The sequence below is a fragment of the Phyllobates terribilis genome, unplaced genomic scaffold, assembly GCF_046119375.1.
Source record: "Phyllobates terribilis strain yellow unplaced genomic scaffold, ASM4611937v1 Scaffold_4__5_contigs__length_816908805, whole genome shotgun sequence".
NCBI classification, from domain to species: domain Eukaryota; kingdom Metazoa; phylum Chordata; class Amphibia; order Anura; family Dendrobatidae; genus Phyllobates; species Phyllobates terribilis.
In genome coordinates, this window is record NW_027362764.1 from 554,009,501 (window position 1) to 554,081,589 (window position 72,089).

The following is a 72,089-nucleotide window of genomic DNA, read 5'->3' on the forward strand; positions in this document are numbered from 1 at the left end:
TCCTGCCCTGACCGAAAAGTCAAGTTGTCGCTCCAATCAGGTATTTGAGTCTCATCATCGTCTTCATCATTGTCTCCACCAACAGGAGTTACAGTTTGGGAACAAGGGTCTACATTATGCTCAGAACCTTCTTCATCTGGTCCTGGATCCAACTTATAAAGATTCTGGGCATCGGATCAGATCATTTCCTCATCTGGATTAACAGAAGCTCTGGAGCAGACCTCCGTTTCCCAGGCTATAGTATGAGTAAACAGCTGGGCAGACTCAGCCATCTGTGTTACCCATGCTCAGACGGGCAGCTGGAGACTTGGGAGCTGTGAGGAAGCAAGTGCGATTGGGGTGACACCTCTGAGGACTGGAGTATTTGTGATGTTGAAATTGAGGTGATGGAGAGCCCACTTGAAGGAGCACTTGATATCCGTTGAAGCACCTGCTGTTTTTGTGCCTCATCTAGAATTTGTAGCGATGGGCGTGTCCGTAAGAATGGGATCGTATCACATTGTCCACGAAAAGAAGTCGACATCTTAGTTTGGCTGGAAGATGGTCTTTCTTCTGCAGATGTTACTCCCCCCCCCACAGTGGGGGGCCTCGACCCACCGGCGGACAGGCACCAGTATTGGGATAGGGGGGCTGGCCGTCAGGGTCCACCGCGGCTCTGGCACAAACCCGGCGACACAGAGGTGGCACAGGCAGGAACGGACTGGCCGTGTCGGCTTCTCACTTTTTGGATTTTAGAAGGGCATGACATGCCTATATCTGTGTCTCCCCCTCCTTTTACTCCTCCACCTCTTTTCTTTTCGCATGACTATATGTACTTGTCACTTTTCCATGTGTTAGTTGTGTCTTCTGAGCAGTTTGTCAGCTTTTGGACACCTTTGAATGTGTTTTCTATGTGTTTCTATGTGTTTTTGTTTGCCTGCCATTGGTTTTAACGGTGTTCGAAGGTGTTCGACGAACAGTTCGACGAACAGTTCGGCGAACACACGGGTGTTCGACGAACCGAACCGAACTCGAACACTACGGGGGTGGCTCAACACTAATTCTGGGTAATGTAGTCTGCATTAAAATTTGGAGGTCATGTAGGGAGGGAATGTATATAAGACTGCTAAGTTTGCTTCATCTGTGAGAAAAACATTTAAGAAATTACTGAGAGATCCAAAAATTAAACCAGGCACAAAATTTCACATGCTGCAATAATGGCAGTGTATTAGCTGGGACAGGTATCTGAAAGGCTTATTCTTATTGGCTTCTGAAAGCTTGCATTTGGTAATAAACCCCTTAAAGGATAGAATGAACTATACAAATATCAGATAATTGTCATCAGATACCATTAGTACCATAGGTTCCTCTGAATATCTGATGACTGCTGTAAAGTCTATCAGAGACCATCATTTTAATAAAAGTCACCTTGAATAAACTTGGTACTAGTCGTTCCTATTTACAGGTCACAGAGGAACTCAGACCTTCAAGCTTTCACACTTATACAGGAATTTGGACTTAAAATAGGAACTACTCGATTGTGTTCAAGGAGTAGATTCTGACCAGAGGAGCAAGTCTGACGCAAGAGTAGTGATCCTGGCCAAGTCAGTAACTGAGAAGACTGAACCAGTGACAGAATCAGGAGACAAAATATTCAGAGGAGTAACGGAGACCAGGTGATCAATTAAAAGCAAAGTCAGTTGAGCCAAGGTCAAAATCAGGATGGATTTGTACCAGTTCTAGCCTCACCAATGCTCTTAGCTTTGATGCTGCCTGCAGAGTGAATACAGGAGCGTCCATTGATCGAAGCAGACATTGCCAGAGCAGTCCAGGCACTGATGTGTTAACTGCCACCACAGTGTCCTTATATTTGAAGAAAATAAGGATATAACTAATTTCATATAAAAATGCATGATTCTCTGCTTTCATTTAGGTAAATATAGCATGAATTGTCTTGGAAATGCTTATACAGAAGTAGCATTTCATAACATGACTCACATACCATAAAGTAGCCATATATCTTGAGGCACAAAAATATAACTTTGCATTGAACTTGGCACATTTGATATCTTGTGATGCTTTATGTCCAGTTACAAGTTTCTGTTTTTACATCATGGTTTAGTAATGTGTTTGGTTAACAAATGCTACATCTATACATTTGTTCATATGACAATAAATTAAAAGAGTTATTCATTTTTATTTCTTCTAATTAGCAGTGTGTATGGGTATCAAAACTCAAAAGATAAAACAACTTTGATCCCTCATAGTCTGTCATCAGATTATCTAAGGGTAGCATAGCATTGAGATAGGTCTGCTCTCCTAAAAGCTAAAAAAAAAACACAAAAAATATTGTGCCGCTTGGCTTAAAGGAGCAATCAGAGAATATACCATATGCCAGAGTCTAGAGATTTCCTCTAGTACTGTCACCATTTTTTAGTAGTACTGCTAAAAGTACAATCTCTATTAGAGATGAGCGTTGTTCGACTCGAACTGTTCGCCAATCTCAAATTCGAGCTGTTTTGGGCGGTGTTCGAGCCGTTCGGCGAACACGAACAATTTGAAAAAAATTCGGCTGTTCGAGGTTATATTCGATAACTGTTCGTGCACCAAAATCATAACTGGATTTTTTCTCAGTAATGCTGAAAATTAATGTTAATACGCAGGTTGAGTGTACAGCGGGGCGGGGGGAGGGGCAGGGGATGGATCTCTGCAGGAATAATGAAGATCTACATTTTTTTTTCTCTTTCCCGCATTTACAGTGGGGAGGTGCAATCTGTCAGCCTATCAGCAGCGCACACACGGAGCGAACTGCTTTTATTCACACAAGCAAGGGCAAGTATATGTCACATGTCCATGACCTATAAGACCCAGCCATTTTCCCCGTCGCCACCATTTTCTCACTGCTGCAGCTGCGTGTTAGACGGCACCACTGTTGCTGTGTGCGCTATACCTTGTTAATTTAAAGCCAATTTTCGCACAAATCTACAGATAGCTTGGGAGTAGGTAAGAGTTGTGATTGCAGTCCTTTCAAGGACTAGGTTACAGCATTTCCTACGAATTTTATCAGGCTGGTCTGTGCTCTTAAATAGATAGGTTGGGAGTAAAGACTAATTGTAATTGCAGTCCTATTCAGGACTAAGTTACATCAGTTCCTATCAGTTTTTGCCAGGCAGGTCTGTGCCAGTGCTGTGCAAGTTTTTTTTCACAGCATTTGGCTAAATCTAGCAAAGCTAATCCTTTTTGGCCTAATGCAGAGTGTGTTAGTCAGTGGAGTAGCCTATCTGTGTTGCAAGCTACACCACCTGTGTATAGAACACCAATTTTATTACTGCACCTAGTGAAGTAAAACCTTTTGGGCATAGCATCATTCTATTAGTCCATCTATACTGACCTCCATAAGGTTGCAAATTGAATATAATTTTTTTCTGCATCAAGCTCTGAAAAAATATTTGGGCTTCTAGCAGTGTGTGGGACTTGGTCTATTAGTCCATCTATACTGACCTCCATCAGGTTGAAAATTAAAAATATTTTTTTTCTGCATCTAGCTCTGAAAAAATATTTGGTCTTCTAGCAGTGTGTGAGACTTGTTCTATTAGTCCATCTATACTGACCTCCATCAGGTTGCAAATTGAATATAATTTTTTTCTGCATCTAGCTCTGAAAAAATATTTGGGCTTCTAGCAATGTGTGGGACTTGGTCTATTAGTCCATCTATACTGACCTCCTTCAGGTTGCAAATTAAAAATATTTTTTATCTGCATCTAGCTCTGAAAAAATATTTGGGCTTCTAGCAGTGTGTGGGACTTGGTCTATTAGTCCATCTATACTGACCTCCATCAGGTTGCAAATTCAATATAATTTTTTTCTGCATCTAGCCCTGAAAAAATATTTGGGCTTCTAGCAGTGTGTGGGACTTGGTCTATTAGTCCATCTATACTGACCTCCATCAGGTTGCAAATTGAATATAATTTTTTTCCGCATCTAGCTCTGAAAAAATATTTGGCTTCTAGCAGTGTGTGGGACTTGGTCTATTAGTCCATCTATACTGACCTCCATCAGGTTGCAATAATTTTTTTCTGCATCTAGCTCTGAAATAATATTTGGGCTTCTAGCAATGTGTGGGACTTGGTCTATTAGTCCATCTATACTGACCTCCATCAGGTTGCAAATTGAATATAATTTTTTTCTGCATCTAGCTCTGAAAAAATATTTGGGCTTCTAGCCGTGTGTGGGACTTGGTCTATTATTCCATCTATGCTGACCTCCATCAGGTAGCAAATTGAATATAATTTTTTTCTGCATCTAACCCAGCCAATAGTTATTGCCTATTACCACAGTTTGGCCACTCAGCTCTGCTCGGTTCCCATCCATTTTTTTTTTTATGCAAACAACTCCAGAGTTGTGAATTAGTTAACCACCAAAATAAGTGGAAAAAGTCCTGCTGCTGGAGGAAAGGGGAAGGGGAGAAAAGGTTGTGTCCGTGAGGTAGGTGTTAAATCAACAGTAACATCTGCAGAAGAAAAACCATCTTCCAGCCAAACTAAAATGTCTACTTCTTTTAGCGGACAATGTGATAAGATCCCTTTCTTACGGCCACGCCAAACGCTACAAATTCCAGATGAGGCACAAAAACAGCAGGTGCTTCAACGGATATCAAGTGCTCCTTTAAGTGGGCTATCCTCCACATCAACTTCAACATCACAGATACTTCAGTCCTCAAAGGTGTCACACCAATCGCACTTGCTTCCTCACAGCTGTCAAATCTCCAGCTGCCCGTCTGAGTATGAGGTAGAACAGATGGTTGAGTCTGCAGAGCTGTTTACTCATACTATAGCCTGGGAATCAGAGGTCGGCTCCAGCGCTTCTGTGAATCCAGACGAGGAAATGATCTGCACTGATGCCCAGAATCTTTATGAGTCGGATCCAGGACCAGACACTGAAGGTTCTGACCATAATGTAGACACTCATTCCCAAACTGTAACTCCTGTTGGTGGAGATAATGAGGAAGACGATGATGAGACTCAAATACCTGATTGGAGCGACAACTTTAGTTTTTTGTCAGGGCAGGAACAGGTTGGCTCTGAGGACGACAGGTGTGATAACTCACAGGGTGATGATGATGAGGTTGGAGATCCCACTTACTGTCAACCCACAGTCAGCCAAGAGATGAGGTCAGCAGAGGAGGTGGAGGAGAATGCTAGTGAAGACGAGGTCAGGTTGCGCCTTTCTGGACAGAGACGTAGTACTGGAAGCACGTCAACAACTGCATCCTCAAACAAACTCTGCCTTTCACCACAAGTCGTGGTGGCTCTTCAGGTCGCATGGGTGCTAAGCCTTGCATAGCCTGGGCATTTTTTCAGATCGATAAAGATGACCCAACTCGTGTTATCTGTAATATTTGTCAGCAAAAGCTAAGTAGAGACCAAAAAATACATAGTTTGAGTACTTCATGCATGAACCGGCAAATGGACATGAAGCATAAGTTGCAGTGGGAAGCTCACTGTGCTACAAAACGGCCTAGCCGGCCGGGCCAACCACCGTCTGCCATATCTTGTGCATCCGCGGCCTCTTCATCCTCTGTGACTGGGGGGACAGCAGTCACACCTGTTTTGGGACGCAGACCTGCCACCTCTTTACCCGCAACAGCCAGCGTGATTGACAGGTCATCATTTTCTTTGGAGGTGGTAACACCAGCTGGTGTTGAGCGCTGTCCGACATCGATAGCAACACCTTTGGATCAAGGCAACCTAACATGTCCGCCTGCATCTTCCTCACAGACCAGCAGTTTGCCGGGGACACCCTTATCAACCCCATCTAACCACAATAGCCAGCCCTCGGTCCCTCAGAAGTGGACAAGTAAAAGACCATTTCCTCCTAGCCATGAGAAAGCTAAGAGGTTGAATTTCACCATCTGCAAGCTCTTGGCTACAGAAATGCTGCCTTTCCGCCTGATGGATACAGAGGATTTTCGAGACCTTATGTCCGTCGCAGTGCCCCAGTACCAGATGCCCAGTTGGCACTACTTCTCAAAGAAAGGTGTGCCTGCGCTCCACCAGCATGTCGCACACAACATCACCGCTTCTTTGAGAAACTCTGTGTGTGACAGGGTGCATTTCACCACAGACACTTGGACAAGTAGGCATGGACAGGGGCGTTACATGTCGCTGACTGGGCACTGGGTAACTATGTTGACAACAGGACAAGGGGCTGCTGTCCAAGTCTTGCCGCCCCCACGAGTTGTGCGTCAATCCTCTTTATCTCAAAGTTCCTCCACTGCTTCTGCCTCCTCAACCTCCTCTCGGTCCTCCACCTGCACCCAAAGCCTGTCTGGTCATGCCACAAGCTTTCTAACTGCGCAGAAGGGATCCTGCACACCTCCTTACTATGCTGGCAGTAGGGCTTAACGTCATCAGGCGGTTTTTACTTTGAAATGTCTGGGAAATGTGAGTCACACAGCTGAGGAGTTGTGGTCAGCTCTGGAGAACCAATTTCATGAATAGTTGTCTCCATTGGACCTGAAACCAGGGAAGGCCGTGCGCGACAATGCTGCAAACCTGGGTGCGGCCCTTCGCCGGGGCAATGTTACACACGTGTCTTGTATGGCTCACGTGTTGAACCTGGTTGTCCAGCAATTTTTAGCCCACTATCCCGGACTAGATGGCCTTCTGCAGAGGGCACGGTCGCTGTGTGCTCACTTCTGCCATTCGCATCCCGCAGCTCAGCGACTTACATCTCTACAGAAGTCGTTGGGCCTGCCACTTCACCGGCTAAAATGCGATGTGCCTACCCGGTGGAATTCAACTCTGCACATGTTGCAGCGACTGTGGCAGCACCGACAAGCCCTGGTGCAATACGTTCTGACGTATAGCCTGGGCCAAGGAGATCCAGAGGTGGGGCAAATCACGCTGGAGGAGTGGTCTCAGATCAGGGACCTATGCACCCTTCTGCACAGTTTTGAAATGGCGATGAAGATGTTTAGTGCTGACGATGCCATTATCAGCATGACTATTCCGGTGATTTACATGCTGGAGCACATGTTAAACAGAATTCGGAGTCAGGTGGTGGCACAAGAGGAGGTGGAGGATGTAGAGGAGGAGGAGTTGTATGCGGAAGGTCTAACATCTGCAAGGTCCAGACGGTCGGCAGCACCAAGGCGGCAGGCATGTGAGGGTGGGGGAGATGGTTTTACCAGGGCGCATGGTAGCAGTCAAACTAGTGAGGAAGGTGCAGGAGCCCAGGAAGAAGTGGAGGACGAACTGATGGAAGACTCATCAGATGAGGGGGACCTTGATCACATTTCTGTTGTGCGAGGTTGGGGGGAGAGGAAAGAGGAAGGAAGCATGATTTTTACCTCGCCACCAACACAACAGGGACTTGGTGCTCCTGGATGTGCAACACACATGAGTGCCTTCTTGCTGCACTACCTGCAACATGACCCTCGAATTGTGAGAATTAGAAATAATCCTGACTACTGGGTTGCCACACTGTTAGATCCCCGGTACAAAAGTAAATTTGCAGAAATTATTCCTGCCATAGAAAGGGATGCACGCATGCAGGAGTATCAGCAGAGACTGTTGCAGAATCTTACATGTGCTTTTCCACAAAATACCAGTGGTGCACGTAGTGAATCTCACAGTTCCAACTTGCCAACCGTGGGACCGTCGAGTGTTCAGCACTCAAACCGTAACAGAAACACAGTATCTGCTGGTAACATTAATTTTGCGGAATCATTTCACCACTTTTTTAGCCCATCCTTTGCAAGGCCACAGGAGACAAGAAGTCTGACACATAGTCAACGCCTAGAGACGATGGTACAGGAGTATCTCCAAGTAAACATTGAAGCCATGACTGTGTCACTGGACCCTTGCTCTTTTTGCGCTTCCAATCTGGATAAATGGCCGGAGCTAGCCACTTACGCCTTGGAGATCTTGTCATGCCCCTCAGCCAGCGTTCTGTCTGAACGTGTGTTCAGCGCTGCTGGTGGTGTGCTGACAGATAAGCGCACGCGGCTCTCCACTGATAATGTAGACAGACTCACGTTCATAAAGATGAACAAATCATGGATCCGAAACGACTTTTCTACCCCTGTGTCATCCTGGGGAGAGTAAAAGCTTGAATATTGGTTAAAATCACCTCACCAACCGTTTTAAGCTTTCAAATTACTAATCATGTTTATCTGTATCTTGGCTGGAAAATAATTTGGTCTTTGTAGCAGTGTGCAGTACTGATTCTATTAGGCCATCTATACTAAGCTCCACCAGATTTAAAATTAATAATAATTTTTAGCTGCATCTTGCCCGGAAAATAATTTTGGGGCTCTGAGATGCGCAAGACACATAAGTGCCTTCTTGCTGCACTACCTGCAACATGACCCTCACATTGTCAGAATTCGAAGTAATCCTGACTACTGGGTTGCCACACTCTTAGATCCCCCACACTCTTCGATCAACCTTTTCATTTTAATAAAGACCAAAAAATTGGTCATTTTTGAAATTATAAGCATTAGCAGGTTATTAGAAACTGAAATCAAACAGTTTTCAACTCAAAACTTTATTCTAGGTGATGTTACATTTGCACATAGGACCCCTTGTTCGAAAGGAGCTTCTGAACTCTCTCGTCCATTGAATTTGTCAGGTTTTGGATGGTTTCTGCTTCAATTGTTTTGCATGAGGACAGAATACCCTCCCAGAGCTGTTGCTTAGATGTGAAGTGCCTCCCGCCATCATAGACAGTCCTTTTGATGATGCTCCAGAGGTTCTGAATGGGGTAGAGGTCAGGGGAGCATGGGGGTCACAGCATAAGTTTGTCCCCTTTTATGCCCATATCAGCCAGAGATGCAGATGTGTTATGTGCAGCATGAGATGGTGCATTATCATGCAAAAAAATGATCTTGCTGTGAAATACACGGTTCTTCTTCTTGAACCATGGCAGGAAGTGCTGTTTGAGAAAATCCACATACATTATGGAGTTCATCTTTAGCGCCTTCAGGGATCCAAAAGGGGCCGACAATCTCTCTCCCCATGATTCCAGCCCAAAACATTACTCCACCTCCTCCTTGTTGGCGCTGTAGCCGTGTTTGCGTGGGGTGTCCATCAACCAGCCATCCTCCACTCCATCCATCTGGACTATCGAGCATTGTACGGCACTCATCCGTGAACAATACAGTTTTGAAATCAGTCTTCATGTAATGTTTGGCCCACTGGAGCCGTTTCTGCTTTTGTGAAGTGTATAGAGGAGGTCAAAAGGATGACGTACGCACAGCTGCAAACCTCTGAAGTGTTAGAACCTTGCTCTTAGGTTTTTTCCTTTGCTGGTAACATGACCTTGTTGGCCTATTTAATCCTGCTCCGCCCTTCTGGCTTTGCTGGACTTCATTGTATAACTACTTTCTAGCTAGCCTGTGCTCTGTATCTAACTCTGTTAGTTTGCTTGGTCTACGGACCTCTATGTTCTATATATTTTGTTTCTTCGTCTGTCTGCTACTATTTCTGTTAGGAGTTGTCCCATTTTCCTCCCAGTCCTTAGTACTTGTAGGGATTCCTTCCCCACATCTATAGGTCTCCGTACAGACTAGCTTAGGACTTTAGCAGGTCTGATCGCAGGATCAGGTTCCCTGTTACATCGTAGGGATTAAGCTGAGTTCTATTGTAGGGACAGATCTCCTCTCTTTCCTTAGCTCTGGTAGCAGAACATAACAGTAAGTCCAGCCTGCAATTTTTCTAAGGAAAGATATTTCTGTTCCATCATGGTGTCGGTTCAGGATTTGGCTCATCGCCTGCAGGGACTCTCTCTGGAGGTGGCCAAGCTCCGTCAGCACGTGAGTAACTGTCCTGGAGCACATTTCTTGGAGCCTAAGATATGTTTGCCGGATTTATTTTTTGGTGAACACCGAGAATTTTTTTCATTTAAAAATGCTTGCTTATTGTATTTTCGTTTGAGACCCAAGTCCTCTGGGGATGAATCCCAGCGCATAGGGTTCATAATGTCACTTTTGCGCAAAGAGCCTCAGGAGTGGGCCTTTTCTTTGCAACCTAGTGATACATGCTTCAGATCAGTGGATAGTTTTTTTTTCTGCTTTGGGACTGTTGTATGATGATCCTGACCGTGTCTCATCAGCTGAGACTGAGTTGAGGCGTTTGAGACAGGGATCAGGTAATGTGGAAAAATATTGTACTCATTTCCGTCGTTGGTCTACTCAAACAGGGTGGAACGATTCTGCTCTGAAAAGTCTATTTCTTGCTGGGCTCAATGAAAGGGTTAAAGACCTGCTAATTGCTTATCCTACACCTGAAGATTTGCAACAGGCTATGCAATTAGCTATACGGGTGGATAGGAGACTGCGTGCAAGGGTTAATGAGAGCAAATCCTCTGCTATGTCAGTTTCTGGTTATGAGAATGTGTGTACTAACAGTGGTGAACCGATGGAGATTGGATCGGTGGCACCTCGCTCTCAAGAAAAAGACCGTAGATTTTCTGAAGGCTTGTGTTTCTATTGCGGAAAATCTGGTCATTTGATTAAAGGCTGTGAACTTCGTATGAAGAAAGAAAAAAAAATGGTCAGTCATGCCCGTATTGCCTGTTTAAATTCCAAGGGTGTATTTTTAGCTGCTTCCACGATTGCTCAGGAAAAATTAATGGAATTTCGGGTGTTTGTTGATTGTGGGTCTACTCTGAATGTAATTGATGGGGGATTCTTGGAAAGACTCAATTTAAAACCCGAACCTTTATCATCCCCCATTGCTGTGGTTTCTGTGGATGGCTCCCCTTTGAAGAATATTACTCTCAAGGTCTGTGAATTTCCTCTCACTATTAATGGTGTTCACCATGAGAAATTGGATTTGGTAGTTTTGAATAACTTGCCTTCTCCAGTAATATTGGGATTGCCCTGGTTAAAATTTCACAATCCTGTACTGGATTGGTCTACCAGTGAAATTAAATCCTGGAGCCATAAATGTTATGACAAGTGTTGTAACGGGCGTATTGCAGCTTTGGATAGGGGAGAATTGCCTGTTCCTATTCAGGATTTTTGGAGAGTTTTTTCTGAGAAGGAATCACAGGTTTTGCCTCCCCATAGAGACTATGATTGTTCTATTGAATTTGTCCCTGGAGCGACTCTTCCTAAAAGTCGTTTATTTAACCTTACTATTCCTGAGAGGAAGGCTTTGGAGGAATACATACAGACAAGTTTGGCCGCCGGTCACATTAGGCCCTCTAAGTCTCCTGTGGCGGTTGGATTTCTTTTTGTAAAAAAAAGGGACGGCGGTTTACGTCCTTGTCTGGATTTTCGTGAGATTAACAAAATTACTGTACGCAATCCTTACCCACTGCCATTGATTCCTGATCTGTTTAACCAGTTAATGGGGGCCAAGTGGTTCTCTAAAATTGACCTTAAGGGGGCATACAATCTGTTGCGCATGAAGGAGGGTGACGAATGGAAGACTGCTTTTAACACTCCTGTGGGTCATTTTGAGAATCTAGTTATGCCCTTTGGTCTTACTAATGCTCCTGCATTTTTTCAGAATCTTATTAATGACATCCTTAGACCTTTGATCGGCAAAAATGTGGTTGTGTATTTGGATGACATTTTGATTTATTCGCCGGATTTGGAGTCTCATTGGCGGAGCGTACGTGAGGTATTACAGTTATTAATGGACAATTCGCTTTTTGCTAAGCTGGAGAAATGTGAGTTCGCTGTACAGAGAATTAGTTTTTTGGGCTACATTATCTCCAGTGAAGGTTTTAAGATGGACCCGGTTAAAGTTCAAGCTGTACAGGAATGGCCTAGGCCTATTGGTTTGAAATCGATACAGAGGTTTTTAGGTTTCGCCAATTATTACAGAAAATTCATAAAAAATTTTTCTAGTATTGTCAAACCTCTGACCGATCTCACCAGGAAAGGTGCTGATGCGGTTCAGTGGTCTTCTGAGGCCATTGAAGCTTTTGTGTATCTCAAGGAGAGGTTCACCTCTGCTCCCATCCTTATGCAGCCTGATGTGACTAAGCCGTTTTTGGTTGAGGTTGATGCTTCCTCTGTGGGGGTTGGCGCAGTATTGTCTCAGGATAACGGGGATGGATTACATCCCTGTGCCTTTTTTTCAAAAAAATTTTCGGAGACTGAACTGAATTACGATATTGGTAATCGGGAATTATTGGCTATTAAACTCGCATTTGAACACTGGCGCCACTTCTTGGAAGGTGCGGAATTTCCCGTTCAGGTTCTTACGGATCATAAAAATCTGATATATCTTGATGCTGCCAAGCGCCTGAATGCCCGTCAGGCTAGGTGGGCACTGTTTTTTTCGCGGTTTAATTTCTCTGTTACTTACATCCCTGGTACTAAGAGTGTTAAGGCGGATGCCTTGTCTCGCAGTTTTTCTCCCATAGTCGGTGTTGAGAAAGAGGAGAACATTTTACAAGAAGGTGTTGTGATAGCTGCTTTGGACTCCGTTTTGGAAGATGAGATTCTTAAAGCACAGGAGAATGCCCCATCTAACACTCCTCATGGGAGGTTGTTTGTGCCTGGGACCTTTAGGAGAGATTTGTTTGTTGAGTGTCACCAATCTCGGTTGGCAGGTCATCCCGGAATCTCTGAGACCAAGAGACTGGTGGGTCGCAGTTTTTGGTGGCCTGGATGGCAGAAGGAAGTCATTAAGTGTGTGCGTCAATGTACTATATGTGCTAGATCTAAGTCCTCACATACTCCTGCTGCGGGGTTGCTTTGTCCTTTGGAGGTTCCCAGTGCTCCTTGGACACATTTGGCTATGGACTTTATAACTGACCTTCCCCCCTCTGAGGGTTTTACTGTCATCTGGGTGGTCGTGGACCGTTTTAGCAAGATGTGTCACTTGGTTCCCTTCGTCAAACTGCCCTGCGCTAAAACTCTCGCTAAGGCCTTTGTCAAGGAAATTGTCAGACTTCATGGCGTTCCTACTGACATTGTTTTTGATAGGGGACCTCAGTTCGTGGCTCGTTTTTGGCGTGCCTTTTGTGACAGGTTGGGAGTTCATTTGTCGTTCTCGTCCGGATATCATCCTGAATCTAATGGCCAGACAGAAAGGAAAAACCAGGATGTTGAGCAGTTCTTGCGTTGTTTTGTGGTAGACAATCAAGAGGGGTGGTCTGAGTTTCTGCCACTTGCTGAATTTGCTCTGAACAATCTTACATCTTCTTCTGCTGGTTGTTCGCCTTTTTTTTGTTGTTTTGGGAGAAATCCGTCGTTTGGGTCGTTCTCCAAGTTGGGATCTGCCGTGCCTGAGGAGGAGAATTTTTCCGGTGATTTGGAGAGAGTTTGGACGGATGTGCGTGGTAATCTTCAGGAGGCCAACAGAAAATCTAAAGACTACTTTGATAGGAAACGAAAGGAGGTTTTGTTCGCTGTTGGAGACATGGTTTGGTTGTCCTCTAGGAATCTGCGGTTGAGGATTCCTTATAAGAAATTGGGTCCCAAGTTTGTTGGGCCCTTTAAGGTGCTTCAGGTTGTCAACCAATCTGCTGTTAGGTTGGAGGTTCCTACCTCCTGGAGAATTAATCCGGTATTTCATGTCTCTCTGTTAAAAAAAGTTGTTGTATCGGATTGTGACGCCTCTGCCTCTGTTCCTCCGGTGGTGGAGGACGGGGAATATGAAATTTCTCGCATCCTTAACTCTAGACGGTATAGAGGTAGTTTGCAGTATCTTGTGGCCTGGAAAGGTTTCGGACCCGAGGATAACTCTTGGGTGAGGTCGGATGATGTTTCCGCGTCCAGACTTATCAGAGCGTTTCACAGGAGATTTCCTGAAAAGCCTGGTCCTAGGGGATCCGGAGGATCCTCTTAGAAGGGGGGGTACTGTTAGAACCTTGCTCTTAGGTTTTTTCCTTTGCTGGTCAGATGACCTTGTTGGCCTATTTAATCCTGCTCCGCCCTTCTGGCTTTGCTGGACTTCATTGTATAACTACTTTCTAGCTAGCCTGTGCTCTGTATCTAACTCTGTTAGTTTGCTTGGTCTATGGACCTATATGTTCTATATATTTTGTTTGTTCGTCTGTCTGCTACTATTTCTGTTAGGAGGTGTCCCATTTTCCTCCCAGTCCTTAGTACTTGTAGGGATTCCTTCCCCACATCTATAGGTCTCCGTACAGACTAGCTTAGGACTTTAGCAGGTCTGATCGCAGGATCAGGTTCCCTGTTACATCGTAGGGATTAAGCTGAGTTCTATTGTAGGGACAGATCTCCTCTCTTTCCTTAGCTCTGGTAGCAGAACATAACATGAAGGACCCTGCATCTTGTTGTTCGGGGGACGTTGGAGGCACCAGCAGCTTCAAAAACTTGTCTGCTGCTATGACAAGGCTTTTTTGCCGCTGCTCTTTTAACCTGACGTAATTGCCTGTAGGAAAGAGTCCTCAATTCGCCCTTATCAGCACGCACACATGTGTACTGTGAATCAGCTACATACTTCTTGATTGCCAAGACACTTCATCCTGATCATCGCACAATGTTGATTGTAGTCATGCCTTGACCTAAACACTCCACAATTTGTTGCTTCTCAGCAGCCGACACATCCTTTTTCTTTCCCATTTTGGCAGAAAATGTAGGCTGCTTTATAATGTGGGACAGCCTTCTTAAGTAGTCTTGCCTTTCATTGGACACACCTGCCAAACTAATTAGCACAGGTGTCTGCAATTGCTTACAGTGATATAAAGAGCCCTGCCTCACATCACCATCAATGAGTTTAACTGACAAACAAACAAATTCTTCCCTTATCACTCCTAAACACTTTTTGCATAATAATTTGGAACACAGTGTACGTGTGCTTTTCCACAAAACACCAGTGGTTCACATAGTGAATCTTACAGTTCTAACTTGCCAACCGTGGTCTGTATGGAGTTGTTCAATAAAGGGCCCAAAATTAAGATAACATAGACGGGAGAGGTCTCTATGAATAGGAATTCCTAAGTATTTGATACCCTGTGAGGGCCAGGCAAAGGGAAAGTTGGACTGGATGGAATCCTGTATGGATTTTGGGAGGGAGACATCAAGGGCCTCAGACTTCGCTGCATTGATTTTAAAATTTGACCATGTAACAAAGTGATCTATTTCAGCCATATCAGCAGGGATGGATATATGTGATTGAGTGATATATACTAGGACATCAGCAGCAAATAGAGAGCACTTGTACTCGGTGCCTCCCACCTCAATCCACCTAATATTGGGGTTATGGCGAATTGATGAGAGCAGGTGCTCCGTCACTAGGATGTATAAGATAGCGGACAGAGGACATCCCTGCCTTGTCCCATTGGTGATTATGAAAGGTGATGAAAATGTTCTGACGCGCCCCCTGGGCCTTGGGACACCCGGAGCCGGACCCTTTTTGGTGGATGCTGGTGGTTGTAGTCTCCATGGCAGCGACCCGGTTCCGTGGCTCAGGGCAGTCAAACCAGTGGCGGAACTATTTATGTGGTTCTGATGTTTAAATGTCCGACTACGCCACCCGTGGATTGCGGTCAGAGTGAACCGCCGCTGCAGGGCAGACCGCTGAGGCTGGTGTTGTGGGTGCAGCAGAGCGTAGCATAACTCCCCACGGGAGGAGTATAGCCTCAGGGCAGTGTATGCGGAGGATGGGGCTGATGGTGCAGTGCAGCAGCAGTAACGACACGGAGTCAGTGATGCAGTCCAGGGCCTTTACTCACAGTTCTTATTATCCAGACCACTTCTGCAGGTAACGGCTGCCCACGTCGTACTGTGCTTACCAGGTGAGGGGCTCAGACAACTCCCAGATAACTTTGGAGCGCTTCACAGGACCCCCTTTGTGTGTCCTTTGTCTGGCCTTTCTTACCTACGCTTCTGTCCGGCTGCCTCGGGCCTCCTCTTGGTAAACTTGGCGCCAGTTTCCCTGACCCTATGTGGTGCCTGACTAGCGGGTGTAGCGAGGGGCTGCGCCACATAAAATGTCACAGCCTCCGGTTTCTAGCTGAGGGTCGTTTCCCGCCTCCACTAGTTTCGGGGACCGGTCCCCCCCTTTGGCCTGACCCCTCCACGCAGGTGGATTCGGGCGTGCGGTGGCGACTCGCCCGTCCGCACCCCTGGGATCCCTTCGTTCCTCGTTCCTGGAGCCTTCTCCACTCCTCTTCCTTCCTTCTCCCTCTTCCAGGCCTGGGCCTCTGTTACTAGGCCCGCCTCCGGAGCAGAGCTCATGCAGAGCCCCTGCTCCCTGTCACTTCTGCTCAGACTTCCCTGCACTGAACTAAGATGGTGCCCACCTTTTATACTTCCTTCTCAATGCACCCAGGAACTGCTTCCTCCCTGCTCCTGCACTACAGGGTTCCCCTTCCTCAGTGTTCCCTCCCTCCACTCCAGCCAGGGACAGGGACTGTCGTGCACATCTCAGAGACATATTGGTCGCCCTGCCCCACGGCAATGTGGTGTAATGCATGCAGGTGTCGGGGTCCTGATCCACACTCCATCCTTACCTGAGAGTGAGATATCACACCTCTGGGTGAGGTGCAGTACCTCTGTAGCAACCAAGCCCTCGGGGTGCTACAGTTCCATTTATCTTCAGCCTAGGTGACGTATTGCGATACAGGGCCGTGATTTTGGCTATAAAAGGGTCCCCTAGACCCCTACCCCAAGCTTTTTAAGAGAATAATATATGGCGTGCCAGGAGACTCTATGGAATGCTTTCTCAGCATCCAACGAGAGTATCTAATTACAAATTTTTAACTGCATCTAGCCCAGGAAATACTTTGTGCCTAGTAGCAGTGGCTGTTAAGCAAGCTACAACCCTTGTAGTTTGGACACTTAATTTTTTCAAAGGAAATGCTTCGGGACCCCGGGATACTCAGTGAAGAGCATCAGGAGGCACCCCAAGGCATAGGGGCTGGGACTGGCGGTAGGACGCCTTGTGGTGGACCGCCGAGCTCGATCCTTATAAAATCTTTTTAACTGCAGCAGCTTTAGTGGACGCTACTGGAGCTGGAATTACGCGGCTGCTGGCATGAGACTTGCCCTCCAATAGATCCTTGTAAAAGGATTTAAAGTGTATTCATTCAAATTAGAGAGACAATTTAAATTAAAAAGCTTAGACCTGCCTCCACCACAGGGGGCTCGCTCGACCCACCAGCGGACAGGCACCAGTATTGGGAGAGGGGGGCTGGCCGTCAGGGTCCACCGCGGCTCTGGCACAAACCCGGCGACACGGAGGTGGCACGGGCAGGAACGGACTGTACGTGTCGGCTTCTCACTTTTTGGATTTTAGAAGGGCATGACATGCCTATATCTGTGTCTCCCCCTCCTTTTACTCCTCCACCTCTTTTCTTTTTGCATGACTATATGTACTTGTCACTTTTCCATGTGTTAGTTATGTCTTCTGAGCAGTTTGTCAGCTTTTGGACACCTTTGAAGGTGTTTTCTATGTGTTTCTATGTGTTTTTGTTTGCCTGCCATTGGTTTTATTGGTGTTCGAAGGTGTTCGACGAACAGTTCGACGAACAGTTCGGCGAACACAAGGGTGTTCGACGAACCGAACCGAACTCGAACACTACGGGGGTGGCTCAACACTAATCTCTATTTATAAAAAAATAAATAAAAATAACTTTTCCTCTTTTGTCTATGCCTGCTATCCAAGAATCATAAACAGTCATTTTCAGTGAAAAAATTGGTCAACATTACTGAAGAATAAAAGAATTATATTGACTCACCAATCTTTCTCCTAAATGGAAATCCTGGTATAATCACTTTTTCAGACAGGTTTTGTTGTCACGCATAGTGTAGGAAAGACGAAGTGAAACATGAAGGGATGAGGGGAAGGGAGCCCAGACACTAAGGACAGAGGGAGTGGAGACCTCCTAGGCTGATCTAATATCACCCTGTCCTTCCCTACCATCCCTGAATACATTTCTCCAGTTTGGAATAAAGTTTGTTATTCCTTAATATCTGGAGCACCTGTTTAACATGCCCCCGATGTGACTCAAAATCAGGTGAGTAAACTAAAATATAGTCCAGATAGACCACCACAAACCTCCCCACCAAATGATGGAAAATATAATTTATGAAATGCTGGAAAACCACAGGTGCATTGGTCAAACCAAAAGGCATAACCAGACTCTCAAAATGCCCTTCAGGGGTATTGACCGCTGTTTTCCATTCATCCCCTTCTCTGATTCTAACCAGATTGTAGGCCCCCCTTAAATCCAACTGGAAGAATAGCTTACCTCCTACAACTGGCTGAACAAATCAGGAATCAGAGAAAGTGGGTATGGATCACGGATGGTAATTTGATTTAATTCCTGGAAATCTAAACAGGGACGTAGACCGCCATCTTATTTCTTCACAAAGAAGAACCCTGCCACCACTGGTGAAGATGAGGATCTGAAATGTCCCTTCTCCTGACTTTCCGCAATGAAATCCTTTATGATCCTTCATGGCTTGTCTCTCAGGGCGAGAAAGATTACACAGTCTGGACTTTGGTAGTTTAGCTCCAGGGGTCAGGTTAATTGGACAGTCATATGCACAATGAGGAGGCAAATCCTGACACCCCCTCTCAGAAAAAACGTCCTCAAAACCAGACAGAAAAATAGGTAATATTTTTGTAAAGACAGTAGCAAGGGAAATATCTAAACAGTTCTCATGGCAGTAATCTCCCCATTCAATAATCTCCCTGGCTTGCCAATCCACAAACGGTTATGTTTCACCAGCCAGGGAAGACCCCAAAAAATAGGTGTGGGATGTGGGAAGACTGTCCAGACATAGCAAAGAATTATTTCACAATGAATCGACCCCACCCTCAGTTTTACATTATGTACAATCTGAGTAAATGCTTTCTGTGCTAGTGGCACCAAAGTCGATGGCAAAGATGGAAATAAGTTTAGCTAAAGTACAGCAAGCAAGGCCATGAGTTTTCACAAACTCAGCATCAACGATGCTGACTCCGGCTCCACTGTCAACAATCACAGAAATTTTCTCAGTTTTGCTCTCTAGCACCACCTCTGCTGTCAGGACAAACCGAGAACTGCAGGTTGGCACCAAACGCACCCATTGTTTATATAACTCCAGACTACCAAGAGTTAATCGAGTCTCCTTTTTTTTAGGAATTGAAAGACAGGTCCCGATAAGATGTCCCTTTTTTCCACAAAAAAGCATACATCTTTTTTCTTGCGAATCTCCAGGGAAATGTATGAAGTCAAGGCACCCCCTAACTGCATGGGTTCCTCCACCTCCCACAGTACTGGCTCATCATCAGACTGTTTCCCTGGCAGAGGTACATAACCCCAACAAGAAGGCCTTGGAGAAGGTGGTCTCACCCGCCTATCCCGAAGGCGTCTATCAAGATATATGGCCAACGACATGGCAGCCTCCAAAGACTGAGGGGTTTCATATACTGTCAAGGAATCTTTCATCATTTCAGTAAGACCCTCACAAAATTGACTTCTAAAGGCTGAGTCATTCCATTTTGAATCCATTTCCCATGTATGGAATTCAGAACTGTACGTCTCCACTGCTGAAGGCGACGTAACCTAGACTCAGCCAAGGCGACTCTGTCAGGGTCATCATAGGTGAGGGCCAGAGCCCCGAAAAGCCCTCTACAGACTGGAGACAAACTGAATCTTGCGGTAAAGAAAATGCCCACAATTGAGGATCTCCCTGCAGTAGAGATATCACAATTCCAACCCGTTGCTCCTCATTTCCGGAGGAGAAAGGACGAAGTTTAAAATACAGCTTGCAGGTCTCCTTGAATATACAAAACCTGTTCCTATCTTCTGAAAACCTGTCTGGGAGGGCAACCCCCACATTGGTGACCTATAGCCGCTTATGCTGCTGCTGAACCTCACAGCGGAGGTCATTCACCTCCAGAGACAGACTGCGCAGCCGCTCTGCAACTGATCCCATACCCAAGGAGACAGGAAAAAAAAAACAGGCCTGAAGAAAAAACCCACACAATTAAACCCAAGTGTCAGTTTTTTTTTCTCTAAATGTGCACAGCCGGTGATAATGTCATGCACAGTGTAGGAAAGACAAAGTGCAACATGAAGGGATGAGAGGAAGGGACACTAAGGACAGAGGGGGTGGAGACCTCCTAGGCTGATCTGATATCACCCTGTCCTTCCATACTGTCCCTATATTGGTTGCTTACTAATCTCCGAGCAGGAGCCTAAATCCTGTCTCTCTCTAGAGCTAGGGTCTGGCTCGGGAACGGGGGGGATGAGCGCTAGTCAATCCCCCATAACAATAAAGACAGCAAGGGGAGACAGACACGGGGGAAGTAGCTTATCTTGAGTCGACTTCAGAGAGATAGCACCTAAGTCCTCTTAGCACCAGAGAGGAAGTAAGAACTGCACTTGCTCCAAGCCTTCACAAGGGATCGTGTGAATATCACCGGCGCCTCCCTATTGCAAAGTGAAGGTATTTATACACCTAAGCTAGGGTGTTAATTATCAAGAGTAAGGTAGCCGCTGGGTCCTAGAGTGAGACAGATCTAAGAAGGTGTCTGTAATTCCAAACAAAGAGATCTCCTGCAACCAACTGCAGGGCGACTGTCTGCCACATCTGACATATCCGTGACATTTTTAGGCTCCTTTTAAGAAGAAAACCTAAGAAATTGAGAATTTTAATTGAAATAGAAAAGCTCCCAGTTTTCCAGTGTTTTAGAACAACCTTTGTCAACACTCTAACAACCAAATCTGCAGCCTGCAAACCTATATACATTATATAAAAAGTATTAAGAAAAGAAAATCATTCTTATTTTGGTCTCAACATTCTATTTATACTCATCTAAAAGCAAACTTTCAAAATAGTTGATCACAACAGCCAAAATCAACTGTGAATCGCTTTGTGTTAATTGCCTAAAATGTGGCCGCCAACATTCTACACATTGCAGAAGATTGCTTCAGAAGGAGAAGTCAAATAGGGGTAGTATGACAGACTTCTTAATAATGCATTGCAGCCATCACATCACATAGTGTAACATTCCTGTATAAATGCAGAAACTGGGAAAGCTGCAACCATTTTTTGGTGAATCTGGATAGTGAAATAATGTCACAGCTACATGCTTAGCTACACAGATATGGAAAGAAAACAATAAAGCTTGGCAAATTGAATAGATGTGTGTGACAGCACAGCAGTAAAAAAAACAGATTAGTGTATTATGAAAAGAGAATAATACAGAGAGATTTAACTGATAATATGCATATGGATTCAAACAGTCAGCATTTGGACTTGGATGAGATAAGATCAGGAGAAGATGACGCACCTGACTTAAATACTCAGCTGTATTGATGGGAGCAGCAGTAGTGACACCAGCAACCAAGGTAGTAGGGACTCTGGCTTGAGCAAGTTTGTGAAACTTTAAATTAGGACAAAACTAGAGCTGGGAATCAGGAGAGGGACAAGGAGCTCAAAACATTTCCCATAATAAGACAGCTGAATCAGAGATAATAATGCTGCGACTGTTGATGATGATTTGTGCATTAGACAGGACCTGAGAACCAGATCAGTGTGACAAAGAAATTATATCATCAGAAAGGTGGTGGCACTGGCAATAAAGAGCTGAGCAGATGCCAAGCCAAAAGATCTTCCAGTGCCAGATCTGCTTCTTCTGTTGTCAGCTTAGGAGCAAGTTGGTGGAAGAGGCTCAAAAGCACCTAAAAGTTTGCTTATTGTATGAATGTGAGGGAGTACTTTCTGCAATCATCTTGGGTAACTACTTGGAAATACTTTTGCATATTTGCAGACCATGAATCTTCTGTAGAGTCTTTCTTTTGGCCAGTCATTCTTGTAGCCAGGCCAAGTCCTCAAGTGTCTGGTAACGACATTATAACTTATTGCTGTTCGTACTTCAACTCCTCCACATCTTTCTTCTCTGTCCAGCTGATTTTTTGGCCAGGAAATAACAATTCATACTCAGTCATTCACTCAACGGCCCCCTGTACCAACTCAACTCCCACCTGGTCAACTTGTGCAGATACTGCCGTAAAAACCTAATGGATTCCAATCCCTTTTAGGAAATGATGACATGTGTTCAGGTTCAATGAAAGATACTTAGCCGCCAATATTACTCGCAGAAAGGGGTTTTCACTCTGTGCTTATATGTGAAAGAGAATGTGGTCCGCTAAATGGACTTGTCAGTGAGTTCAAAAGTGCATTGTATTATTGACATGTGGATCAGCAATTATGGACAGGGACAGTTCGTATACTTTTATGGCCCACAGAGTCAATGTTTTCAGTGGTCATGATGCACTAGAGCAACATAGTGGTGAAGCCTCAAATGTTAGATTATTTTTTTTGAAAACGATGCATGTTCTTATCCAACTCCTATTACACTTCTTCCACTTCCTCCCCAATAGACACCACCCCTTCCTCAGCCACAGAACAGAATGTTGCTGACAAGCTTTTATACAGCTTAAGACCTTGAGCAACCAAAGTCATACAACAGACGAGTTGATTATATGCATCAATCAGCAAATCTCAAAATGTATTGCACCCTGTTAACCACAACTGGGGATTATAATAGTTTGCATTGCCTTGAACAATTTCTCCATTGTAACAAGATGTAAAAGAAGAATAAACTTTTACTTGTTCATGACCGGTCTTCAGCTATTGGGGACAATCAGGGACTATGTCACATGCAGCACTATGTGGTGGAGGAGCAACGTCAGGTGGGTATAAAGGAGGACATTGACTTATTGAAGAGAATAGAAAGGTACATCCAGCACTGGGTCCTCGTAAAAAATTATTTTTTATTGCAAATCCATAAAAACTCCAGACATAGAGTAATCGCATACGCGTTTCTGACTGTTACGTCCTTAGTCATTGCATGAAGGAAGAATCTTTTATGAGGACCCAGTGTTGGATGTACCTTCCTTTTCTCTTCATTGTTCCTTGCTATGCTACAAGACTGTCCATGCAGAGGAAATCCTTGGTCCAATGGTGAGCTGAATATCAGGTTACCGCAAGGTTTCCTATGACCTTCACATTGAATTATTGTTACGCCTAACTGTGGTGCATGTGGATTTCTGGATTCACTGTGCCACAGACCAGGCCTACCCTAGAGGGGCGCAACTAAGCAGCTATCTTGGTGCTCACTCAAGTCTCTAGTGGTGAAGTCAGGCTTGTGCGGCAGGTAGCTGCCAGGTACCTCTCCAGGGTAGTGTCTGGCAGTAGCTGCTGACCCCCAGAGTCAGGTTAGATGACACTGATTAGGGCTCCATTCAGACTCAGTAGATACAGTCCAGATCACTGACATGGAAACTTACATAGGGGAACGTTCACACTGGGACCAGGGTACTATAGACTCAGGACTCTGGTCACTCCAGGACCAGGGGAATATGGACTCAGGATTCTGGCCACTCCAGGACCAGGCAACTACGGACTCAGGACTCTGGCCACTCCAGGACCAGGGAACCTCACAAATGACTAGCAGTACTAATTAATGATTTAACTCATTGCTTGGCAACTCCCTAGGGGAGAGGGAGTCTTTTATACAAGATGCCTCCCAGCTATACTACTTATGCTAAATGTCTCTCAGCAACAAGCTGAGAGCATTTAGCATATGCGCGCACTGCTCCTCTAATAGCAGGGGAGCGCTTGCGTGCTAGACGCCACTGGGAACTGTGTCGCACACACAGGAACAGAAGACAGGGAGCATGCCGGGAACCATGCCTAGGGCTGCGGCAATGAGTAAGCCGGGTTCCTTGCATGGGGGGAGAAGGAAACACTGTGCAGGGGAGCCGGAAGCAGCACTACAGTTATCCTATGCACACAGTCAGGGGAATGGCTGACAGTTACTATAAAATTGAGGATGATGACAATATTGCTGACTGATGACAAACTGACACAGAAAGGGAACCATCAAGATTCATACTTGAATGCTTATGAGAACACAGATGCCTGTATTAGCATCAAAGGAATTACTATGGCATATCTATGTAGAGTTAAAGAGATAAATGTACAATTATATAGGATTTTGCTCAGGCCATAAACACATCTTTCATTCATAAGAATATACTGTACTTCATTATTTAAAATGAAAATGTTGAGTGTACTAGCCAAGAACCTTGTACCACACCACACTTCATTTCTTTCTTTTTTTTTCAGTTTATGGTAAATATTGAGGGCGCTGACAGGCCAAGGTAATTTATAACTGCAATGGGTGATTGTAAATGTTTTGCCTTGTACCTTTTAATATATTTTTAACAAAAACAAATTTAAAAAAATCTCCATTAAGAAAGACTATTTAGAAATATGTAAAGGGTTTTTACAGAAAAATACAATCTGTGTCCTTACTCTATTGTGTTTCTAAATAAAACCATAAAGCACAAAAAAGTTAAGACATTTTTAAAAGTTTTGTCACAATTTTAAAATCTGAATATATAGAAAACTATTTTGTAGATAAATAGTCTCCTAAAAACTGTCTCCATTAGAGATAATTGGACATTTTGAAATTCAGATTTGCCGACTTTTCACAACATGATTGATTCACAGCAAAAAAATATCAATACAATATATATGACGGAGTACAGAGAGAGAACCCAGCAGATAATAAGAACTTACACTTTAAAGGCAAGAAAGGACCTCGATGGCCATAATAGCTTACACTCTACCGGCGATTGAGAGAAAGAAAGAGAGAGGACTCTGATGACCATCAGACGCTACATTCTACACGAGACAGACTTACCCAGTGACTCTGCGGATCGAAAGCAACTCTGCCGCACAAACTTTGCTCTGCTAGGAACCATTGGTCCAGGTACTTTCAGGAAATTTGACAAAAATTCGACCCTTTGCTGATCGATTGGGCTCATCTCCAGTCTCCTTAACATTCACCTAATCTTTCAGCTTTATCACTGAACGACAAAGTTAGCCTGATTTAGAGCTGATCATATACTTAAGCTGTGGACATGTTGACTGAATTATTATAAAATTCTTAGCCCATTTGGGCATTGCCATTATCAGTGGCTGCAGATGGTAGAGTAACTCATAAAGTTGCATTTGGAGGGAGGGTTCATAATATTAAGACTCTTACTAATTTGGGGTACCCTTCTATTGTTCCTTCACTAAGCCAACTGAAAAATATCTTGGTGCTCATACTTGTATAAAACTTACTCTACATTAATAATTTTGTTCATAAGCAGAAATATGAAGCATTTTAGTAGATAAATATAAATCTAGTTTACAAAGACATTTTAATCCAAATAAACAAAGTGTCGAATATACATAAACAAAAGATTTTCAGCATCAATTATTCCATAAAATAAAGGCTTTATTACATATTCAAAATTGCAAAAAACACATAAGGCACAAGTTATGATGTGGTTCATGCTAATCAGTTCTTAGTCATAGCAATAGATCAATCACATCCATCTATTAAGTACTAAGATCCTACGATGGTGGATCCATTCGCCAATATGGCTAGTGTACAGTGGCATACTGTAGGTATTGTATATAATATATGTTCACTCTATGAGCAATGTGAAGGACGTTCTGCTTTCCATTTTGGTTCTTTAATTTCCTTGATGGATGGAAACCTATATATACGTCATAAGTAAGCCAAGTACTTAGAGCCTACAGGGCTAATGTGCAGTTGCATATGATATGCCCACTGACAAAGGCACAGACAGCAACAAAATGTCTCTGCTTTCTCTATGAATAATGTGATGGACAGCCTGCTCTCCCTTTCTACAGTTGTCTAGAATTTCTGTACAGATTTTTAAACTTCCTATGTAACTGCAGATTCTCCAGAGATATTTAGAAACGTCTATGTGCTAACCAGTCAAATGCTTTAAATTACAAAAATGTCAGGTAGAGCTTAATTTCTCTGTTTTGCAAAGTGCATGGCCTAAGATACACAGGAAAAACACAGGAATTCAATCCTTTGGTGTTAAATCTGTTAAGAACCAGCATGATAAAGGTATAGTGGAATTATGAAGTGATCTCAAAAGCTTTGCCTGCAAAATAACCCTTGATAGCATGGAATTAAATGCCTGATCTGCTGAAAATAACTATCATGTTGGCAATATAAAGGGGATCTCTCACAAGATTGCATATTATAAACTGCATACATTAATCAATAGATTTCTTAGACCTGATGAGACCGGTGTATCGTCAATGAAAATTCACTTCAGAATGGCTGTATTATCCTGGAACAATAATGATCATTTTACGAATTTAATAAGAGTTGAACTTATGCTCACATTAATATTAGAAAGGGTATTTTACAAATTGATTACAAAGCCATTTAGACTTGAATTTTCAAACTAAAAACTCCAGCCTCATCAGATCTAAGGGAGCGATTTATTATGAACTACGTCTGTATAATAATATTTGTTTACTAATATGCTTTAACCCTGTTCAAAACTAACAGGGGCATCTATGTTATAGTTTGTAGTTTCATAGTTTTTAAGGTTGAAGATAGACATAAGTCCATCGAGTTCAACCTATAGCCTAACATGTTGATCTAGGTGAATGTAAAATCCTCATGAAGCAGATGATAATTTGCCCATATTATTGGAAAAATTCCTTTCCGACTCCATACACAGCAATCAGATTATAAGAGGATTTAGTGCCCATAACCATGTACTGATTATGGTCCTAGTTAAGCATTCAGGTACTAACTATGATTCTGGTGATGTATTCATGTACAGTGGGTGGCCCTAGTGATGTATTCATGTACTAATGGTGGTTCTGGTGATGTATTCCTGTAATGACTGTGGTTCTGGTGATTAGGGATGAGTGGACATGTGGATGTCCGGGTTTGTTGAGTTTGGCCAAACTAGAGTTAAAAGTTTGGTTTGGGTTCGAACTTGACCCCTAAATCGAAACCAATATAAGTCAATGGGGATCCAAACTTTGGTGCTTTAAAATGGCTGTAAAATGGTCATAGTAGGGGCTAAGGGGCAGTAAAAGGAAGCTAAATGGGGATAAAAGGTGGACCATTGCCCTGCAAACGAATTTGGATAGGGAAATTACTTAAAATAACATAGAATATAAAAAAGAAAAATATATAATCTTGAACCAGGAGGTGGGCATTCAAGTTTTTTTTACCTAAATATATTTTTATTATAATATATTTTGGTTAAAATACAAAGGACATGTGTCATCTTCAACTTTAGGCCTTTTTGAGATCATTTAATCTTCAACTTGCTTAACTGTTCACAGTAACAGTAATTTTTGTCCAGGGGTGCCCAAACTTTTACATGCCACTGTACTGTATATACCCAGCTAAGGAATCTAGAGGCTTTGACAAAGAAAGTGTATTCTCATTTCAATCATTCTTATGTGGCAAAACTTGCTCTTTTGGCTTTGCAAAAAAAGAATGATCTGCCTGAACTTTGCTTGGTGTCCTACACTGCAATCTGATATAGCTTGATGTTACATATGTTGGAGCATATGTATGAGCAGGATAAAGCATTGACAGAATACATGGGTTATTTGAGTTACTTTGAGATGCGCCATTGACAGTTAATGAAAAACACGTGTTGCTTACTGAAGTGCTTTAAATAATCTAGTAAATTTGTAAGTAGGGACAACTGTTTAATCAATGTTGTGGCCCTCTCATATTATCATGGAAAAACACTCACCAGATCCACATATGCTGCTTGCAGAGTCTACACTTTCCTGCCTATGCAAGCGCTAGGGCTGGAACAAGTAGCTTAGGCAGCAGCTGACTACAGATTTATTTGACATAATGGACCAGATGTATTCTCTAAAACTGTGCCAACCTTATTTGACATAATGGACCAGATGTATTCTCTAATACTGTGCCAACCTGACGCACCTCAGCAAACAGATATATACACATATATACATATAAATATGTACATGCACGTACAGAAATATGTATATACCTGTATATATATTGTGGTAGAGTCTCTCGCTCTGTGGCACACGGAGGTAGATACAGGACACTGTCTCTTTAAATGACTTGGTAGTTTATTATAAGAAGCAGCGTAAACCACGGCCAAGGGCAAAACATAAACATAGCCTTTCTGGCATAACAGGAAACAGAAAGGAAAAAGGTACAGTACAGTCCTTACTTCGGCCGAAGTCCGGCCACTCAGGGTAAGCAGTAGCACACGGTCCAGTTTTAGTACAAACACAAGCTCTTCTTTCTCAGTAGCTTGCTTCCACACACTGACCACACCTGAGTGTCAGGGCAGGCTATTTAAAGCCCAGACACTCGTCTGATTGGAGGGATGGTGGATAACGTCCCACCCTGCACTTCGCTATCCACTGAAAATATTCCCTTGTAAAAGTGGTTCTATTAACTCTCTCTGCAGTGACTGTGCAGGAGAACTTGCATGTTTTCACATCACTGAGGCTAAGGCTGCGTGGCGACGATGTGTTTTTTAAGCGTTTCCGCAGTGGCAATTCCGCAGCAGAAACCCTTAAAAAACGCTTCGTAGAAGGTCTGCAATGTTCCCCAATGATAATCCGCATGTGCTGTGCACATGCTGCGGAAATTTCCACTGTGGATTATCATTGCGGAAAAATCTGCAGCACGTCCATTAATTTTGCAGAATCGCTGCGTTTTAGCCGCTATTGACTTGCATTGGACTGCATAACATCCGCATGACTACATGTGCACATGCTGATATTATGCAGTTCAATAAGCGAATGTTACCAGGGTCTGGAGAAGAGGAGACTCTCCTCCAGACACGGGTACCATAGTACCTGTAGTTAAAAAAGAATTAAAAAAAAAAATAAACATATACTCACCTTCTGATGGCCCCCTGTCAGCTCCCGGCAGTGCTGCTGGTTCTTCGGCTGCTCGCAGTGGTAAAAGGACCTTCCATGACGTCATTTAGTCATGTAACAGGTCACGCGACCGCTGACGTTGGCGGTTGCGTGACCTGTCACATGCCTAAATGACGTCATGGACGGTCCTTTTACACCACCTCGAGCCGCCGAAGACACCGGAGAAGGAGACCGAGGGCCATTAGAAGGTGAGTATAATGTTTTTTTTTTATTTTTCACCATTTTTATTCTTTTTTTCACTATTGATGCTGCATTTGCAGCTTTGTCTCACTATTGGTCACATTTGTAACTTGGTCACACTATATAAATCCATGCAGTTTGCATGGATTTATATAGTGTGACCAAGTTGTCAAGCACTTTTCCAAGTGATGCTAAAATCGCTTGGAAAAGCGCTTGACAACCCGCATGCGAAATCACATATTCAAAACGCTTCACTTACGCTTCTAACTGGCAGAAAAAATGCATGTAAAATCCGCTTGCGTTTTTTCTTCCAGGGAGATGCAGAAACGATCCGCAGCATTTCTGCATCGTGGGCACTTAGCCTAACAGTTTCAGCGACACATACCTCCCCCTTTGTCACATATTCCCCCCTCTACCCAAAGCTGGGGGTTTTGGCACCTTCACTCACTAGACAAAGAAGTCTGGACAGGGCATCGGCATTAGCATGCAGTTTCTGGGCCTTTGCTCTACCAAAAAACTAAAGTCCTGGAGGGCCAGGAACCACCTGGTAACCTGGGCATTTTTCCCCATCCGTTTCCTCATCCATCTCAGGGGGGCACGGTCTGAGACCAGTCTAAATTTGTAGCCTAATAAGTAGTACCAAAAGGTATCCACTGCCCACTTGGCGGCCAGGCACTCCTTTTCCACGATTGCATAATTATTTTCATAGGCCGAGAGTTTTCTGCTCAGGTACAAAATGGGGTGTTCCTCCCCATTTACTTCCTGTGATAAGATGGCCCCTATGCCGACGTCTGAGGCATCTGTCTGGAGCACAAACTCTTTCCGGAAGTCAAGTGCTATCAAGACCGGCTGGTTACAAAGGGCACGTTTCAGCTCCTGGAATACTATATCTCTGCCTCAGAAGACCACTTAGCCATCGCCGTCTTCGTACCTCTAAGTACAGTAGGTCGGTTAGGGGTGCCGCTATTGTGGTGAAATTCGGGATAAACCGCCTATAATATCCCACGATACCCAGAAAGGCCCATACCTGTTTCTTGGAGACTGGTTGCAGACAATTCTGGATTGCCTCCACCTTGTTCATTTGCGGTTTTATTTTGCCCCTTCCAACCACGTAGCCCAAGAATTTCGCCTACTCCTTTACTATGGAGCATTTTCTTGGGTTTATGGTAAACCCAGAATTTCTCAATGCATTCAGTACTGCCTGGACCTTCTGCAGGTGGGTTCCCCAATCTGGACTGAAAATCACGATGTTGTCCAAGTAAGTAGCAGCATATTTTTTATGTGAGCCCAGAATCCGGTCCATAGCCCTCTGGACGGTAGCTGGGGCTCCCTGTAGTCTGAACGGCATCCTAGTGTATTGAAAACACCTGTCGGGTGTAGAGAAGGCCTTTTTCTCCTTGGCCTCTGGGGCCAGGCAGATTCTCTTAGATTCCTCAATAATGCCCAGGCTATACATTCTTTTCACCTCCTTGGAGATCACCTCTTGGCGTGCTTCTGGAATTCAATTTGGTTCACCCGTACGTGTAGTTCCATCAAGTCATGCTCCGCAACTTGCGTACATCCAGGTAATTCTGAAAACAGGTCTCGGCTTCTCTGCAAGAGTTCTCGGCACTGTTCTTTCTGGGCCGGTGACAGTGTCTCTGCCACCGTGACATCCTGGATTCAAGATTTGCTCCTAGAGATGGAGCTTCCACCGGTTCCCTGTCTCGCCACGGCTTCAGTAAGTTGATGTAGTAAATCTGATACGGCTCCCTTTTACCCGGCTTGTGGACTTAGCAGTTGACTTCTCAATGACTTTTTATGGTCCTTGCCACTTGGCCAGGAACTTATTCTCAGCTGTGGGTACCAACACCAACACCAGATCTCCAGGGCTGTATTGTCTCAGCCTTGTGGCCCGATAATAGACCCTTGTCTGGGTTTATTGTGCTTGTAGAAGGCTCTCCTTCACCATTGCCATTACCCTTTCGATCCGGTCCTGCATTTGGGCGACATGCTCGTTTACACTCTGATGGGGTGTAACCTCTGCTTCCCAGGTCTCCTTTTTCTATGTCCTGGAGTCCCCGAGGGTGTCGTCCGTATAGTAGTTCAAATGGCGAGAACCCTGTAGAGCTCTGGGGTAATTCCCTAATGGAGAACAGCAGGTACTGCAGCAGGCAATCCCAGTCTCGCCCATCTTTCTCCACAACTTTCTTTAACATCGACTTTAAGGTCTTGTTGAAACGTTCTACCAGTCTGTCCCTCTGCAGGTGGTACACAGATGTTCCGAGCTGTGTAAATTGCAGGGCCTTACACAATTCTCTCATCACCTTCGACATGAACAAAGTTCCCTGGTGCATTAGGATCTCCTTTGGCAGACCTGTCCAGAAGAAAACATGTACCAGCTGTCTGGCGATACTTCTAGCAGAGGAATTTCTTAATAGTACTGCTTCCGGATAACGCATAGCATAGTCCAATACAACCAGAATGTATTCGTGGTCCCGGGCGGACTTCACCAGGGGCCCGACAAGGTCCATGGCGATCCAGTCAAATGGGACCTCTATGATAGGTAATGGCACTAGGGGGCTCCGGAAATGGGACACGGGAGCCGTTAGCTAACAGGTGGGACAAGAACGGTAGTAGTTCACAATCTCTCGGTGACTTCCAGGCCAGTAGAAACTCTGTAGGACCCGCTCCCAAGTTTTATCTACCACTAGATGCCCACCCAAGATGTGAGAATGGGCTAGGCCTAACACTCTACGCCTATAGAGTCCCGGCACTACCAACAGCTCTATTATTTCCCCTTTTGGGTTAGTGACCCTACAAACAAGCTCCCCAAGTGCCAAATATGGGAACCTGGTGTCAGCCCCCACCTCCTGAGCAACCCCATTGATTACAGACACATTGTCAAATGCATACTTAAAAGTGAGATCCTGCATCTGCGCAGTGCCATAGTTCCCCCCAGTCAACCCCAAGTCTGGGACCTCATCTTCTGGGGTCAGCACCTCATCTTTGTCCCCCACAAGGACACACAGGTGAATTTATTTGCCTCTAACTGCGGCGTTGATGCATTATTGTGTGACCAGCTCCTGGTTGAGACACTTGGCATCCCCGCTTTCTGCCACAAGTCCCAGAACAGACTGAACTCCTGCCCTATTATCACTGGGTGGAGCAGATACCTAACCACCCCCACCTCATGGGACTCAGCTCCACAGTCAGTGTGTATTGTCACTCTGGCAATAGGGTAATCCTTTGTGTCCCCGTGTATGCACCGCACACCCACGTTTTTCCCAGGGATCAACTGGTGTGGCGCTTATGAGAGTCACCAAGCTCCCTTAGTCCTGCCACCAATACCCCATTAACAGTTACCAGGCATAACTGTGGCTCCTCACGAAGCTGATAGTCCACACTGCAGGCAGGATTGGCATAGTAGGAGCTGCGACGTCCAAGGCTACAGTCCATCTGTTCAGAGGTCAGCGGGAATTTACATGGCCTGGGCCATGACACCGCCAGCAAATAATCTATCCCACGGAGACCTTGGGCACCACCTCCCCCGCCCCTTTGGACCTTAGATATGCCACCCCCTTTTGGGCCTCCGCCTCCGACTGGGACCCCCAATATGGAGTGGGCTGTTTTCCCACGGAACCCCCCAACCCAATGGTACCTCTCAACCAGTCCGACCAGCTCATCAGTGTTTCGGGGATCACCCTGGGCAACCCAAGTCTGCACCGTTCTCAGTAGGAGTGCACAAAACGATCCATTACTACTCGCTCTATGATCTGCGCCGGGGTAGAAGATTCTGGTTGCAGCAATTTTTGCACCAGGTGCGACAGGTTAAACATTTGGGAGCACGGTGGTTTCTAGTGGTGATACTTCCAGTGGCTGGGCTCTGACAGTTATTGTTACCCCCAAGCATGCCAAAATTTCAGTCTTTGGCATACTCCTTGGTGTTCTGTAAGGCAAGTCATGATATGCCTTCTGGGGTTCCCCCATCAGGTATGGCGCCAGCACCTCTGCCCATTGCTCTGGTGGAAGCCTCTCAGTCTCGGCCACCCTCTTGAATACCATCAAAAAAGCTTGCACATCATCAACCGGAGTCATTTTCTGCAGCGCAACCCTTACCGCCTTTTGGACTACATGGTCGTCCACTGACTTTATCTCTGGAGCTGTTACCAAGCCACGGATCGCCTCTGCGAGCAAATCAATCGGCTGCTGCTATTGTCGGCACTGGTCCTGTTGGGCCTGCTGCTCGAGCTGCTGCATAAGCAATTTGGTTGTCTCCTGTTGCGCCATCTGCTGTTGCTTTAACATCAGCTGGTTTTGCGCTTGCTGCTGGTGCTGTGCTTGTTGCGCCTGCAACAGATGCTTAAAGAGGTCCTCTATTTTGTCTGGCGTCACTTGCTGGCTTACAGCTGACTTCACCCAGGACATGCAGGCCTTCCTGTGACAGTCACACGTGTTCGCTGGGAGTTTTGTCGCAATTCAAACACTACTTGTGGTAAAGTCTCTCGCTCTGTGGCACTCGGAGGTAGATACACTGTCTCTTTAAATGACTCGGTCATTTATTACAAGAAGCAGCATAAACCATGGCCAAGTGCAAAACATAAACATAGTCTTTCTGACATAACAGGAAACAAAAAGATACAGTACAGTCCTTACTTCGGCCGAGGTCCAGCCACTCAGGGTCAGCAATGGCACATGGTCCAGTTTTAGCACAAACACAAGCTCCTCTCTCTCAGGAGCTTGTTTTCACACATTGACCACACCTGGGTGTCAGGGCTAGCTATTTAAAGCCCAGACACTCCCCTCATAGGAAGGATGGTGGATAATGTCCCGCTCTGCACTTCGTTATCCACTGAAAGGATTCCCTTGTAAAAGTGGTTCTACTAACTCTCTCTGCACTGACTGTGCAGGAGAACTTGCATGCTTTCACATCACTGAGGCTAACAGTCTCAGCGACACAAACCTCCCTTCTGACACACTACCAGTGACTATGTCACAATATATACATGTACATATGTATATTTACTAGTGATGAGCAAGTCCTAAAATGCTCGGGTACTCATTGATCGGATCGAGCAAATTGGAATGCTGGAGTGCTCGGTCCGAGTAATGAGCCCAATGTAAGTCTATGGGAAACTCGAGAATTTTTCCAGCGGCTCCCCCTGGAGGTCTGCAGAGGGCCTAAAAATTTTCCAAATCGATGGGAACAGTGCTCAAATTACATGGGAACAGCATGGGGAAGACCCCTGGAAGCATTTCTGACAACCAGGTCAATGCTGTTAACAATGTTATCAGAAGTATTACGCCACTTTTACGGACTCCACAATAAAACATAAAAAAACAAAACCAAAATGGATTTTCCTGAGAGAAATGTTAAGGAACATCCTTTACAGGGTAATAACTTGTATATAAGGCAAAATAAATAACCAAAAACAAAAATGCCCCTCCATAACAATCGCTATGTTCACACTTAGCATTTTAAATGCGTTTTTGCACTTTTGCATTGCTTTCAACCATGACAAAAGCATTCACGAGGAAATGTTATTTTAACATTCTACAACCTTATCTTGCCATGTGGTGTGAGAAACATCATCAGACACATCCTGTTTCATTTATGAAGGAGGGATTGTGAAAGTCACAAACACTATTTTTACAGCCTTACTATTCTTAAAGGGCTAGCAGTTTGCTATGCTTTGTTTTTCCCATTATTAAAGAGTGGGTCTCCCATACTGTTATTGCATTTTCAGTGACTGCAAGGGCTGCCAAAAAAGTTCGGACGCACCCAACACCCCTTTGAGGAGACATAGAAGAGGGTCTCAGTAAAAAAAATGTTCCCATTATAAAGGAGTGGATCTCCTATAGTGGTAATGCCCGTGCTGTGACTGCAAGGGCTGCCAAAATTTGGGAAAAACCCCACTAACAATCTAAAGACACATAGATCTGGGCCACAGTAACAAGTACGACATGTTCCCATTAGAGAGGAGAGGCTGCTATACAGTTATAGGGTATTCAGTGAGTCAAACTGCTGCCAAAATTTAGGAAAAAACCCACTAAGAATTTAAACACACATAGATCTGGGCCACAGTAACGACATGTTCCCATTAGAAAGGAAAGGGTCTGCTATACAGTTATAGGGAATGCAGTGAGTCCAACGGCTGCCAAAATTTAGGAAGAACCCTACTAACAATTTAAAGACACATAGAGCTAGGCTACAGTAATGATTATGACTTGTCCCCATTAAAAAGGAGCGGGTCTCCCATACTGTTTGCCTATGGAGTGAATGCAACGGCTGCTAAAAATTTTGAGGAACTTCAATGCCCCTTGCAAGAGACGTAGAGGTCAGATGGCCTCCTGAAAAAAATGTTCCCTTTATTAGGAAGTGGGTCTCCCATACTGTTTGCCTATGCAGTGAAGCAACAGCTGCCAAAAATTTGGAGGAACTTCAATGCCCCTTGCAACAGAGGTAGAGGTCGGAGAGAATCTTGAAAACAATGTTCAAATTATTACGAAGTGGGTCTCCCATATTGTTTGCCTATGCAGTGAATTCAACGGCTGCCAAAAAATTGGAGGAACTCCAACGCCCTTGCAAGAGACGTGAAGGTCGGAGGTCCTCCTGAAAACAATGTTCCCTTTATTAGGAAGTGGGTCTCCCTTACTGTTTGCCTATGCAGTGAATGCAACAGCTGACAAAAATTTGTAGGAACTCCAATGCCCCTTGCAAGAAAAGTAGAGGTCGGAGGGCCTCCTGAAAACAATGTTCCCACAATTAGGAAGTAGGTCTCCCATACTTTTTGCCTATGCAGTGAATGCAACGGCTGACAAAAATTTGGAGGAACTTGCAAGAGATGTAGATATGGTGATATGGTAGATATGGTGGTGATATGGAGGAGGATGTAGAGGATGAGGATGAGGAGAAGCTGGAGGACAAGATCAAATATACAAAATCAGGAAGCATATACCCATGCCTGGGTGTCAAGACAGAGGTGCATGGGAATAGAGTTAGACCTCCCAAAAAAAGACACTGTATTTGAGTTTATGTTACGCTGCTATCATTAGGTGTTGTTGAGAAATTTGGCCCAATCCAGCCCTTGTTCATTTTTATGAGAGTCAGCCTGTCAGCATTTTCAGTTGACAGGTGGATTCGACTAACGGTTATAATTCCACCGGCGGCACTAAAAACCTGATCTGACAAAACGCTAGCAGTAGATCATGCCAGGACCTCCATGGCGTAGAGAACCAGTTCATGCCACGTGTCCAGCTTGGATACCCAATAATTTTAAGGCACAGAGGAATCATGGAGGACATTAATAAGGTCGGCAAGGTACTCCTTCACCATCTTTCAGAACTTTTCCCTCCTTGGGAGAGTACCCCACCCTCCGAGCCTGTGCAATGGGAGGGTCTGAGAAAACTGTCCCAGAACTTTGACAGTGTTTCCCTGCCTCTGCTGGATTGCATTTGTAGCTCTCTCGCCTGTACTCCTTGGTTGTCCAACGAAATGTGACCTCTGCTGCCAGCATTTTCAGATGGGAATTTTTTAAATAATTCCGCAATAAGGGCCTTCTTGTACTGCGCCATTTTATTAGGCCTGTTCTGCAAGGGAATAAGAGACAGAAAGTTCTTCTTGTAGCCTGGGTTTAAAATTGTCAACAACCAGTAATGACTGTCACCCAAAATTTGGAGAACGCGAGGGTCACGAGAAATGCAGCGTAACATAAACTCAGCCATGTGTGCCAAACTGTTAACAGGCAAGACTTCAGTGTCCTCACCAAGAGGACGATTGACCATGCTCTCCTCCTCATCCTTCTCTTCCTCCTCCTCCCTGTCCTCAGGCCACCCACGCTGAACAGATGGTATGACAGTTGTGCAGGTAGTACCATCTATAGCGCAGGAAACTAGATCCTGTTCTTCCTCCTCCTCCTCTTCCTCATTGTCACCCATTCAACGTTGGGATGAGATGAGTCTGGGATGTGTGTAATCACCCTGTATGGTTCCTTGCTCCATTTCATTGCAATGCATCCTAGTTAGTGATGAGCGAGCATGCTCGCCCGAGCATCTCACTGCTCGAGATGCTTGGCGCTCGCCGAGTATTTCCGGGGATTGCTCGGCGGGAGCTCGGGACCCCTCCCTGCATGTTTGGCGCTCTTTAGAGCACCAATCAAGATGCAGGGATTGCCTGTCACTCACTGTAATGCCGTAGCCATGTTGGTTGTGGAATTTTAGTGATTGGTTGGCAGCACAGCGTCATCAGGTCTATATCAGACCTGGCGCCACTGTGCTCGTCACAGTCACTCTGGAATCAGGCAGAGTAGGGAGAAGTGCTGCTGCGTCAGGGAGAGATTTGCTTGTGTATTAGGTAGTGTAGGGAGAAAAACCGTACATTACACATAGCCATCTTAACAAATAGTCCTTTTGAGGACTAACTAATAAATCTGCAGAGATATCAGGCAGGCAGTGTATATTCTCAGGCAGGCAGTGTACATAGCAGACTGCAGTGCATATAGCACAAGAGGCTCCATTCGAATTCTGCCTTCTAGTGCTGCTAGATATTTCTATAAAAAGGCCTAGGTCCAGGGGCCAGGAATACTTTTTTTTGAATCTTAATCCTCATTATTTGCATAAAAAGCAATCAAGAGAACACAGTTTTTCTGCGCCATTTGCTTGTTGGCACTGCAGAATACAGCCAGGTCCTATCCATATTACAGCTATAGAAATCCAGCTATTTAAAACTGTGGTTTCTCCGTCAAACGGATCACATATACGTTGTCAGAAAATATTGCCATTTCTGGCCTACATTAAAAATTTCTTTCAGTGTGTCAGTGAAGCAATTCACACCAGTTTGCTGTTCAAACTACTTACCTACAGGCCAGGTATTTAAAACTCTGTTTTCTCCATCACACGGATCACATATACGTTATCAGAAAATACTGCCATTTCTGGCCTCCATTAAAAATTTCCTTTAGTGTGTCAGTGAAGCAATTCACAGCAGTTTGCTCTTCAAACTACTTACCTACAGGCCAGGTATGTAAAACACTATTTTCTCCGTCACACGGATCACATATACGTTGTCAGAAAATACTGCCATTTCTGGCCTCCATTAAAAATTTCCTTTAGTGTGTCAGTGAAGCAATTCACATCACTTTGCTGTTTACACTACGTACCTACAGGCCAGGTATTTAAAACTCTGTTTTCTCCATCACGAATCACATATACATTGTCAGAAAATACTGCCATTTCTGGCCTCCATTAAAAAATTCCTTTAGTGTGTCAGTGAAGCAATTCACCGCAGTTTGCTGTTCAAACTACTTACCTACAGGCCAGGTAAATAAAACTCTGTTTTCTCCATCACAGGGATCACATATACGTTGTCAGAAAATACTGACATTTCTGGCTTCCATTAAAAATTTCTTTCAGTGTGTCAGTGAAGAAATTCACACCAGTTTGCTGTTCAAACTAGTTACCTACAGGACAAATATTTAAAACTCTGTTTACTCCATCACATGGATCACATATAAGTTCGCTCCAAACTCAGTCATTTGTAGTGAGCGTGGAAGATACTGTCCTCCATTTAAAATGGGCAAGGCACGTGGCAAGGGACAGGGACTGGATGTGATGGTGCATGCTGAGGCCGAGGACAAGGCCGTGGGCAAGATGAAATTGTGCCACAACAAACACCCACATCTTCTCGCCTGACCTTCTTGTCCCAATTCCTAGGGGACCGCAGCACACCACTATTGAACCCAGAGCAGTGTCAAAAGGTTGTTGATTTGATAGTGGATAATGCTTCCAGTCACTTAGCCACCACCACCACCCTGTCTTCCACACGGTCAAGTCTCAGTAGCCATGAGTCTGGACCGCATATTCCTCACACTGATCCTCCTTCCTCCCACCATGCCAAGTGCCCGGAGACAACTGATCCCACACTTGGATACTCTGAAGAGCTGTTCACTTTTCAATTTACAGATTCGGGCCTTTCGCCCAGTCCACTTGCAGCAGGGCAAGAGGAGATCGCGTGTAGCGATGCCCAAATATTTGAGTAGCCACAGTCACACAAAGGCGACATTGGGAAAGTGTCACAAGAGGTGAACGATGATTAGACACAATTGACAGAAAGTCAGGAGGAGTACCGGGGTGCGGAAGTGGAAGACAAGGTGGTGGATGATATAGTAACTGACCCAACCTGGCAGGAGGACATGCAGAGCGAGGACAGCAGCAGACAGGGGGAGGGAGGCAGAGCACCCCAACAGGCAGGAAGAAGCAGTGTGGTGGCCACAGACAGAAGGCAGGCAACCGTTCCCCGTAATACCAACAGAAAGGAAGTTGCCGGTACAACTGTTAGGTCTTCCCGAGTCTGGTTGTTTTTTAAAGACTCTGCCGATAACCCGAAAAAGGACATTTGCACCACCTGCCAGGCCAGCATAAGCAGGAGTGGCAAAACGACCAGCCTGACCACCACCAGCATGATCAGGCACATGGCAGCAAAGCACCTGACTTTGTGGGCTGAACCCCAGGGTCCAGGAACAGTGTCTGCAGGTGACACCATTGCTTCATCCCCTGTTGTGCATGCAAGCCAATCCTCTGTCCATGGTGCATGCGAAGATGCCTCCAGCCCTGCACCTGTCGTTGCGCACTCTCAAGTAGCAGCATCAGGAAGCACGTCCATGTCCTTGTCCCAGCGCAGCGTTCAGTTGTCCATACCCCAGTCCTTGGAACGCAAGTGCAAATATGCAGCCAATGCCCCACAGACCACACTACTAAATTCTCACATTTCATGACTGCTTGCGCTCGAAATCGTCAAGGATTGCGAGTAATAGGTTAATCAGGGTTGCCCCCATGGTCTACAGCTCCTGCACCTCATCCTCCTCAGCCTCCTCCTCCTCTTAATCCTCCATCTCTGAAATAACCACATCAGTCACAAGCTGGAAGCACTGCAGCACTGTCTCAGCCAAGCGGCAACAGGCTGTGCTGAAGCAAAGATGCTTAGATGACAAACCGCACAATGCTGAAGAGTTGTGGACAGCTCTGAAAGAGCAGGCAGATCTGTGGCTCACACAGCTGAACCAACAGCCAGGCATGGTCGTGTGTGACAATGGCCGGAACCTAGTGGCGGCTCCGAGGTGAGGCGAGCTCACACACGTACCATGCCTGGCCCATGTGCATAACCTCGTGGTTCAGCGGTTTCTCAAATCCTACCCGGAGCTGCCGTATCTGCTTATTAAAGTACGCTGCCTGTGTGCCCAATTTAGAAAGTGAGCTACAGCTTCCGCCACCCTTGCCGTTTTTCAACAGCGTTAGCAGCCTCCGGCTAACAGACTGGTGTGTGATGTCCCCACGCGTTGGAACTCTACACTGCAGATGTTGGGAAGGATTTGTGAGCAGAAGAGGGCAGTTGTTGAGTATCAGCATCAACAAGGTCGTCGATATTCAGTTCAGACTACACAAATAAGACCTCAGGAGTAGAGATGAGCGTTGTTCGACTCGAACTGTTCGCCAATCTCAAATTCGAGCTGTTTTGGGCGGTGTTCGAGCCGTTCGGCGAACACGAACTATTTGAAAAAAATTCGGCTGTTCGAGGTTATGTTCGATAACTGTTCGTGCACCAAGATCATAACTGGATTTTTTCTCAGTAATGATGAAAATTAATGTTAATACGCAGTTTGAGTGTACAGCGGTGCGGGGGGAGGGGCAGGGGATGGATCTCTGCAGGAATAATTAAGATCTCCATTTTTTTTCTCTTTCCCGCATTTACAGTGGGGAGGTGCAATCTGTCAGCCTATCAGCAGCGCACACACGGAGCGAAGTGCTTTTTTTCACACAAGCAAGGGCATGTGTCATTGGCAGTGTATGTCACATGTCCTTGCCCTATAAGACCCAGCCATTTTCCCCATCGCCACCATTTTCTCACTGCTGCAGCTGCGTGTTAGACGGCACCGCTGTTGCTGTGTGCGCTATACCTTGTTAATTTCAAGCCAATTTTTGCACAAATCTACAGATAGCTTGGGAATGGGGAATAGTTGTGATTGCAGTCCTTTTAAGGACTAGGTTACAGCATTTCCTATGACTTTTATCAGGCAGGTCTGTGCTCTTAAATAGATAGGTTGGGAGTAAAGACTAATTGTAATTGCAGTACTTTTCAGGACTAAGTTACATCAGTTCCTATCAGTTTATGCCAGGCAGGTCTGTGCCAGTGCTGTGCAAGTTTTTTTTCACAGCATTTGGCTAAATCTAGCAAAGCTAATCCTTTTTGGCCTATTGCAGAGTGTGTTAGTCAGTGGAGTAGCCTATTTGTGTTGCAAGCTACACCACCTGTGTATAGAATACCAATTTTTTTACTGCACCTAGTGAAGTAAAACCTTTTGGGCATAGCATCATTCTATTAATCCATCTATACTGACCTCCATCAGGTTGCAAATTGAATATAATTTTTTTCTGCACCTAGCTCTGAAAAAATATTTGGGCTTCTAGCAGTGTGTGGGACTTGTTCTATTAGTCCATCTATACTGACCTCCACCAGGTTGCAAATTGAATAGAATATTTTTCTGCATCTAGCTCTGAAAAAATATTTGGGCTTCAAGCAGTGTGTGAGACTTGTTCTATTAGTCCATCTATACTGACCTCCACCAGGTTGAAAATTGAATATAATATTTTTCTGCATCTAGCTCTGAAAAAGTGTATGGGCTTCTAGCAGTGTGTGGGACTTGTTCTATTAGTCCATCTATACTGACATCCATCAGGTTGCAAATTGAATATAATTTTTTTCTGCATCTAGCTCTGAAAAAATATTTGGGCTTCTAGCAGTGTGTGGGACTTGTTATATTAGTCCATCTATAATGACCTCCATCAGGTTGCAAATTAAAAATAATTTTTATCTGCATCTAGGTCTGAAAAAATATTTGGGCTTCTAGCAGTGTGTGAGACTTATTCTATTAGTCCATCTATACTGACCTCCATCAGGTTGCAAATTGAATATAATTTTTTTCTGCATCTAGCTCTGAAAAAATATTTGGGCTTCTAGCAGTGTGTGGGACTTGGTCTATTAGTCCATCTATACTGACCTCCATCAGGTTGCAAATTCAATATAATTTTTTTCTGCATCTAGCTCTGAAAAAATATTTGGGTTTTTAGCAGTGTGTGGGACTTGGTCTATTAGTCCATCTATACTGACCTCCATCAGGTTGCAAATTAAAAATAATTTTTATCTGCATCTAGCTCTGAAAAAATATTTGGGCTTCTAGCAGTGTGTGGGACTTGTTCTATTAGTCCATTTATACTGACCTCCACCAGGTTGCAAATTGAATAGAATTTTTTTCTGCATCTAGCTCTGAAAAAATATTTGGGCTTCTAGCAGTGTGTGGGACTTGGTCTATTAGTCCATCTATACTGACCTCCTTCAGGTTGCAAATTAAAAATAATTTTTATCTGCATCTAGCTCTGAAAAAATATTTGGGCTTCTAGCAGTGTGTGGGACTTGTTCTATTAGTCCATCTATACTGACCTCCATCAGGTTGCAAATTGAATATAATTTTTTCTGTATCTAGCTCTGAAAAAATATTTGGGCTTCTAGCAGTGTGTGGAACTTGTTCTATTAGTCCATCTGTACTGACCTCCATCAGGTTGCAAATTGAATATAATTTTTTTCTGCATCTAACCCAGCCAATAGTTTTGGCCTAATACCACAGTTTGGCCACTCAGCTCTGCTCGGTTCCCATCCATTTTTTTTTGTGCAAACAACTCCAGAGTTGTGAATTAGTTAACCACCAAAATGAGTGGAAAAAGGCCTGCTGCTGGTGGAAATGGGAATAGGCAGGCATGTTGGGAAGGGGAAAAAAGGTTGTGTCCGTGGGGTAGGTGTTAAAGCAACAGTAAAATCTGAAGAAGAAAGACCATCTTCCAGCCAAACTAAAATGTCTACTTCTTTTAGAGGACAATGTGATAAGATCCCTTTCTTACGGCCATGCCAATCGCTACAAATTCCAGATGAGGCACAAAAACAGCAGGTGCTTCAACTGATATCAAGTGCTCCTTTAAGTGGGCTCTCCTCCACATCAACTTCAATATCACAAATACTCCAGTCCTCAGAGGTGTCACCCCAATCGCACTTGCTACCTCACAGCTCCCAAATCTCCAGCTGCCCGTCTGAGTATGAGGTATAACAGATGGCTGAGTCTGCAGAGCTGTTTACTCATACTATAGCCTGGGAATCAGAGGTCGGCTCCAGCGCTTCTGTGAATCCAGACGAGGAAATGATCTGCACTGATGCCCAGAATCTTTATGAGTCGGATCCAGGACCAGACGCAGAAGGTTCTGACCATAATGTAGACCCTCATTCCCAAACTGTAACTCCTGTTGGTGGAGACAATGTGGAAGACGATGATGAGACTCAAATACCTGATTGGAGCGACAACTTTAGTTTTTTGTCAGGGCAGGAACAGGTTGGCTCTGAGGACGACGGGTGTGATTACACACAGGGTGATGATGATGAGGTTGGAGATCCCACTTACTGTCAACCCACAGTCAGCCAAGAGATGAGGTCAGCAGAGGAGGTGGAGGAGAATGCTAGTGACGATGAGGTCAGGTTGCGCCTTCCTGGACAGAGACGTAGTACTGGAAACACGTCAACAACTGCATCCTCAAACACAACTCTGCCTCTCACCACAAGTCGTGGTGGCTCTTCAGGTCGCATGGGTGCTAAGCCTTGCATAGCCTGGGCATTTTTTCAGATCGATAAAGATGACCCAACTCATGTTATCTGTAAGATTTGTCAGCAAAAGCTAAGTAGAGGCCAAAAAATACATAGTTTGAGTACTTCATGCATGAACCGGCACATGGACATGAAGCATAAGTTGCAGTGGGAAGCTCACTGTGCTACAATGCGGCCTAGCCGGCCGGGCCAACCACCGTCTGCCACATCTTGTGCATCCTCGGCCTCTTCATCCTCTGTGACTGGGGGGACAGCAGTCACACCTGTTTTGGGACGCAGACCTGCCACCTCTTTACCCGCAACAGCCAACGTGATTGGCAGGTCATCATTTTCTTTGGAGGTGGTAACACCAGCTGGTGTTGAGCACTGTCCGACATCGATAGCACCACCTTTGGATCAAGGCAACCTAACATGTCCGCCTGCATCTTCCTCACAGACCGGCAGTTTGCCGGGGACACCCTTATCAACCCCGTCTAAGCATGAGAAAGCTAAGAGGTTGAATTTCACCATCTGAAAGATCTTGGCTACAGAAATGCTGCCTTCTGCCTGGTGGACACAGAGGATTTTCGAGACCTTATGTCCATTGCAGTGCCCCAGTACAAGATGCCCAGTTGGCACTACTTCTCAAAGAAAGGTGTGCCTGCGCTCAACCAGCATGTCGCACACAATATCACCGCTTCTTTGAGAAACTCTGTGTGTGACAAGGTGCATTTCACCACAGACACTTGGATGAGTAGGTATGGACAGGGGCGTTACATGTCGCTGACTGGGCACTGGGTAACTATGGTGACAGCAGGACAAGGGGCTGCTGTCCAAGTCTTGCCGTCCCCACGAGTTGTGCGTCAATCCTCTTTATCTCAAATTCCTCCACTGCTTCTGCCTCCTCAACCTCCTCTCGGTCCTCCACCTGCACCCAAAGTCTGTCTGGTCATGCCACAAGCTTTTGAACTGCGCAAAAGTGATCCTGCGCACCTCCTTACTATGCTGGCAGGAGGGCTCAACGTCATCAGGCGGTTTTTACTTTGAAATGTCTGGGAAATGTGAGTCACACAGCTGAGGAGTTGTGGTCAGCTCTGGAGAACCAATTTCATGAATGGTTGTCTCCACTGGACCTGAAACCAGGGAAGGCCGTGTGCGACAATGCTGCAAACCTGGGTGCGGCCCTTCGCCGGGGCAATGTCAAACATGTGCCTTGTATGGCTCACGTGTTGAACCTGGTTGTCCAGCAATTTTTAGCCCACTATCCCGTACTAGATGGCCTTCTGCAGAGGGCATGGTCGCTGTGTGCTCACTTCTGCCATTCGCATCCCGCAGCTCAGCGACTTACATCTCTACAGAAGTCGTTGGGCCTGCCACTTCACCGGCTAAAATGCGATGTGCCTACCCGGTTTAATTTAACTCTGCACATGTTGCAGCAACTATGGCAGCACCGACAAGCCCTGGTGCAATACGTTCTGACGTATAGCCTGGGCCAACAAGATCCAGAGGTGGGGTAAATCACGCTGGAGGAGTGGTCTCAGATCATGGACCTATGCACCCTTCTGCACAGTTTTGAAATAGCGACGAAGATGTTTAGTGCTGACGATGCCATTATCAGCATGACTATTCCGGTGATTTACATGCTGGAGCACATGTTAAACAGAATTCGGAGTCAGGTGGTGGCACAAGAGGAGGTGGAGGAAGAAGAGGAGGAGGAGTTGTATGTGGATGGGCTAACATCTGCAAGGTCCAGACGGTCGGCAGCACCAAGGCGGCAGGCATGTGAGGATGGGGGAGATGGTTTTACCAGGGCGCATTGTAGCAGCCAAACTAGTGAGGAAGGTGCAGGAGCCCAGGAAGGAGTGGAGGACGAACTGTTGGAAGACTCATCAGATGAGGGAGACCTTGATCACATTTCTGTTGTGCGAGGTTGGGGGAGAGGACAGAGGAAGGAAGCATGATTGTTACCTCGCCACCAACACAACAGGGACTTGGTGCTCCTGGATGCGCAAGACACATGAGTGCCTTCTTGCTGCACTACCTGCAACATGACCCTCGAATTGTGAGAATTAGAAATAATCCTGACTACTCGGTTGCCACACTGTTAGATCCCCGGTACAAAAGTAAATTTACAGAAATTATTCCTGCCTTAGAAAGGGATGCACGCATGCAGGAGTATCAGCAGAGACTGTTGCAGAATCTTACATGTGCTTTTCCACAAAACACCAGTGGTGGACGTAGTGAATCTCACAGTTCCAAATTGCCAACCGTGGGACCGTCGAGTGTTCAGCACTCAACCCGTAACAGAAACACAGTAACATCAATTTTGCGGAATCATTTCACCACTTTTTTAGCCCATCCTTTGCAAGGCCACAGGAGACAAGAAGTCTGACACATAGTCAACGCCTAGAGACGATGGTACAGGAGTATCTCCAAGTAAACATTGAAGCCATGACTGTGTCACTGGACCCTTGCTCTTTTTGGGCTTCCAATCGGGATAAATGGCCGGAGCTAGCCAATTACGCCTTGTAGATCTTGTCATGCCCTGCAGCCAGCGTTCTGTCTGAACGTGTGTTCAGCGCTGCTGGTGGTGTGCTGACAGATAAGTGCACGCGGCTCTCCACTGATAATGTAGACAGACTCACGTTCATAAAGATGAACAAATCATGGATCCGAAACGACTTTTCTACCCCTGTGTCATCCTGGGGAGAGTAAAAGCTTGATGATTGGTTAAAATCACCCTACCAACCGTTTTAAGCTTTCAAATTACTAATCATGTTTATCTGTATCTTGGCTGGAAAATAATTTGGGCTTTGTAGCAGTGAGCAGTACTGATTCAATTAGGCCATCTATACTAAGCTCCACCAGATTTAAAATTACTAATCATTAGTGTTGAGCCACCCCCGTAGTGTTCGAGTTCGGTTCGGTTCGTCGAACACCCGTGTGTTCGCCGAACTGTTCGTCAAACTGTTCGTCGAACACCTTCGAACACCGTTAAAACCAATGGCAGGCAAACAAAAACACATAGAAACACATAGAAAACACCTTCAAAGGTATCCAAAAGCTGACAAACTGCTCAGAAGACATAACTAACACATGGAAAAGTGACAAGTACATATAGTCATGCGAAAATAAAAGAGGTGGAGGAGTAAAAGGAGGGGGAGACACAGATATAGGCATGTCATGCCCTTCTAAAATCCAAAAAGTGAGAAGCCGACACGGCCAGTCCGCTCCTGCCCGTGCCACCTCCGTGTCGCCGGGTTTGTGCCAGAGCCGCGGTGAACCCTGACGGCCAGCCCCCCTCTCGCAATACTGGTGCCTGTCCGCTGGTGGGTCGAGCGAGCCCCCCTGTGGTGGAGGCAGCTCTAAGCTTTTTAATTTAAATTGTCTCTCTAATTTGAATGAATACACTTTAAATCCATTTACAAGGATCTATTGGAGGGCAAGTCTCATGCCAGCAGCCGCGGTAATTCCAGCTCCAGTAGCGTCCACTAAAGCTGCTGCAGTTAAAAAGCTTTTATAAGGATCGAGCTCGGCTGTCCACCGCAAGGCATCCTACTGCCAGTCCCAGCCCCTATGCCTTGGGGTGCCTCCTGATGCTCTTCACTAAGTATCCCATGGTCCCGAAGCATTTCCTTTGAAAAAATTAAGTGTCTAAACTACAGGTGGTGCAGCTTGCTTAACAGCCGGGATAATCCTCTGACTAGCAGACACTGCTACTAGGCACAAAGTATTTCCTGGGCTAGATGCAGATAAAAATTTGTAATTAGATACTCTCGTTGGATGCTGAGAAAGCATTCCATAGAGTCTCCTGGCACGCCATATATGATTCTCTTAAAAAGCTTGGGGTAGGGGTCTAGGGGAGCCTTTTATAGCCAAAATGTTATGTTCTGCTACCAAAGCTAAGGAAAGAGAGGAGATCTGTCCCTACTATAAGACTCAGCTGAATCCCTACGATGTAACAGGGAACCTGATCCTGCGATCAGACCTGCTAAAGTCCTAATCTAGTCTGTACGGAGACCTATAGATGTAAGGAGGGAATCCCTACAAGTACTAAGGACTGGGAGGAATATGGGACACCTCCTAACAGAAATAGTAGCAGACAGACGAACAAACAAAATAGATAGAACATAGAGGTCCGTAGACCAAGCAAACTAACAGAGTTAGATACAGAGCACAGGCTAACTAGAAAGTAGATATACAATGAAGTCCAGCAAAGCCAGAAGGGCGGAGCAGGATTAAATAGGCCAACAAGGTCATGTGACCAGCAAAGGAAAAAAAACCTAACAGCAAGGTTCTAACAGTACCCCCCCTTCTAAGAGGATCCTCCGGATCCCCTAGGACCAGGCTTATCAGGAAATCTCCTGTGAAACGCTCTGATAAATCTGGACGCGGAAACATCATCTGACCTCACCCAAGAGTTATCCTCGGGTCCGAAACCTTTCCAGGCCACAAGATACTGCAAACTACCTCTATACCGTCTAGAGTCAAGGATGCGAGAAATTTCATATTCCCCGTCCTCCACCACCGGAGGAACAGAGGCAGAGGCGTCACCATCCGACACAACAGCTTTTTTTAACAGAGAGACATGAAAGACCGGATTAATTCTCCAGGAGGTAGGAACCTCCAACCTAACAGCAGATTGGTTGACAACCTGAAGCACCTTAAAGGGCCCTACAAACTTGGGACCCAATTTCTTAGAAGGAATCCTCAACCGCAGATTCCTAGAGGACAACCAAACCATGTCACCAACAGCGAACAAAACCTCCTGTCGTTTCCTATCAAAGTAGTCTTTAGATTTTCTGTTGGCCTCCTGAAGATTACCACGCACATCCGTCCAAACTCTTTCCAAATCACCGGAAAAATTCTCCTCCTCAGGCACGGCAGATCCCAACTTGGAGAACGACCCAAACGACGGATATCTCCCAGAACAACAAAAAAAAGGCGAACAACCAGCAGAAGAAGATGTATGATTGTTCAGAGCAAATTCGGCAAGTGGCAGAAACTCAGACCACCCCTCTTGATTGTCTGCCACAAAACAACGCAAGAACTGCTCAACATCCTGGTTTTTCCTTTCTGTCTGGCCATTAGATTCAGGATGATATCCGGACGAAAACGACAAATGAATTCCCAACCTGTCACAAAAGGCACGCCAAAAACGAGCCACGAACTGAGGACCCCTATCAGAAACAATGTCAGTAGGAACGCCATGAAGTCTGACAATTTCCTTGACAAAGGCCTTAGCGAGAGTTTTAGCGCAGGGCAGTTTGACGAAGGGAACCAAGTGACACATCTTGCTAAAACGGTCCACGACCACCCAGATGACAGTAAAACCCTCAGAGGAGGGAAGGTCAGTTATAAAGTCCATAGCCAAATGTGTCCAAGGAGCACTGGGGACCTCCAAAGGACAAAGCAACCCCGCAGCAGGAGTATGTGAGGACTTAGATCTAGCACATATAGTACATTGGCGCACCCACTTAATGACTTCCTTCTGCCATCCAGGCCACCAAAAACTGCGACCCACCAGTCTCTTGGTCTCAGAGATTCCGGGATGACCTGCCAACCGAGATTCGTGACACTCAACAAACAAATCTCTCCTAAAGGTCCCAGGCACAAACAACCTCCCATGAGGAGTGTTAGATGGGGCATTCTCCTGAGCTTTAAGAATCTCATCTTCCAAAACGGAGTCTAAAGCAGCTATCACAACACCTTCTTGTAAAATGTTTTCCTCTTTCTCAGCACCGACTATGGGAGAAAAACTGCGAGACAAGGCATCCGCCTTAACATTCTTAGTACCAGGGATGTAAGTAACGGAGAAATTAAACCGCGAGAAAAACAGTGCCCACCTAGCCTGACGGGCATTCAGGCGCTTGGCAGCATCAAGATATATCAGATTTTTATGATCCGTAAGAACCTGAACGGGAAATTCCGCACCTTCCAAGAAGTGGCGCCAGTGTTCAAATGCGAGTTTAATAGCCAATAATTCCCGATTACCAATATCGTAATTCAGTTCAGTCTCCGAAAATTTTTTTGAAAAAAAGGCACAGGGATGTAATCCATCCCCGTTATCCTGAGACAATACTGCGCCAACCCCCACAGAGGAAGCATCAACCTCAACCAAAAACGGCCTAGTAACATCAGGCTGCATAAGGATGGGAGCAGAGGTGAACCTCTCCTTGAGATACACAAAAGCTTCAATGGCCTCAGAAGACCACTGAACCGCATCAGCACCTTTCCTGGTGAGATCAGTCAGAGGTTTGACAATACTAGAAAAATTTTTTATGAATTTTCTGTAGTAATTGGCGAAACCCAAAAACCTCTGTATCGATTTCAAACCAATAGGCCTAGGCCATTCCTGCACAGCCTGAATCTTAACCGGATCCATCTCAAAACCTTTGCTGGAGATAATGTAGCCCAAAAAACTAATTCTCTGTACAGCGAACTCACATTTCTCCAGCTTAGCAAAAAGCGAATTGTCCATTAATAACTGTAATACCTCACGCACGCTCCGCCAATGAGACTCCAGATCTGGCGAATAAATCAAAATGTCATCCAAATACACAACCACATTTTTACCGATCAAAGGTCTAAGGATGTCATTAATCAGATTCTGAAAAAATGCAGGAGCATTAGTAAGACCAAAAGGCATAACCAGATTCTCAAAATGACCCACAGGAGTGTTAAAAGCAGTCTTCCATTCATCACCCTCCTTCATGCGCAACAGATTGTATGCCCCCTTAAGGTCAATTTTAGAGAACCACTTGGCCCCCAATAACTGGTTAAACAGATCAGGAATCAATGGCAGTGGGTAAGGATTGCGTACCGTAATTTTGTTAATCTCACGAAAATCCAGACAAGGACGTAAACCGCCGTCCTTTTTTTTTACAAAAAAAAAATCCAACCGCCACAGGAGACTTAGAGGGCCTAATGTGACCGGCGGCCAAACTTGTCTGTATGTATTCCTCCAAAGCCTTCCTCTCAGGAATGGTAAGGTTAAATAAACGACTTTTAGGAAGAGTCGCTCCAGGGACAAATTCAATAGAACAATCATAGTCTCTATGGGGAGGCAAAACCTGCGATTCCTTCTCAGAAAAAACTCTCCAAAAATCCTGAATAGGAACAGGCAATTCTCCCCTATCCAAAGCTGCAATACGCCCGTTACAACACTTGTCATAACATTTATGGCTCCAGGATTTAATTTCACTGGTAGACCAATCCAGTACAGGATTGTGAAATTTTAACCAGGGCAAACCCAATATTACTGGAGAAGGCAAGTTATTCAACACTACCAAATCCAATTTCTCATGGTGAACACCATTAATAGTGAGAGGAAATTCACTGACCTTGAGAGTAATATTCTTCAAAGGGGAGCCATCCACAGAAACCACAGCAATGGGGGATGATAAAGGTTCAGGTTTTAAATTGAGTTTTTCCACGAATCCCCCATCAATTACATTCAGTGTAGACCCACAATCAACAAACACCCGAAATTCCATTAATTTTTCCTGAGCAATCGTGGAAGCAGCTAAAAATATACCCTTGGAATTTAAACAGGCAATACGGGCGTGACTGACCATTTTTTTTTCTTTCTTCATACGAAGCTCACAGCCTTTAATCAAATGACCAGATTTTCCGCAATAGAAACACAAGCCTTCCGAAAAACGACGGTCTTTTTCTTGAGAGCGAGGTTCCACCGATCCAATCTCCATCGGTTCACCACTGTTAGTACACACATTATCATAACCAGAAACTGACATAGCAGAGGATTTGCTCTCATTAACCCTAGCACGCAGTCTTCTATCCACCCGTATAGCTAATTGCATAGCCTGTTGCAAATCCTCAGGTGTAGGATAAGCAATTAGCAGGTCTTTAACCCTTTCACTGAGCCCAGCAAGAAATAGACTTTTCAGAGCAGAATCGTTCCACCCTGTTTGAGTGGACCAACGACAAAAATGAGTACAATATTTTTCGACATTACCTGATCCTTGTTTTAAACGTCTCAACTCAGTCTCAGCTGATGCCACACGGTCAGGATCATCATATAATAGTCCTAAAGCAGAAAAAAAACTATCCACTGATCTGAAGCATGTATCACTAGGTTGCAAAGAAAAGGCCCACTCCTGAGGCTCTTTGCGCAAAAGTGACATTATGAACCCTACGCGCTGGGATTCATCCCCAGAGGACTTGGGTCTCAAACGAAAATACAATAAGCAAGCATTTTTAAATGAAAAAAATTCTCGATGTTCACCAAAAAATAAATCCGGCAAACATACCTTAGGCTCCAAGAAATATGCTCCAGGACAGTTACTCACGTGCTGACGGAGCTCGGCCACTTCCAGAGAGAGTCCCTGCAGGTGTTTAGCCAAATCCTGAACCGACACCATGATGGAACAAAAAAAAAAAAAAAAATATCTTTCCTTAGAGAATTTGCAGGCTGGACTTACTGTTATGTTCTGCTACCAAAGCTAAGGAAAGAGAGGAGATCTGTCCCTACTATAAGACTCAGCTGAATCCCTACGATGTAACAGGGAACCTGATCCTGCGATCAGACCTGCTAAAGTCCTAATCTAGTCTGTACGGAGACCTATAGATGTAAGGAGGGAATCCCTACAAGTACTAAGGACTGGGAGGAATATGGGACACCTCCTAACAGAAATAGTAGCAGACAGACGAACAAACAAAATAGATAGAACATAGAGGTCCGTAGACCAATCAAACTAACAGAGTTAGATACAGAGCACAGGCTAGCTAGAAAGTAGATATACAATGAAGTCCAGCAAAGCCAGAAGGGCGGAGCAGGATTAAATAGGCCAACAAGGTCATGTGACCAGCAAAGGAAAAAAAACCTAACAGCAAGGTTCTAACACAAAATCACGGCCCTGTATCGCAATACGTCACCTAGGCTGAAGATAAATGGAACTGTAGCACCCTGAGGGCTCGGTTGCTACAGACGTATTGCACCTCACCCAGAGGTGTGATATCTCACTCTCAGGTAAGGATGGAGTGTGGATCAGGACCCGACACCTGCATGCATTACACCACATTGCCGTGGGGCAGGGCGACCAATATGCCCCTGAGATGGGCACGACAGTCCCTGTCCCTGGCTGGAGTGGGGGGAGGGAACACTGAGGAAGGGGAACCCTGTAGTGCAGGAGCAGGGAGGAAGCAGTTCCTGGGTGCATTGAGAAGGGAGTATAAAAGGTGGGCACCATCTTAGTTCAGTGCAGAGAAGTCTGAGCAGAAGTGGCAGGGAGCAGGGGCTCTGCAAGAGCTCTGCTCCGGAGGCGGGCCTAGTAACAGAGGCCCAGGCCTTGAAGAGGGAGAAGGAAGGAAGAGGAGCGGAGAAGGCTCCAGGAACGAGGAATGAAGGGATCCCAGGGGTGCGGACGGGCGAGTCGCCACCGCACGCCCAAATCCACCTGCGTGGAGGGGTCAGGCCAAAGGGGGAGACCGGTCCCCGAACTAGTGGAGGCAGGAAACGACCCTCAGCTAGAAACCGGAGGCTCTGACATTTTATGTGGCGCAGCCCCTCGCTACACCCGCTAGGAAGGCACCACATAGGGTCAGGGAAACTGGCGCCAAGTTTACAAGTTTACCAAGAGGAGGCCCGAGGCAGCCGGACAGAAGTGTTGGTAAGAAAGGACAGACAAAGGACACAAAAAGGGGGTCCTGTGAAGTGCTCCAAAGTTATCTGGGAGTTGTCTGAGCCCCTCACCTGGTGAGCACAGTACGACGTGGGCAGCCGTTACCTGCAGACGTGGTCTGGATAATAAGAACTGTGAGTAAAGGCCCTGAACTGCATCACTGACTCCGTGTCGTTACTGCTGCTGCCCTGCACCATCACCCCCATCCTCCGCATACACTGCCCTGAGGCTATACTCCTCCCGTGGGGAGTTATGCTACGCTCTGCTGCACCCACAACACCAGCCTCAGCGGTCTGCCCTGTAGCGGCGGTTCACTCTGACCGCAATCCACGGGTGGCGTAGTCGGACATTTAAACATCAAAACCACATAAATAGTTCCGCCACTGGTTTGACCGCCCTGAGCCACGGAACCGGGTCGCCGCCACGAAGACTACAACCACCAGCATCCACCAAAAAGGGTCCGGCTCCGGGTGTCCCAAGGCCCAGGGGGTGCGTCAGAACATTTTCATCACCTTTCACAATCACCAATGGGACAAGGCAGTGATGTCCTCTGTCCCCTCTCTTATACATCCTAGTGATGGAGCACCTGCTCTCATCAATTCGCCATAACCCCAATATTAGGTGGATTGAGGTGGGAGGCACCGAGTACAAGTGCTCTCTATTTGCTGATGATGTCCTAGTATATATCACTCAATCACATATATCCATCCATGCTGTTATGGCTGAAATAGATCACTTTGTTACATGGTAAAATTTTAAAATCAATGCAGCGAAGTCTGAGGCCCTCGATGTCTCCCTCCCCAAATCCATATAGGATTCCATCCAGTCCAACTTTCCCTTTGCCTGGCCCTCACAGGGTATCAAATACTTAGGAATTCCTATTCATAGAGACCTCTCCCATCTATGTTATCTTAATTTTGGGCCCTTTATTGAACAATTCCATACAGACCACGGTTGGCAAGTTAGAACTGTAAGATTCACTACGTGAACCACTGGTGTTTTGTGGAAAAGCACATGTACACTGCGTTCCAAATTATTATGCAAAAAGTGTTTAGGAGTGATAAGGGAAGAATTTGTTTGTTTGTCAGTTAAACTCATTGATGGTGATGTGTGTCAGGGCTCTTTATATCACTGTAAGCAATTGCAGACACCTGTGCTAATTAGTTTGGCAGGTGTGTCCAATGAAAGGCAAGACTACTTAAGAAGGCTCTCTCACATTATTAAGCAGCCTACATTTTCTGCCAAAATGGGAAAGAAAAAGGATGTGTCGGCTGCTGAGAAGCAACAAATTGTGGAGTGTTTAGGTCAAGGCATGACTACAATCAACATTGTGCGATGATCAGGATGAAGTGTCTTGGCAATCAAGAAGTATGTAGCTGATTCACAGTACACACGTGTGCGTGCTGATAAGGGCAAATTGAGGACTCTTTCCTACAGGCAATTATGTCAGGTTAAATGAGCAGCGGCAAAAAAGCCTTGTCATAGCAGCAGACAAGTTTTTGAAGCTGCTTGTGCCTCCAACGTCCCCCGAACAACAAGATGCAGGGTCCTTCAGAGGTTTGCAGCTGTGCATGCGCCATCCTGTCGACCTCCTCTATCCACTTCACACAAGCAGAAACGGCTCCAGAGGGCCAAACATTACATGAAGACTGATTTCAAAACTGTTTTGTTCACGGATGAGTGCCGTGCAGCGCTCGATGGTCCAGATGGATGGAGTGGAGGATGGCTGGTTGATGGACACCCCACGCAAACACGGCTACAGCGCCAACAAGGAGGAGGTGGAGTAATGTTTTGGGCTGGAATCATGGGGAGAGAGATTGTCGGCCCCTTTAGGATCCCTGAAGGCGCTAAAGATGAACTCCATAATGTATGTGGATTTTCTCAAACAGCACTTCCTGCCATGGTTCAAGAAGAAGAACCGTGTATTTCACAGCAAGATCATTATTCTGCATGATAATGCACCATCTCATGCTGCACATAACACATCTGCATCTCTGGCTGATATGGGCATAAAAGGGGACAAACTTATGGTGTGACCCCCATGCTCCCCTGACCTCTACCCCATTCAGAACCTTTGGAGCATGTTTAAAAGGAGTGTCTATGATGGCGGGAGGCAGTTCACATCTAAGCAACAGCTCTGGGAGGGTATTCTGTCCTCATGCAAAACAATTGAAGCAGAAACCATCCAAAACCTGACAAATTCAATGGACGAGAGAGTTCAGAAGCTCCTTTCGAACAAGGGGTCCTATGTGAAAATGGAACATCACCTAGAATAAAGTTTTGAGTTGAAAACTGTTTGATTTCAGTTTCTAACAACCTGCTAATGCTTATAATTTCAAAAATGACCATTTTTTTGGTCTTTATTAAAATGAAAAGGTTGATCGAAAAGTTTGGGGGATCTAAGAGTGTGGCAACCCAGTAGTCATGATTACTTCGAATTCTGACAATATGAGGGTCATGCTGCAGGTAGTGCAGCAAGAAGGCACTTATGTGCCTTGCGCATCTCGGAGCCCCAAAATTATTTTCCGGGCTAGATGCAGCTAAAAATTATTTTTAATTTTAAATCTGGTGAAGCTTTAGTATAGATGGCCTAATAGGATCAGTGCTGCACACTGCTACAAAGCCCAAATTATTTTCCAGTCAAGATACAGATAAACATGATTAGTAATTTTAAATCTGGTGGAGCTTATTATAGATGGCCTAATAGAATCAGTGCTGCACACTGCTACAAAGCCCAAATTATTTTCCAGCCAAGATACAGATAAACATGATTAGTAATTTGAAAAATTAAAACGGTTGGTAGGGTGATTTTAACCAATCATCAAGCTTTTACTCTCCCCAGGATGACACAGGGGTAGAAAAGTCGTTTCGGATCCATGATTTGTTCATCTTTATGAACGTGAGTCTGTCTACATTATCAGTGGAAAGCCGCGTGCGCTTATCTGTCAGCACACCACCAGCAGCGCTGAACACACGTTCAGACAGAACGCTGGCTGCGGGGCATGACAAGATCTCCAAGGCGTAAGTGGCTAGCTCCGGCCATTTATCCAGATTGGAAGCCCAAAAAGAGCAAGGGTCCAGTGACACAGTCGTGGCTTCAATGTTTACTTGGAGATACTCCTGTACCATCGTCTCTAGGCGTTGACTATGTGTCAGACTTCTTGTCTCCTGTGGCCTTGCAAAGGATGGGCTAAAAAAGTGGTGAAATGATTCCGCAAAATTGATATTACCAGCAGATACTGTGGTTCTGTTACGGTTTGAGTGCTGAACACTTGACGGTCCCACGGTTGGCAAGTTGGAACTGTGAGATTCACTACGTGCACCACTGGTATTTTGTGGAAAAGCACATGTAAGATTCTGCAACAGTCTCTGCTGATACTCCTGCATGCGTGCATCCCTTTCTATGGCAGGAATAATTTCTGCAAATTTACTTTTGTACCGGGGATCTAACAGTGTGGCAACCCAGTAGTCAGGATTATTTCTAATTCTCACAATTCGAGGGTCATGTTGCAGGTAGTGCAGCAAGAAGGCACTCATGTGTGTTGCGCATCCAGGAGCACCAAGTCCCTGTTGTGTTGGTGGCGAGGTAACAATCATGCTTCCTTCCTCTGTCCTCTCCCCCCAACCTCGCACAACAGAAATGTGATCAAGGTCTCCCTCATCTGATGAGTCTTCCATCAGTTCGTCCTCCACTTCTTCCTGGGCTCCTGCACCTTCCTCACTAGTTTGGCTGCTACCATGCGCCCTGGTAAAACCATCTCCCCCACCCTCACATGCCTGCCGCCTTGGTGCTGCCGACCGTCTGGACCTTGCAGATGTTAGCCCTTCCGCATACAACTCCTCCTCCTCTACTTCCTCCACCTCCTCTTGTGCCACCACCTGACTCCGAATTCTGTTTAACATGTGCTCCAGCATGTAAATCACCGGAATAGTCATGCTGATAATGGCATCGACAGCACTAAACATCTTCGTCGCCATTTCAAAACTGTGCAGAAGGGTGCATAGGTCCCTGATCTGAGACCACTCCTCCAGCGTGATTTGCCCCACCTCTGAATCTCGTTGGCCCAGGCTATACGTCAGAACGTATTGCACCAGGGCTTGTCGGTGCTGCCACAGTCGCTGCAACATGTGCAGAGTTGAATTCCGCCGGGTAGGCACATCGCATTTTAGCCGGTGAAGTGGCAGGCCCAACGACTTCTGTAGAGATGTAAGTCGCTGAGCTGCGGGATGCGAACGGCGGAAGTGAGCACACAGCGACCGTGCCCTCTGCAGAAGGCCATCTAGTCTGGGATAGTGGGCTAAAATTGCTGGACAACCAGGTTCAACACGTGAGCCATACAAGGCACGTGTGTGACATTGCCCCGGCGAAGGGCCGCACCCAGGTTTGCAGCATTGTCGCACACGGCCTTCCCTGGTTTCAGGTCCAGTGGAGACAACCATTCATGAAATTGGTTCTCCAGAGCTGACCACAACTCCTCAGCTGTGTGACTCACATTTCCCAGACATTTCAATGTAAAAACTGCCTGATGACGTTGAGCCCTACTGCCAGCATAGTAAGGAGGTGTGCAGGATCCCTTCTGCGCAGTTAGAAAGCTTGTGGCATGACCAGACAGGCTTTGGGTGCAGGTGGAAGACCGAGAGGAGGTTGAGGAGGCAGAAGCAGTGGAGGAACTTTGACATAAAGAGGATTGACGCACAACTCGTGGGGACGGCAAGACTTGGACAGCAGCCCCTTGTCCTGCTGTCACCATAGTTACCCAGTGCCCAGTCAGCGACATGTAACGCCCCTGTCCATGCCTACTCGTCCAAGTGTCTGTGGTGAAATGCACCCTGTCACACACAGAGTTTCTCAAAGAAGCGGTGATGTTATGTGCGACATGCTGGTGGAGCGCAGGCACACCTTTCTTTGAGAAGTAGTGCCGACTGGGCATCTGGTACTGGGGCACTGCGACGGACATAAGGTCTCGAAAATCCTCTGTGTCCACCAGGCGGAAAGGCAGCATTTCTGTAGCCAAGAGCTTGCAGATGGTGAAATTCAACCTCTTAGCTTTCTCATGGCTAGGAGGAAATGGTCTTTTACTTGTCCACATCTGAGGGACCGAGGGCTGGCTATTGTGCTTAGACGGGGTTGATAAGGGTGTCCCCGGCAAACTGCCGGTCTGTGAGGAAGATGCAGGCGGACATGTTAGGTTGCCTTGATCCAAAGGTGGTGCTATCTGTTATGTTCTGCTACCAAAGCTAAGGAAAGAGAGGAGATCTGTCCCTACTATAAGACTCAGCTGAATCCCTACGATGTAACAGGGAACCTGATCCTGCGATCAGACCTGCTAAAGTCCTAATCTAGTCTGTACGGAGACCTATAGATGTGAGGAGGGAATCCCTACAAGTACTAAGGACTGGGAGGAATATGGGACACCTCCTAACAGAAATAGTAGCAGACAGACGAACAAACAAAATAGATAGAACATAGAGGTCCGTAGACCAAGCAAACTAACAGAGTTAGATACAGAGCACAGGCTAACTAGAAAGTAGATATACAATGAAGTCCAGCAAAGCCAGAAGGGCGGAGCAGGATTAAATAGGCCAACAAGGTCATGTGACCAGCAAAGGAAAAAAAACCTAACAGCAAGGTTCTAACAGTACCCCCCCTTCTAAGAGGATCCTCCGGATCCCCTAGGACCAGGCTTATCAGGAAATCTCCTGTGAAACGCTCTGATAAGTCTGGACGCGGAAACATCATCTGACCTCACCCAAGAGTTATCCTCGGGTCCGAAACCTTTCCAGGCCACAAGATACTGCAAACTACCTCTATACCGTCTAGAGTCAAGGATGCGAGAAATTTCATATTCCCCGTCCTCCACCACCGGAGGAACAGAGGCAGAGGCGTCACCATCCGACACAACAGCTTTTTTTAACAGAGAGACATGAAAGACCGGATTAATTCTCCAGGAGGTAGGAACCTCCAACCTAACAGCAGATTGGTTGACAACCTGAAGCACCTTAAAGGGCCCTACAAACTTGGGACCCAATTTCTTAGAAGGAATCCTCAACCGCAGATTCCTAGAGGACAACCAAACCATGTCACCAACAGCGAACAAAACCTCCTGTCGTTTCCTATCAAAGTAGTCTTTAGATTTTCTGTTGGCCTCCTGAAGATTACCACGCACATCCGTCCAAACTCTTTCCAAATCACCGGAAAAATTCTCCTCCTCAGGCACGGCAGATCCCAACTTGGAGAACGACCCAAACGACGGATGTCTCCCAGAACAACAAAAAAAAGGCGAACAACCAGCAGAAGAAGATGTATGATTGTTCAGAGCAAATTCGGCAAGTGGCAGAAACTCAGACCACCCCTCTTGATTGTCTGCCACAAAACAACGCAAGAACTGCTCAACATCCTGGTTTTTCCTTTCTGTCTGGCCATTAGATTCAGGATGATATCCGGACGAAAACGACAAATGAATTCCCAACCTGTCACAAAAGGCACGCCAAAAACGAGCCACGAACTGAGGACCCCTATCAGAAACAATGTCAGTAGGAACGCCATGAAGTCTGACAATTTACTTGACAAAGGCCTTAGCGAGAGTTTTAGCGCAGGGCAGTTTGACGAAGGGAACCAAGTGACACATCTTGCTAAAACGGTCCACGACCACCCAGATGACAGTAAAACCCTCAGAGGAGGGAAGGTCAGTTATAAAGTCCATAGCCAAATGTGTCCAAGGAGCACTGGGGACCTCCAAAGGACAAAGCAACCCCGCAGCAGGAGTATGTGAGGACTTAGATCTAGCACATATAGTACATTGGCGCACCCACTTAATGACTTCCTTCTGCCATCCAGGCCACCAAAAACTGTGACCCACCAGTCTCTTGGTCTCAGAGATTCCGGGATGACCTGCCAACCGAGATTCGTGACACTCAACAAACAAATCTCTCCTAAAGGTCCCAGGCACAAACAACCTCCCATGAGGAGTGTTAGATGGGGCATTCTCCTGAGCTTTAAGAATCTCATCTTCCAATCCCTACAAGTACTAAGGACTGGGAGGAATATGGGACACCTCCTAACAGAAATAGTAGCAGACAGACGAACAAACAAAATAGATAGAACATAGAGGTCCGTAGACCAAGCAAACTAACAGAGTTAGATACAGAGCACAGGCTAACTAGAAAGTAGATATACAATGAAGTCCAGCAAAGCCAGAAGGGCGGAGCAGGATTAAATAGGCCAACAAGGTCATGTGACCAGCAAAGGAAAAAAAACCTAACAGCAAGGTTCTAACACTATCGATGTCGGACAGCGCTCAACACCAGCTGGTGTTACCACCTCCAAAGAAAATGATGACCTGCCAATCACGCTGGCTGTTGCGGGTAAAGAGGTGGCAGGTCTGCGCCCCAAAACAGGTGTGACTGCTGTCCCCCCAGTCACAGAGGATGAAGAGGCCGCGGATGCACAAGATATGGCAGACGGTGGTTGGCCCGGCCGGCTAGGCCGCATTGTAGCACACTGAGCTTCCCACTGCAACTTATGCTTCATGTCCATGTGACGGTTCATGCATGAAGTACTCAAACTATGTATTTTTTGGCCTCTACTTAGCTTTTGCTGACAAATGTTACAGATAACACGAGTTGGGTCATCTTTATCGATCTGAAAAAATGCCCAGGCTATGCAAGGCTTAGCACCCATGCGACCTGAAGAGCCACCACGACTTGTGGTGAGAGGCAGAGTTGTGTTTGAGGATGCAGTTGTTGACGTGCTTCCAGTACTACGTCTCTGTCCAGGAAGGCGCAACCTGACCTCGTCGTCACTAGCATCTTCCTCCACCTCCTCTGCTGACCTCATCTCTTGGCTGACTGTGGGTTGACAGTAAGTGGGATCTCCGACCTCATCATCATCACCCTGTGCGTTATCACACCCGTCGTCCTCAGAGCCAACCTGTTCCTGCCCTGACAAAAAACTAAAGTTGTCGCTCCAATCAGGTATTTGAGTCTTATCATCGTCTTCCTCATTGTCTCCACCAACAGGAGTTACAGTTTGGGAATGAGGGTCTACATTATGGTCAGAACCTTCTGCGTCTGGTCCTGGATCCGACTCATAAAGATTCTGGGCATCAGTGCAGATCATTTCCTCGTCTGGATTCACAGAAGCGCTGGAGTCGACCTCTGATTCCCAGGCTATAGTATGAGTAAACAGCTCTGCAGACTCAACCATCTGTTCTACCTCATACTCAGACGGGCAGCTGGAGATTTGGGAGCTGTGAGGAAGCAAGTGCGATTTGGGTGACACCTTTGAGGACTGGAGTATTTGTGATGTTGAAGTTGATGTGGAGGAGAGCCCACTTAAAGGAGCACTTGATATCCGTTGAAGCACCTGCTGTTTTTGTGCCTCATCTGGAATTTGTAGCGATTGGCGTGGCCGTAAGAAAGGGATCTTATCACATTGTCCGCTAAAAGAAGTAGACATTTTAGTTTGGCTGGAAGATGGTCTTTCTTCTGCAGATGTTACTGTTGCTTTAACACCTACCCCACGGACACAACCTTTTTTCCCCTTCCCAACACGCCTATTCCCCTTTCCACCAGCAGCAGGCCTTTTTCCACTCATTTTGGTGGTTAACTAATTCACAACTCTGGAGTTGTTTGCACAAAAAAACAATGGATGGTAACCGAGCAGAGCTGAGTGGCCAAACTGTGGTATTAGGCCAAAACTATTGGCTGGGTTAGATGCAGAAAAAAATTATTTTGAATTTTCAACCTGATGGAGGTCAGTATAGATGGATTAATAGAACAAGACCCACACACAGCTAGAAGCCCAATATTTTTTCAGAGGTAGATGCAGGAAAAAAATATATTCAGTTTGCAACCTGATGGAGGTCAGTATAGATGGACTAATACAACAAGTCCCACACACAGCTAGAAGCCCAATATTTTTTCAGAGGTAGATGCAGAAAAAAATATATTCAGTTTGCAACCTGATGGAGGTCAGTATAGATGGACTAATACAGCAAGTCCCACACACAGCTAGAAGCCCAAATATTTTTTCAGAGGTACTGTAGATGCAGATAAAAATTAGTTTTAATTTGCAACCTGATGGAGGTCAGTATAGATGGACTAATAGAGAAAGTCCGACACACTACTAGAACGCCAAATATTTTTTCAGAGCTAGATGCAGAAAAAAATTATATTCAGTTTGCAACCTGATGGAGATCAGTATAGATGGACTAATAGAGAAAGTCCGACACACTACTAGAAGGCCAAATATTTTTTCAGAGCTAGATGCAGAAAAAAATTATATTCAGTTTGCAACCTGATGGAGGTCAGTATAGATGGATTAATAGAACAAGACCCACACACAGCTAGAAGCCCAATATTTTTTCAGAGGTAGATGCAGGAAAAAATATATTCAATTTGCAACCTGATGGAGGTCAGTATAGATGGATTAATAGAACAAGTCCCACACACAGGTAGAAGCCCAAATATTTTTTCAGAGGTACTGTAGATGCAGATAAAAATTAGTTTTAATTTGCAACCTGATGGAGGTCAGTATAGATGGACTAATAGAATGATGCTATGCCCAAAAGATTTTACTTCACTGGGTTCAGTAAAAAAATTGGTATTCTATACACAGGTGGTATATCTTGGAACACAGATAGGCTACTCCACTGACTAACACACTCTGCAATAGGCCAAAAAGGATTAGCTTTGCTAGATTCAGCCAAGTGCTGTGAAAAAAACTTGCACAGCACTGGCTCAGACCTGCCTGGCAAAAACTGATAGGAACTGATGTAACCTAGTCCTGAAAAGGACTCCAATTACAATTAGTCTTTACTCCCACAACCTATCTATTTAAGAGCACAGACCTCCCTGATAAAAGTCGTAGGAAATGCTGTAACCTAGTCCTTAAAAGGACTGCAATCACAACTATTCCCTACTCCCAAGCTATCTGTAGATTTGTGCGAAAATTGGCTTGAAATTAACAAGGTATAGCGCACACAGCAACAGCGGTGCCGTCTAACACGCAGCTGCAGCAGTGAGAAAATGGTGGCGACGGGGAAAATGGCTTGGTCTTATAGGGCAAGGACATGTGACATACACTGCCAATGACCCATGCCCTTGCTTGTGTGAAAAAAAGCACTTCGCTCCGTGTGTGCGCTGCTGATAAGCTGACAGATTGCACCTCCCCACTGCAAATGCGGGAAAGAGAAAAAAAAATGGAGATCTTCATTGTTCCTGCAGAGATCCATCCCCTGCCCCTCCCCCCACCCCGCTGTACACTCAAACTGCGTATTAACATTAATTTTCATCATTACTGAGAAAAAATCCAGTTATGATTTTGGTGCACGAGCAGTTATCGAACATAACCTCGAACAGCCGAATTTTTCTCAAATTGTTCGTGTTCGCCGAACGGCTCGAACACCGCCCAAAACAGCTCGAATTTGAGATTGGCGAACAGTTCGAGTAGAACACTGCTCATCTCTACTAATCATGTTTATCTGTATCTTGGCAGGAAAATAAATTGGGCTTTGTAGCAGTGTGCAGCACTGATTCTATTAGGCCATCTATACTAAACTCCACCAGATTTAAAATTACTAATCATGTTTACCTGTATCTTGGCTGGAAAATAATTTGGGCTTTGTAGCAGTGTGCAGTACTGATTCTATTAGGCCATCTATACTAAGCTCCACCAGATTTAAAATTAATAATCATGTTTATCTGTATCTTGGCTGGAAAATAATTTGGGCTTTGTAGCAGTGTGCAGTACTGATTCTATTAGGCCATCTATACTAAGCTCCACCAGATTTAAAATTAATAATAATTTTTAGCTGCATCTAGCCCAGAAAATAATTTTGGGGCTCCGAGATGCGCAAGACACATAAGTGCCTTCTTGCTGCACTACCTGCAACATGACCCTCAGATTGTCAGAATTCGAAGTAATCCTGACTACTGGGTTGCCACACTCTTAGATCCCCCAAACTTTTCGATCAACCTTTTCATTTTAATAAAGACCAAAATAATGGTCATTTTTGAAATTATAAGCATTAGCAGGTTATTAGAAACTGAAATCAAACAGTTTTCAACTCAAAACTTTATTCTAGGTGATGTTACATTTGCACATAGGACCCCTTGTTCGAAAGGAGCTTCTGAACTCTCTTGTCCATTGAATTTGTCAGGTTTTCGATGGTTTCTGCTTCAATTGTTTTGCATGAGGACAGAATACCCTCCCAGAGCTGTTGCTTAGATGTGAACTGCCTCCCGCCATCATAAACGCTCCTTTTGATGTTGCTCCAGAGGTTTTGAATGGGGTAGAGGTCAGGGGAGCATGGGGGTCACACCATAAGTTTGTCCCTTTTTATACCCATATCAGCCAGAGATGCAGATGTGTTATGTGCAGCATGAGACGGTGCATTATCATGCATGAAAATGATCTGTGGAATACACGGTTCTTCTTCTTGAACCATGGCAGGAAGTGCTGTTTGAGAAACTCCACATATATTATGGAGTTCATCTTTACCCTTTCTGGGATCCTAAAGGGGCCGACAATCTCTCTCCCCATGATTCCAGCCAAAAACATTAGTCCACCTCTTCTTTGTTGGCGCTGTAGCCGTGTTTGCGTGGGGTGACCATCAACTAGCCATCCTCCACTCCATCCATCTGGACCATCGAGCGTTGCAATGCACTCATCCGTGAACAAAACAGTTTTGAAATCAGTCTTCATGTATTGTTTGGCCCACTGGAGCCGTTTCTGCTTGTGTTCAGTGGATAGAGGAGGTCGACAGGATGGCGTACGCACAGCTGCAAACCACTGAAGGACCCTGAATCTTGTAGTTTGGGGGACGTTGGAGGCACCAGCAGCTTCAAAAACTTGTCTGCTACTATGACAAGGCTTTTTTGCCGCTGCTCTTTTAACCTGACGTAATTGCCTGTAGGAAAGAGTCCTCAATTTGCCCTTATCAGCACGCACACGTGTGTACTGTGAATCAGCTACATACTTCTTGATTGCTAAGACACTTCATCCTGATCATCGCACAATGTTGATTGTAGTCATGTCTTGACCTAAACACTCCACAATTTGTTGCTTCTCAGGACCCGACACATCCTTTTTTTTCCCATTTTGGCAGAAAATTTAGGCTGCTTAATAATGTGGGACAGCCTTCTTAAGTAGTCTTGCCTTTCATTGGACACACCTGCTAAACTAATTAGCACAGGTGTCTGCAATTGCTTGCAGTGATATAAAGAGCCCTGACACACGTCACCATCAATGAGTTTAACTGACAAACAAACAAATTCTTCCCTTATCACTCCTAATCACTTTTTGCATAATAATTTGGAACAGAGTGTACATGTGCATTTCCACAAAACACCAGTGGTTCACGTAGTGAATCTTACAGTTCTAACTTGCCAACCGTGGTCTCTATGGAGTTGTTCAATAAAGGGCCCAACATTAAGATAACATAGACGGGAGAGGTCTCTATGAATAGGAATTCCTAAATATTTGATACCCTGTGAGGGCCAGGCAAAGGGAAAGTTGGACTGGATGGAATCCTGTATGGATTTGGGGAGGGAGACATCGAGGGCCTCAGACTTCGCTGCATTGATTTTAAAATTTGACCATGTAACAAAGTGATCTATTTCAGCCATAACAGCAGGGATGGATATATGTGATTGAGTGATATATACTAGGACATCATCAGCAAATAGAGAGCACTTGTACTCGGTGCCTCCCACCTCAATCCACCTAATATTAGGGTTATGGCGAATTGATGAGTGCAGGTGCTCCGTCACTAGGATGTATAAGAGAGGGGACAGAGGACATCCCTGCCTTGTCCCATTGCTGATTATGAAAGGTGATGAAAATGTTCTGATGCACCCCCTGGGCCTTGGGACATCGGGAGCTGGATCCTTTTTGGTGGATGCTGGTGGCTCAGGGCGGTCAAACCAGTGGCGGAACTATTTATGTGGTTTTGATGTTTAAACGTCCGAACACGCCACCCATGGATTGCGGTCAGAGTGAACCGCCGCTACAGGGCAGACCGCTGAGGCTGGTGTTGTGGGTGCAGCAGAGCGTATCATAACTCCCCACGGGAGGAGCATAGCCTCAGGGCAGTGTATGTGGAGGATGGGGGTGATGGTGCAGGGCAGCAGCAGTAACGACTAGAGATGAGCGTTGTTCTACTCGAACTGTTCGCCAATCTCAAATTCGAGCTGTTTTGGGCGGTGTTCGAGCCGTTCGGCGAACACGAACAATTTGAGAAAAATTCGGCTGTTCGAGGTTATGTTCGATAACTGTTCGTGCACCAAAATCATAACTGGATTTTTTCTCAGTAATGATGAAAATTAATGTTAATACGCAGTTTGAGTGTACAGCGGGGTGGGGGGAGGGGCAGGGGATGGATCTCTGCAGGAACAATGAAGATCTCCATTTTTTTTTCTCTTTCCCGCATTTGCAGTGGGGAGGTGCAATCTGTCAGCCTATCAGCAGCGCACACACGGAGCGAAGTGCTTTTTTTCACACAAGCAAGGGCATGTGTCATTGGCAGTGTATGTCACATGTCCTTGCCCTATAAGACCAAGCCATTTTCCCCGTCGCCACCATTTTCTCACTGCTGCAGCTGCGTGTTAGACGGCACCGCTGTTGCTGTGTGCGCTATACCTTGTTAATTTCAAGCCAATTTTCGCACAAATATACAGATAGCTTGGGAGTAGGGAATAGTTGTGATTGCAGTCCTTTTAAGGACTAGGTTACAGATTTCCTACGACTTTTATCAGGGAGGTCTGTGCTCTTAAATAGATAGGTTGTGGGAGTAAAGACTAATTGTAATTGGAGTCCTTTTCAGGACTAGGTTACATCAGTTCCTATCAGTTTTTGCCAGGCAGGTCTGTGCCAGTGCTGTGCAAGTTTTTTTCACAGCATTTGGCTGAATCTAGCAAAGCTAATACTTTTTGGCCTATTGCAGAGTGTGTTAGTCAGTGGAGTAGCCTATTTGTGTTGCAAGATATACCACCTGTGTAAAGAATACCAATTTTTTTACTGCACCTAGTGAAGTAAAATCTTTTGGGCATAGCATCATTCTATTAGTCCATCTATACTGACCTCCATCAGGTTGCAAACTGAATATAATTTTTTTCTGCATCTAGCTCTGAAAAAATATTTGGCCTTCTAGTAGTGTGTCGGACTTTCTCTATTAGTCCATCTATACTGACCTCCATCAGGTTGCAAATTAAAACTAATTTTTATCTGCATCTACAGTACCTCTGAAAAAATATTTGGGCTTCTAGCTGTGTGTGGGACTTGTTGTATTAGTCCATCTATACTGACCTCCATCAGGTTGCAAACTGAATATATTTTTTTCTGCATCTACCTCTGAAAAAATATTGGGCTTTTAGCTGTGTGTGGGACTTGTTGTATTAGTCCATCTATACTGACCTCCATCAGGTTGCAAACTGAATATATTTTTTTCTGCATCTACCTCTGAAAAAATATTGCACTTCTAGCTGTGTGTGGGTCTTGTTCTATTTATCCATCTATACTGACCTCCATCAGGTTGCAAACTGAATATAATTTTTTTCTGCATCTAGCTCTGAAAAAATATTTGGCCTTCTAGTAGTGTGTCGGACTTTCTCTATTAGTCCATCTATACTGACCTCCATCAGGTTGCAAATTAAAACTAATTTTTATCTGCATCTACAGTACCTCTGAAAAAATATTTGGGCTTCTAGCTGTGTGTGGGACTTGTTGTATTAGTCCATCTATACTGACCTCCATCAGGTTGCAAACTGAATATATTTTTTTCTGCATCTACCTCTGAAAAAATATTGGGCTTCTAGCTGTGTGTGGGACATGTTGTATTAGTCCATCTATACTGACCTCCATCAGGTTGCAAACTGAATATATTTTTTTCTGCATCTACCTCTGAAAAAATATTGGGCTTCTAGCTGTGTGTGGGTCTTGTTCTATTAATCCATCTATACTGACCTCCATCAGGTTGCAAACTGAATATAATTTTTTTCTGCATCTAGCTCTGAAAAAATATTTGGCCTTCTAGTAGTGTGTCGGACTTTCTCTATTAGTCCATCTATACTGACCTCCATCAGGTTGCAAATTAAAACTAATTTTTATCTGCATCTACAGTACCTCTGAAAAAATATTTGGGCTTCTAGCTGTGTGTGGGACTTGTTGTATTAGTCCATCTATACTGACCTCCATCAGGTTGCAAACTGAATATATTTTTTTCTGCATCTACCTCTGAAAAAATATTGGGCTCCTAGCTGTGTGTGGGACTTGTTGTATTAGTCCATCTATACTGACCTCCATCAGGTTGCAAACTGAATATATTTTTTTCTGCATCTACCTCTGAAAAAATATTGGGCTTCTAGCTGTGTGTGGGTCTTGTTCTATTAATCCATCTATACTGACCTCCATCAGGTTGCAAACTGAATATAATTTTTTTCTGCATCTAGCTCTGAAAAAATATTTGGCCTTCTAGTAGTGTGTCGGACTTTCTCTATTAGTCCATCTATACTGACCTCCATCAGGTTGCAAACTGAATATAATTTTTTTCTGCATCTAGCTCTGAAAAAATATTTGGCCTTCTAGTAGTGTGTCGGACTTTCTCTATTAGTCCATCTATACTGACCTCCATCAGGTTGCAAATTAAAACAAATTTTTATCTGCATCTACAGTACCTCTGAAAAAATATTTGGGCTTCTAGCTGTGTGTGGGACTTGTTGTATTAGTCCATCTATACTGACCTCCATCAGGTTGCAAACTGAATATATTTTTTTCCTGCATCTACCTCTGAAAAAATATTGGGCTTCTAGCTGTGTGTGGGTCTTGTTCTATTAATCCATCTATACTGACCTCCATCAGGTTGAAAATTCAAAATAATTTTTTTCTGCATCTAACCCAGCCAATAGTTTTGGCCTAATACCACAGTTTGGCCACTCAGCTCTGCTCGGTTACCATCCATTGTTTTTTTGTGCAAACAACTCCAGAGTTGTGAATTAGTTAACCACCAAAATGAGTGGAAAAAGGCCTGCTGCTGGTGGAAAGGGGAATAGGCGTGTTGGGAAGGGGAAAAAAGGTTGTGTCCATGGGGTAGGTGTTAAAGCAACAGTAACATCTGCAGAAGAAAGACCATCTTCCAGCCAAACTAAAATGTCTACTTCTTTTAGCAGACAATGTGATAAGATCCCTTTTTTACGGCCACGCCAATCGCTACAAATTCCAGATGAGGCACAAAAACAGCAGGTGCTTCAACGGATATCAAGTGCTCCTTTAAGTGGGCTCTCCTCCACATCAACTTCAACATCACAAATACTCCAGTCCTCAAAGGTGTCACCCAAATCGCACTTGCTTCCTCACAGCTCCCAAATCTCCAGCTGCCCGTCTGAGTATGAGGTAGAACAGATGGTTGAGTCTGCAGAGCTGTTTACTCATACTATAGCCTGGGAATCAGAGGTCGACTCCAGTGCTTCTGTGAATCCAGACGAGGAAATGATCTGCACTGATGCCCAGAATCTTTATGAGTCGGATCCAGGACCAGACGCAGAAGGTTCTGACCATAATGTAGACCCTCATTCCCAAACTGTAACTCCTGTTGGTGGAGACAATTAGGAAGACGATGATAAGACTCAAATAGATGATTGGAGCGACAACTTTAGTTTTTTGTCAGGGCAGGAACAGGTTGGCTCTGAGGACGACGGGTGTGATAATGCACAGGGTGATGATGATGAGGTCGGAGATCCCACTTACTGTCAACCCACAGTCAGCCAAGAGATGAGGTCAGCAGAGGAGGTGGAGGAAGATGCTAGTGACGACGAGGTCAGGTTGCGCCTTCCTGGACAGAGAAGTAGTACTGGAAGCACGTCAACAACTGCATCCTCAAACACAACTCTGCCTCTCACCACAAGTCGTGGTGGCTCTTCAGGTCGCATGGGTGCTAAGCCTTGCATAGCCTGGGCATTTTTTCAGATCGATAAAGATGACCCAACTCGTGTTATCTGTAACATTTGTCAGCAAAAGCTAAGTAGAGGCCAAAAAATACATAGTTTGAGTACTTCATGCATGAACCGTCACATGGACATGAAGCATAAGTTGCAGTGGGAAGCTCAGTGTGCTACAATGCGGCCTAGCCGGCCGGGCCAACCGCCGTCTGCCATATCTTGTGTATCCGCGGCCTCTTCATCCTCTGTGACTGGGGGGACAGCAGTCACACCTGTTTTGGTGCGCAGACCTGCCACCTCTTTACCCACAACAGCCAGCGTGATTGGCAGGTCATCATTTTCTTTGGAGGTGGTAACACCAGCTGGTGTTGAGCGCTGTCCGACATCGATAGCACCACCTTTGGATCAAGGCAACCTAACATGTCCGCCTGCATCTTCCTCACAGACCGTCAGTTTGCCGGGGACACCCTTATCAACCCCGTCTAAGCACAATAGCCAGCCCTCGGTCCCTCAGATGTGGACAAGTAAAAGACCATTTCCTCCTAGCCATGAGAAAGCTAAGAGGTTGAATTTCACCATCTGCAAGCTCTTGGCTACAGAAATGCTGCCTTTCCGCCTGGTGGACACAGAGGATTTTCGAGACCTTATGTCCGTCGCAGTGCCCCAGTACCAGATGCCCAGTCAGCACTACTTCTCAAAGAAAGGTGTGCCTGCGCTCCACCAGCATGTCGCACATAACATCACCGCTTCTTTGAGAAACTCTGTGTGTGACAGGGTGCATTTCACCACAGACACTTGGACGAGTAGGCATGGACAGGGGCGTTACATGTCGCTGACTGGGCACTGGGTAACTATGGTGACAGCAGGACAAGGGGCTGCTGTCCAAGTCTTGCCGTCCCCACGAGTTGTGCGTCAATCCTCTTTATGTCAAAGTTCCTCCACTGCTTCTGCCTCCTCAACCTCCTCTCGGTCTTCCACCTGCACCCAAAGCCTGTCTGGTCATGCCACAAGCTTTCTAACTGCGCAGAAGGGATCCTGCACACCTCCTTACTAAGCTGGCAGTAGGGCTCAACGTCATCAGGCGGTTTTTACATTGAAATGTCTGGGAAATGTGAGTCACACAGCTGAGGAGTTGTGGTCAGCTCTGGAGAACCAATTTCATGAATGGTTGTCTCCACTGGACCTGAAACCAGGGAAGGCCGTGTGCGACAATGCTGCAAACCTGGGTGCGGCCCTTCGCCGGGGCAATGTCACACAAGTGCCTTGTATGGCTTACGTGTTGAACCTGGTTGTCCAGCAATTTTTAGCCCACTATCCCAGACTAGATGGCCTTCTGCAGAGGGCACAGTCGCTGTGTGCTCATTTCCGCCTTTCGCATCCCGCAGCTCAGCGACTTACATCTCTACAGAAGTCGTTGGGCCTGCCACTTCACTGGCTAAAATGCGATGTGCCTACCCGGTGGAATTCAACTCTGCACATGTTGCAGCGACTGTGGCAGCACCGACAAGCCCTGGTGCAATACGTTCTGACGTATAGCCTGGGCCAACGAGATTCAGAGGTGGGGCAAATCACGCTGGAGGAGTGGTCTCAGATCAGGGACCTATGCACCCTTCTGCACAGTTTTGAAATGGCGACGAAGATGTTTAGTGCTGACGATGCCATTATCAGCATGACTATTCCGGTGATTTACATGCTGGAGCACATGTTAAACAGAATTCGGAGTCAGGTGGTGGCACAAGAGGAGGTGGAGGAAGTAGAGGAGGAGGAGTTGTATGCGGAAGGGCTAACATCTGCAAGGTCCAGACGGTCGGCAGCACCAAGGCGGCAGGCATGTGAGGGTGGGGGAGATGGTTTTACCAGGGCGCATGGTAGCAGCCAAACTAGTGAGGAAGGTGCAGGAGCCCAGGAAGAAGTGGAGGACGAACTGATGGAAGACTCATCAGATGAGGGAGACCTTGATCACATTTCTGTTGTG